We start from the raw sequence: 69,307 nt of genomic DNA, 5'->3' as shown, positions 1-69,307 counted from the left end.
ACACACACACACACACACACACACCACAATTATATATATAATATATTATATATATCTACCACAATTATATATACACACACACACACACACACACACATATATATATATACACCACAATTTCTTTATCCACTCATTGATTGATGGGCATTTGGACTGGTTCCATACTTTTGCAATTGCAAATTGTGCAAATTGTGCTGCTATAAACATGGAACTCTTTAGTTTAGTTAAGTCCCACCTATTTATCTTTGCTTATGTTGCATTGGCTTTTGGGTTCTTGGTCATGAAACCCTTGCCTAAGCCAATGTCTAGAAGGGTTTTTCTAAGGTTATCTTCTAGAATTTTTATAGTTTCAGATCTTAGATTTAAGTCGTTGATCTACCTTGAGTTGATTTTTGTATAAGGTGAGAGAGGAGGATTCAGTTTCATTCTCCTACCTGTGGCTAGCCAATTATCCCAGCACCATTTGTTGAGTAAGGTGTCCTTTCTCATTTTATGTTTTTGTTTGCTTTGTCAAAGATCAGTTGGGTGCAAGTATTTGGGTTTATTTCTGGGTTCTCTATTCTGTACCACTGGTCTATGTGCCTATTTTTATACCAGTACCATGCTGTTTCACTGACTATGGTCTTATAGTATAGTTTGAAGTCAGGTAATGTGGTGCCTCCAGATTTGTTCATTTTGCTTAGTCTTGCTTTGGCTATGTGGGCTCTTTTTTGTTTCCATATGAATTTTTAAAATGTTTTTTCTAGTTCTGTGAAGAATGATAGTGGTATTTTGATGGGGATTGCATTGAATTTGTAGATTGCTTTTGGCAGTATGGTCATTTTCACAATACTGATTCTATCCATCCATGAGCATGGGATGTGTTTCCTTTTGTTTGTGTCATCTGTGATTTCTTTCAGCAGTGTTTTGTAGTTTTCCTTGTGGAGTTCTTTCACCTCCTTGGTTAGGTATATTCCTAAGTATTTTATTTAATTTTTTGCAGGTATTGTAAAAGGGTTTGAGTTCTTGATTTGATCCTCAGTTTGGTCACTGCTGGTGTATAGCAGAGCTACTGATTTGTTTACATTAATTTTGTATCCTGAAACCTTGCTGAATCTTAGGAGCTTTTTGGAGGAGTGTTTCAGGTTTTCTAGCTATACAATCATATAATCAGCAAACAGTGACAGTTTGACTTCCTCTTTACTGATTTGGATGCCCTTCATTTCTTTCCTTTCTCTGATTGCTCTGGCTAGGACTTCTAGTACCACGTTGAATAGAAGTGGTGAGAGTGGGCATCCTTGTCTTATTCCAGTTCTCAGGCGGAATGCTTTCAACTTTTACCCATTCAGTATTATGTTGGCTATGGGTTTGTCATAGATGGCTTTTATTACATTGAGGTATGCCACTTGTATGCCAGTTTTGCTAAGGGTTTTAATTATAAGGAGATGCTAGATTTTGTCAAATGCTTTTTCTGCATCTATTGAGAAGATAACATGATTTTTTGTTTTTTAATTCTGTTTATGTGGTGTATCATATTTATTGACTTGCATATGTTAAACCTTCCTTGCATTCCTGGTATAAAACCCACCTGATCATGGTGAATTATCTTTTATTTTTTTTTTTTTTTTGAGACGGAGTCTCGCTCTGTCGCCCAGGCTGGAGTGCAATGGCCGGATCTCAGCTCACTGCAAGCTCCGCCTCCCGGGTTTACACCATTCTCCTGCCTCAGCCTCTGGAGTAGCTGGGACTACAGGCACCCGCCACCTCGCCCGGCTAGTTTTTTGTATTTTATTAGTAGAGACGAGGTTTCACCGTGTTAGCCAGGATGGTCTTGATCTCCTGACCTCGTGATCCGCCCGTCTCGGCCTCCCAAAGTGCTGGGATTACAGGCTTGAGCCACTGCGCCTGGCCGGATTATCTTTTTGATATGCTGTTGGATTCATTAGCTAGTATTTTGTTAAGGATTTTAGCATCTATCTTCATCAGGGAAATTGGTCTGTAGTTTTCTTTTTTTGTTATGTCCTTTCCTGATTCTGGTATTAGGATGATACTGGCTTCATCAGATGATTTAGGGGAAATTTCCTCTTTCTCTATCTTGTAGAATAGTGTCAATAGGATTGGTACTAACTCTTCTTTGAATGTGTAATAGAATTCAGCTGTGAATTTGTCTGGTCCTTGACCATTTTTTTTCTGGTAATTTTTTTTTTATAATACCATTTCAATCTCACTGCTTGTTATTGGTCTTTTCAGGGTTTCTAATTCTTCCTGATTCAAGTTAGGAGGGTTGTTATCTTTTCAGGAATTTGTCCATCTCCTCTAGGTTTTCTTGTTTATGCATGTAAATGTGTTCATATTAGCCTTTAATTTTTTTTTGTATTTCTGTGGTGCTGCTTGTAATAGCTCCTGTTTCATGTCTTAATGAGATTATTTGGATTTTCTCTCTTCTTTTTTTGGTTAATCTTGCTAATGATCTATCAATTTTACTTATCTTTCCAAAGAACCAGCTTTTTGTTTCCTTTGTTTTGTTTGTTTCAATTTCATTTCGTTCTGGTCTTATCTTCATTATTTCATTTCATCTGCTAGGTTTGGGTTTGGTTTGTTATTATTGTTTCTCTGGTTCCTTGAGGTGTGACCTTAGATTGTCTATTTGTGCTCCTTCAGAATTTCTGATGAAGGCATTTAAGGCTATGAACTTTCCTCTTAGCACCACTTTTGTTGTATCCCAGAGATTTTGATAGGTTGTGTCACTATTATCATTCAGTTCAAAGAATTTTTAAATTTCCAACTTGATTTGATTATTGATCCAATGGTCATTCAGGAGCAGGTTATTTATTCATTCACTTATTACATATTTATTTGGAGGCTGAGTCTCACTCTGTCACCCAGACTGGAGTGTAGTGGTGTGATCTTGGCTCACTGCAACCTCCATCTCCCAGGTTCAAGCAATTCTCCTGCCTCAGACTCCCAAATAGCTGGGATTACAGGCATGTGCCACCATGCCTAGCTGATTTTTGTATTTTTAGTAGAGATGGGATTTTGGCATGTTGACCAGTCTGGTCTTGAACTCCAGACCTCAGGTGATCCATCCACCTTGGCCTCCCAAAGTGCTGGGATTATTGGCATGAGCCACTGTGGCTAGGCAGGAACAGGTTATTTAATTTCCAGGGATTTGCATGGTTTTGAAGGTTCCTTTTGGAGTTGATTTCCAATTTCTTTCCACTGTAGTCTGAGAAAGTATTTGATATAATTTCAATTTTCTTAAATTTATTGAGACTTGTTTTGTGGCCTATCATGTAGTGTATCTTGGAGAAAGTTCCATGCACTGATGAGTAGAATGTATGTTCTGTGATTTTGGGGTAGAATGTTCTGTAAATATCTGTTAAGTCCATTTGTTCCAGGGTATAGTTTAAATCCACTGTTTTTTTGTTTACTTTCTGTCTTGACTTGTCTAGTGCTGCAAGTGGAGTATTGAAGTTCCTCACTATTACTGTGTTGCTTTCTCTAATTTCTTAGGTCTAGTAGTAATTGTTTTATAAATATGGGAGCTCCAGTGTTAGGTGCATACATATTTAGGATTGTGATATTTTCTGGTTGGACAAGGCCTTGTATAATGTCTTTCTTTATCTTTTTTGACTGCTGTTGCTTTAAAATTTGTTTTGTCTGATATAAGAATAGCTACTGCTCACTTTTGGTGTCTATTTGCATGAAATGTCTTTTTCTATCCTTTTACCTTAAGTATATGTGAGTACTTATGTGTCAGGTGAGTCTCTTGAAGGCAGCAGATAGTTGGTTGTCAAATTCTTATCCATTCTGCAATTCTGCATATTTTAAGTGGAGCATTTAGGCCATTTACATTCAATGTTAGTATTGAGATGTGAGGTACTATTCCATTCATTGTGCTATTTGTTTCCTGAATACATTTTTTTGATTACATATTTTTTATAGCTTCTGTGAGATTCATACTGTAAAGAGGTTCCATTTTGATATGTTTCCAGGAGTTGTTTCAAGATTTAGAGCTCCTTTTAGCAGTTCTTGTGGTGCTGGCATGGTAGTGGCAAATTCTCTCAGCATTTGTTTGTCTCAAAAAGACTGTATCTTTCCTTCATTAATGAAGCTTAGTTTCACTGGATACAAAATTCTTGGCTGCTAATTGTTTTGTTTAAGGATGCTGAAGATAGAGCCCCAATCCATTTTAATTAGTAGGGTTTCTTCTGAGAAATCTGCTGTTAAACTTGATAGGTTTTCCTTTGTAGGTTACTTGGTGCTTTTGCCTTATAGCTCTTAAGATTATTTCCTTTGTCTTGACTTTAGATAAGCCGATGATTATGTGCCTAGGTGGTGATATTTTTGTGATAAATTTTCCAGGTGTTCTTTGAGCTTCTTGTATTTGGATGTCTAGATCTCTAGCAAGGCTGGGGAAGTTTTCCTTTATTATTCCCCCAAATATGTTTCCCAAACTTTTAGATTTCTCTTACTCCTCAGGAAGGCCAATTATTCTTAGGTTTGGTTGTTTGGTCATTTAACATAATCCCAAACTTCTTGGAGGCTTTGTGCATTTTTAAAAACTATTTTTTCATTGTCTTTGTTGGATTGAATTTCAAAAACCTTGTCTTTGAGCTCTGAAGTTCTTTCTTATGCTTGTTTGGTTCTATTGCTGAGACTTTCCAGTACATTTTGCATTTCTCTAAGTAAGTCCTTTATTTCCTGAAGTTGTGATTGTTTTTAATTGATGTAATCTATTTCACTGAAGATTTCTCCCTCATATCTAGTATATATATTTTTTTTATTTCCTTAAGTTGGACTTCACCTTTCTCTGGTGCCTCCTTGATTAACTTAATAATTGACCTTCTAAATTCTTTTACTGGCAGTTCAGGGATTTCTTCTTGGGTTGAATCCATTGCTGGTGAGCTAGGGTGATTTTTTTTGGGCATGTTAAAGAACCTTGTTTTGTCATATTACCAGAATTGTTTTTCCGATTTCTTCTCATTGGAGTAGGCTATGTCAGAGGGGAAGGTCTGGGGCTCAAGGCTGCTATTCAGATTCTTTTGTCCAATGGGGTGATCCCTTGATGTAGTACTCTCTCCCTTTTCCTAGGGATATGGTTTCTGGAGAGCCAAACTGTAGTACATTATTTCTCTTCTGGATCTAGCCACCCAGCAGGGCTGACAGTCTCCAAGTTAATACTGGATGGTGGTGGTGTAGGGAGTATCTGCACAGAATTCTCTGGTGTGAACCATCTTCAGGTCTCTCAGCCATGGATACCAGCACCTGCTCCAGTGGAGGTGGCTGGAGAGTGAAGTGGACAGAATCTGTAAGGATCCTTAGTTGCAGTTATTTAATGCACTAGTTTTGTGCTTGTTGGCCTCCCTCCAGGAGGTGATGCTTTCAAGAGAGCATCAGCTGTGGTAGTATAGAGGAGGATCAGGTGGTGGGCAGGGCCCTCAAACTCCTAAGAGAGTATAAACTTTGTCTTCAGCCAATAGGGTGGGTAGGGAAGGACCATCAAGTGGGAGCAGCATTAGGCGTGTCTGAGCTCAGACTCTCCTTGGGCAGGGCTTGCTGTGGCTGCTGTGGGGGATGGGATGTGGTTCCCAGGTCAATGGAGTTATATTTCCAGGAGGATTATGGCTGCCTCTGCTGTGTCATGCAGGTTGTCAGGAAGTCGGGGAAAGGTGGCAGTTATAGGCCTCACCCAGCTCCCACGTAACCCAAAAGGCCTGTCTCACTCCCACCATGTCCCCTCAACAGTGCCAAATTTGTTTCCAGTCAGTAGGCGAGTAGGGCTGAGAACTTGCCCTAGATTACCAGCCTCCTGGCTGAGAAAGCAAGTAAGGCTTTCATGCCTCCTTGCCTGTTAAGTCTGCACACCAGATTCACACCCTCCCCTGAGGTCTGGCCAGGAAACTTTGCATTCAGTTGGAATTGGTACAAAGTTCAGCTGGAAGTTTCCTTCTCCCTGTAGTCTTTTCCTAGTTCCTCTGGCAGCCCTCCCCAAGGACCACTGTGAAACAAGTCAGAAATGACTTTCCTGGGGACCCAGCAAGCCCACAGGGCTTTTCCCACTGTTTCATCCATCCCTGTATTTCACTCAGCTCTGTAAATTGTCTCAGATCCAGGTAAGGTCTAATCCTTCTCCCATGATCTGGACCTTCAGGTTCCCCAGTGAGGTTATGTGTTTGGGGGTGGACAATCTCCCTTTCCCACTTTCACAGTTTGGGCACTCACAGAATTTGGACTGTCTCCTGGGTCCTGCAGGATCAATTTGTTTCCTTCAAAGGGTATGTGGATTCTCTTGGCCTTCCTGGTATATTCCTGTAGTAGTTCTTGGAGCAAAAGTCCACAATATGAGTCTCCACATTCTGCTTTGTGCATCTAATTGGGAGCTGCAATTTAATCCTCCCTCCTACCCACCATTTTTTACTCCCTTGTCATATAATTTGAGGTCAGGAAATGGCATACCTCCAGCTTTGTTCTTCATGTTTATGATTGCTTTGGTGATTTGGACTCATTTTTTTCCCATGTGAATTTTAGGATTTTTTTTTTTTTCTAATTCTGTGAAAAATGATGTTGGTATTTTGATAAGGATTACACTGGGTCTTTAAATTGTTTTGGACAATATGGTTATTTTAATGATATTAATTATTCCAATTTATGAGCATGGGATGTTTTCTCTCTCCCTCTAGCTGAGACCTCTGGACAAACTACAGGTAACCAATTGTAGAAGACAGAAAATAGGAGACATGGCCTGCCCCAAACTATGCAACTTACCTAGGCTCTGGGGAAAACAGAAGGTTATTTCAAGTTATTTTTCAAGTCCTACAGAACTTCACATTGGAATTAACCTGGACATAGTCCAGCTGTAGCCTCCAGGCATTGGCATGTGACTGATGATACATGGCCTTAGAGAGGGGAGAGAGAACAGAAGAGTGTGCATGTCATCACTGTGGTGACCACCAGTTCTTGGAGGCACAGGCACAGCCTCTGAGATGAGATGACCTCTGGAAAGTAGAGCAATACGAAAGAGAAGGATGAGAAGGAATGGCTAACTATTCTCAGCCCTCCAGGGTAGCTAATGTTTCTATAGTAGCAGGGATGAGAATTTGAGAAAAAGCTTCTTCATTGTCAAAATGTCTGTTCCCTGCTTCCTGCCTTCACTGTGTAGATTCACCTCTGGGCTCTTCTACTTCAGTTGGGGAGCTCCCCCTTCCCACTAGGAAGACAGAAAAGCCACAGGGCCAGCTTATCCTCCAAAAGAAGCACAGTTCCTTCTCTATGGGCAAAGGTGCCTTATCCCTGGTGTGTCATCTCTAGGGTGATGTGTAAGGTAGTGAGAGAAGAGGAGAAGTAGAAAGCTCTAGTTGTTCATCATGAAAGTGAATACAGATTCAGGCAGTGGGAATTTATTTCCACTCTGACACAAATATGTGTCAGTATTGATAATGAGCTATTGGGAAGGGGATGGGGAATGATGTGTGTATACAAGTGTGTGTGAACTCACACGTAAGCTGGGTAATGGTGACCACAGTCTGAAATACATGAGTATATGTCTGTATATTGGTGTTTCTAACATAAGACAGTGATTTTCTGCACATGGATCTGGGAGTTCTGAGATACGGGTACTGAATGTGAGCCTGCTGAGAGCTGCTTATCTGCTGCTTTGTTTTATTCTCATACCTTGTCCTTAGAAGTCCTAGCCCAGGATAAATATCCGGCTGCAGGTCCATGCCAATAAATCTTGGGATAAATAACTGATGACATTGGGCTAGTTTCACAGTGTTGTTTTTGGATGATTCAGGAGACATGGATCTTTGGGACAGAAAATTAACCTTGTGATTGCTAGTCCTGGAATAGCCTGGGCAGGACTGGGCCACCCTCACTCTTGAAGGGGGCACCCTATGAAACACAACACCCCATTCCTAGTAATTTTCCAGCCAGGCAGATGATCCAGATGAAGAGGTGACTACCTGCCCCTCCAGTCTTCTGACCACATTAGGAACTAAAACAGGATGAGATGAAAAGATGCCCCTCACTGAGCATTGAATGAACTGGCTCTGAACCGAAGAGATAGAAATCCCAATAGAGATCACTGGGGAGGAGAATACTGTCTGTCAAGGTCAGCTGCACCAGAATCACTCCATAAGCCATGTAGCTACTGTCACCACCAGTTAATAGAATTCAGAGATTCCAGTGAGAATTTAGCCCATCATTCACCATCCTACCTTCTCCATTTGTTCATCCCCTATTCTATAATCTGGAATACCTACATTTCTGAAGGGAGGGAATACACTTTTTCCCTTAAAAAACTCCCATTTATTTTCGGCAACATATACCTAAGGTATAGGGGGATCAGCTGAGTGTGATGTCAGAGACTCTCTGGCTATTATGGTGAATGCCGTTGACCAAAGCTGGAAGGACTTCATTAGTCACTGGTGTCAGGGAAGCTCATCATCGCTTCTTAGGTAACACACTAAGAGATAATTTTCATGGTTCTTGATGTGTCTGCACATTACAGTCACCTGGAAAGCCTCACCCCAGACCAATTAATTATATCAGAATTTCTGGGCATGTTGTCTGGGTGTTCAAAAACTCCCGGAAGTGGTTGTAATGTGCATCCAGGGTTGCAAAACACTGAAATTGTGGAGCATCTCATTCTGAAAACACAAATCTAGAATACTCAACCAGACACCTAGATAAGAAAAGTGAAATAGTGACTTTTTCAATGGTCATTATGTCTCCTTTGTTCATATGATACGTTAGGGTTAATTGTTTACCATGTGAAACTTTATGATATTCCATGGACATGTCTGAAAACTATAAGGTGGACCAATTAGAGTTCTCCCTCAGGAATTTGAAGGGAAACTCAAAGGCATTGGTGGATATTTGACCTGAAAGTTTAGAATGAGTTGGGGCAAGGTAGTCGTGATGAATCTATGGCTATGCAGATGTATCATGTAATAGGGACTCAGAGGAGATTGGTCAAGAGAGGGAAGAAGACAAAAGAGTAGCTGGAGAAACAAGAGTGATGGGGTGGGAGTAGGGAGCACAGAGACTGAGATGGCCAGTCCTGAGATACCTTGATTCCTGACCTTTCTAAAGTCTTTCCCCAGATTACATTTCAGTCAGAACTCTAATGGAAACTGTGATTTAGAACCATAAGTGAGGAAGTTAAAGCTCCTTGAATATGCTGTTTTCTCTCATATCATTAGACCTGTCTGAAATGCACTTTATTCTCCTCTCTGTCACTCAAACACCTACTCCTTTTAAAAGAACAGTATGTATGTCACTCCCACTTGGCTTCCCCAGAACAAAGGACAACCCACTCTTTGCACACTCTTTGCTTCCACAGGATTTTGCTCCATATCTTTCTTTATTTCTTTACACATTCAATGTAATTTTCTGTTTACTTGTCTTCTTTACTAGATTTTGAGCTCCTTGAGGACAGAGGTTATATGTCATTTGTATTTTTTCACCAGCATCTAGTATAGTTACCAGTCCATAGCAATTGCTGAGTAGATATTTCTTAATTGAATACATTCTTAAAGATCAAATGGACCTGAGTTTTTGAACTTTCTGTTTTCTCATACGCCCACAAAAAGGTTAATGAACATAATACAACCTTTCCAGAAGTGGATCTGAAAGTTGCAAGTAATTTTCCCCAGTAATTTCTTATCTAATGTATCTACTAAAAACCCTTAGCACAAAATTCTCCTCTTCTGTTTTAAGATATAATGCTTTCATAGAAAATTTAGCAAGAGAATGAAAAGATGTAAAATAGTAAGATAATTAGTTCAACAAACTGAACTGGTATTGTTATTTAATGGCAATGTGCCTTTACAAGTCAATTATCCAGACAATTAAAACGAGTACCTAGCATAACTGCCCAAAACATGGGATTTTGAAAGGTAAACTTAACTGTTACTATGGTGACACAGTTATTTTTTTCATGAGTGATTACTCAGATTGCATCAGTGGATGTGTAAATACATGATACCTGGAATTGAAATGGACTATATTTTGCATAACTGAATCAATAATGTGATACCTATGACTATATCTGGAGCTCCATGGGCTCATCTTATAAACTTTATATTATACGGGGAATTTTTTTTTTTAAACTACAGCTTCTGATTTATGACCTCGGATGCATACACCCCTACCTCCAGCCTCCCAAGTAGCTAGGATTACAGACATGAGGCACGCACCCACCTTTTGAATGCGTTTAGTAGAGAATATTATTCCATAGTAATGGATTCTGTTCTACAATCAATTACTGGCTAATTAGGTAGCCAGTAATGAGCCAAGAGTGAATTCACTGAATTGAGATAATTTTTTTTATAATTTAAAACTTATTTTATTAATAACATATATCTTTTATCCTCATTCCTCACTCCTGTTCCCCTCTCCTTTTCTACTAGTATGAAGTCACTCTAATCTGTTTAGTGTCTATTTTCTTAATTTTTAAATTAAAAACATGTAGTGATGTTTTGAATCTTATTTATAGAAATGTTTATATTGTGATAATAGCAAATTCACTTGAAATTATAAGAAATAATACATAAAGATCCTATGTACTCTTAACCCAGTTTCTGTCAGTGGTACCATCTTGATAAAATACAGTGCAACAGCACAACCAGGATTTATTTATTTATTTATTTTTTGAGATGGAGTCTTGCTCTGTCACCCAGGCTGGAGTGCAGTGGCACAATCTTGGCTCACTGCAAGTTCTGCCTCCCGGGTTCACGCCATTCTCCTGCCTCAGCCTCCTGAGTAGCTAGGACTACAGGCACCCGTCACCATGCCTGGCTAATTTTTGTATTTTTAGTGGAGACAAAGTTTCACCATACTGGCCAGGCTGGTCTCGAACTCCTGACCTCAGGTGGTCCACCCACCTCAGCCTCTCAAAGTGCTGGGATTGCATGCATGAGTCACTGCCCCTGACCTTTTTCCTTATTAGAAAGGAAAAGGTGGTACTATCACCACCCTTTTATGTCTTGGTCTTGGCTTGTAACATTTTAGACTAACAGACAGAATGTAGAGAGAAGGAGTGCTATCAGAGCTCAGAAGTTTGTGGTAAAAGAAGAACCAGATGTGAGCATAAGAAAGAACGGCTAACGGCCGTAAGAGGTGAAAGGAAACGCAGGGATGAGAACAATATTTTATGTGTAGCTCCTCTGCAGAGCGAGAAGGTAGGTGGCTGGACAGAGTCTAGTTGGATAACTCCTGACTCTAGCTCCTACATGAAGAGAGGCGAATGTGTTAAGGAGGGTTAGAGATCAACAGGCTCTTTATGTTCATAAGACATTTGTAAATTTGAGTCACAGTCTCAGTTTTCTTATCCTATAACTTGTACTTTTAGTGTCTGAACCTAAATTTTCTGAACCAGTGCTGCTATTGCCTTCAAGTCTTAAATTTTCTATTTATTTCTAAGTATATTTCATAAGTATTGCTCAATTATTTGCTAGGAGGCTATCATCAGAGACACATAATCTTGCTGTAATAAGTGTTTGGCATCCTTTTGGGAAAGCATAGCTCCTCCACTGCAATTTCACTGTCAGAATGCATGATACATGACAATAATGATGCTTCACTCCTTTATAAACAGTACCTTGGGTAGATAGCTGAGAGCTGAGTAGGGACCTGCAAAGACCTGCCTCTTCAAGAGATGCTGTAAATTGTTTGGGATGAGGAAAATCCTTAATGAGCAGTTTGTTCTCATTATACGTAATTTAATTTTCTGGATACCTAAGAAAAACAGTATGCTAGCTCCTTTATTAATTCTCATGAATTCTCATTAATTTATAATTCCCTGCTAATTGCACTTCTTTTCTCTCACCCTCTACAAGATGTCAACATGGGTTTAGCTCTTGTGTAATCTAAGTCCCTAAGTGCTAAATAGAAGATCAAAATAAAATGACATTAGCAGTTAGGGTTTTTATGGTAGTGGAAAGGACTGGCACACTTTTGTTTATGTGTGGTAGAATGTGGGGTGGGGGAGGATGTTGTGATACATGTTCCTAGAAGAGTAAGTGGCCATTCCAAGCAGAAAGAACTGGTCATGATGAAGAGAGTAAGCTCATTTACTTGATAGGAACAGATATTTTGTTGGTAATACAGAATGGGATTGTGCATGAAGCATGTTATTCGGTCAGCATGGGCTAAAGAGGCAGTTATAAGAGAGCTTCTGCCATAGTGAAGTTTAAATTTGATTTCAGGGTTAATAGGGAACACAAATCAGTTTTGAGCTATTGAAGATGTAATATTCTTGAGGTTACCTAGAGGACTATGGAGTGACAGCACCTGATGTCTCAGCCTTGGGGCCAAACCAGCCATTGTGGGGAAAAGATCCAGGTCTCTAGGGAGAAGACGGAATCGTGTGTGTGTGTGTGTGTCCATGCACATGTACAGATGAAGGGATTGTCATTGAGAGAGAATTATTATTTCAGTAGGAGGGAATATGCAAAAATATACTGCATCTCAGAGGAGATCATTGCCTTCCACTTATTTGTTTAGGCTCCAGATCCATAAGGAGGGAGAATAATTAGCTTTATGAAGGCCAGAGCAGAGAAACTGTACCTATCTATGGGCCCATCACCACAGTTCCCCAACTGTCCAAAATCCCTGAAATAACCCTTAATGATGACATTCATCTACCTGCCAAGTTTTCTCCTCCAAGCAAGTCAGTGATTGACAAAACCATTCTCAAGCAGACCCCAATCCGAGATCTTCTTCCAGTCGAATTTTCACCCTATTGACTTTGGGATACCTTTTATTGCATATACATTAGAAAGGGGGAAGATGCGAGCAAAGGGGATTTTCTGTGAGCAAAGGGGATTTTTCTTTTCTTATAACAATGTCTTGCAATACTCACCTTCCTGTACTTCTCTACTAACCTCCAGGACATGGAACAAGCTCAGAATCAGCCCACAGGTAGAATGGCATAAGGAAATGTGGGCAGATTCTCTATATAGTTGAAATAAATTCCAGGAGCCTCACTTCTGCTAGTATGTGCTTGAAGAGGTAGGCAGTCATTGTCAGACCCCTTAATTTCATCTACCGTTTAACATGGTGTGAGGCCATTGCTTTCTCCAGTTAGGACATCTCTCACCGTCACACCCAGGAAGAGCTCATTTACTTGCTTGAGTTATTCTCTCTCTATTGCCATCACTCTCTTTTCCTAGCCTTTTTGTCCTCTGGATCTACAGTAAAAATACGTTTTCCCTGCCAGAGCCACAGATCCATTCAGGAGCTCTGCCCGCTTCTGAGCAGCCTCTCTTCAGATTCTGGGCACTCGAAACAGTTACTTAGGTTATTTTTGCCAAGTGCGCTGCCTTAGGTGGCACACACCAGAATCTCTCTTGTGGTTTTTCTCCATTTCTTCTTCTCTTCTGTCTTTGGTGTCTTTCTTTCAGATTGATTATCACAGAACTTTTATTCCATTCAGCTCATGTAGTGTTCTTTTTGATTGCTTTCTAAACCTACTTTTTTTTCTTTTCTTTTTTTTTTTTTTTGAGACGGAGTCTCGCTCTGTCGCCCAGGCTGGAGTGCAGTGGCCGGATCTCAGCTCACTGCACGCTCCTCCTCCCGGGTTTACGCCATTCTCCTGCCTCAGCCTCCCGAGTAGCTGGGACTACAGGCGCCCGCCACCTCGCCCGGCTAGTTTTTTTGTGGTTTTTAGTAGAGACGGGGTTTCACTGTGTTAGCCAGGATGGTCTCGATCTCCTGACCTCGTGATCCGCCCGTCTCGGCCTCCCAAAGTGCTGGGATTACAGGCTTGAGCCACCGCGCCCGGCCTTCTTTTCCTTTTTAAGACGGAGTCTCACTCTGTCGCCCAGGCTGGAGTGCAGTGGTGCCATCTTGGTTCACTGCAACTTCCGCCCCCCGCGTTCAAACAATTCTCTTGCCTCAGTCTCCTGAGTAGCTGGAACTACAGGTTCCTGCCACCACGCTGGCCCAATTTTTATTTTTTATTTTTTTGCTATTTTTAGTAGGGACAGAGTTTCACCATATTTGCCAGGCTGGTCTTGAACTCCTGACCTTGTGCTCCACCCACCTCGGCCTCCCAAAGTGTTGAGATTACACACGTGAGCCACTGTGCCCTGCCTAAATCCACTTTCTTTAAACAATCCCCACGACCCCGATTTCTTCCTCTCACCTCAGTCTCTACCTCCAGTTTTTTTTTTTTTTTTTTTTTTTGGTCTCGGGTCACTCACAGCTTCTAGATACATATAAAATATACTACAAAACTACTTAAAATGATTTGGGAGTTCAAAGCCCCTCTCCGTTTTGGCTATATTTGGCCATTTAAACATTAAGGTGATGATGGTTGTACCCACCACCAAATTTAATGTGGACCCGGGCAGAGATTTGAAGCTCCAGCGGGGCAAACATATTTCCCATATATTTATGGAAAGGATGAGAAGTCTAGAAAAAAGACATATCTCACAGAAGCATGACTGTTGTATTTCCTTTCAATTCTACCTCAGACCCCTTCTTCTGAAGCTTAGATGCACGACCATGAAACTCCAGCCTGGGATCCATCTTTGAGAGAGAGGTACTGTGTTTGTTTGCTTGTTTGTTTGTTATTGTTTTGACAACAGCCTCATGAAAATGCATCATGCAAATAGAAGTTCATCCAGACAAGTTTCCATTTTCACTTGCTAGTGTTTTCAGTTAAAATTGTTGATAATTGTACAGACAAACTTGAACCATTAGGGCAGGAGATGCTACATGTGATACTTGAAATGCTCCTTGATCAGCAAATATATGAAAATGTGAAAGCGAATGAGAAAATGTCAGTGTATAGGGTATGCAAGGTCATGTGTAAAAGTCTAAAGTACCCAAGCTGAAGATCACCTGTACTCTGCTCCTTGGAGTTCAAACCCAGACACCACTCACTAAGTGCATGCCCTGGAGCAAGGCTTCCTCTGTACCGTCAGTGGTGGAATGAAGACACCCATAGCGGCTGCTTCACAGGGTTGATGAGAGGATCAAATGAGACAATGTCAGCTGTTTTTGCCATGAAGTACAGCAAGGGACAAAGGAAAAGGACTATGTCATTTCTTGAGTCGTTGGCACTGGACATGATGCACATCCTTGGGTGGGTGGAGAAGTCAGGGAAGCTGGTCTTGCTGATAAAGAGATACAAAATTCTGGGCTGGGTGCGATGGCTCATGCCTTTAATCCTAGTACTTTGGGAAGCCGAGGCAGGCAGATCACAAGTTCAGGAGATGGAGACCATCCTGGCTAACATGGTGAGACCCTGTCTCTACTAAAAAATACAAAAAATTAGCCAGGCGTGGTGGCAGGTGCCTGTAGTCCCAGCTACTCAGGAGGCTGAGGCAGGAGAATGGCATGAACCGGGGAGGCAGAGCTTGCAGTGAGCCGAGATCACGCCATTGCACTCCAGCCTGGGTGACAGAGCAAGACTCCATCTCAAAAAAAAAAAAAAAAAAAAAAGAGGAGAGATACAAAATTCCTTTGGTTTTGGAAGTCACAATAAAATTCTGTGTTTACTGAAGTGTCTCAGTGTCATATTTAAAATTTTTCATAGCTGATATAATATACAAAATTACAAATTGACAACAATATATTTGTCATTCATACACACACATATTCCCTTTATGTATGTGCATATATATGTGTGTGTGTGTGTGTATATATGTATATTTTCCATTTTATAGTTGTAAACAGATCCCTGATTTCTCATTTTGGTTCACCCAGTATCTTAATGCTCAGGCCCTGGCCATTTCATTTTCCTAAAAATAGATGTGTTTTTCTACTTTGGCATTCCTCTTATTTTTCGTTTATGAGAAAACAACAAGACAGTGGACCTATTTTTTTCCCTCCTGGATGGCCAGAGGTAACGATTCTTTACTCATTTTCTTTGTTCCTAAATTGCCTGTGTCTAAAACAATTGGCACCCAACTTCCTGCTCCTTCTCCCTCTTCTCCTCACTCCACTTGCAGATCCCAGGGCTGCCAGGGCTACACTGAGCTCCGTGCCCACAGGAGACAGGAGAGTGTGAGAGAGAGCAGTCACAGTTCCTAGGAGGCCCCTGTGGACTCCCAGTTGCTGCCTGCTCGCAGGAGCTCACATTCCCCAAACTGAGGATGGTCCTGGGATGTGGCCAAGTCCCTAGTAGAGGCAACTGCTCCCTGGGAACCACCATCATGCTCCTATTCCAGACCCTGCTGGGGCACACTGTCAGCACTGAAGAGGGTGGGAAACTTCCATCTTTCTGAATCCCTTTCAGTTCCAGGTCTCCCACTGGGAGTGCCTGAATAGCAGGAGGAAGGAGATATAGAGAGTGCACCGGGCAGAGTGGAGCATCTCCATCCTGGGGTTGCATTGTTGCTCTTTCCTGTGGGCTGCCCCAGAGGACCCAGATTGGAACGGTGCTTGCAGGGAGTTTGAGAGGAACCTCTTTGCCCCATTCATCCCATTACACTGACCCTGTTATCCACAGGGTCTGAGCTCCAGGTCCTGCATTTGGACCTGGGTGGTAGGGTGTGACTTGACACGGTTGAGTCCCCCTCCCCTTCCCTGCCTTTCTGTCATGCCCCTTTCATTGCACCTATCACAGTTTGTTGTTTTAAACTTACTTACTGTCTGTTTTTGCAATTGAGTGGTAAAACCCAGGACTGTTTTTAGCACTGCATTCCTAGAGCACCAGTAGTATTTGGTATTGTCCATGACTTTCTGAATGAATGAGTGAGTGAGTGAATGAATAATTGAGTTGCTTATTTCCTCCTGCTCACTGTGCTACTGCTGACATTAGGTGCAGCATTGCATTTCATCATGACAGGACTCCCTGCATTGGTTTGCCCTCCCCCTGGGGAAGAAGCTAAGGAGCTCTGTCCCACCCTCTTCTTTTGTCCCTTCCTGAGGCTGGGGCTGGGAAAGCTCAGCCTAGGTCTACTCCTGCAGTGTCTCTTTTCTATTTGAGCCTCCCTAGATCTTTGTCTGCTTAGTGCATGGTGCTCTTGCATCATTCATTGCTTTTAATTATTGCTGCTAGCTGGCTTGCTAGCCTCAGGGAGCTGTTTACCTCTATGTCCTCCCCTGGCCACCTGCCCCTTGCAAAGACCTGCCAACAGTGAGGGTTGTTCAGGTACTTTCCTTGCTCTCCTCTTTCTCATTCCTCACCCTGCTCTTTCCGTCACTGAGGAGCTTGGCATGCCCCCAGGACACTGACGATGGACATCACTGCCACAAAGAACCAGGGTGACAGTACTGCTACCCCCTCTGCATTCCCAGTGGGTCAAAAACGGTCATTTTCTGGAGCAGAAACATTGTTTCAGGAGTCAAAAGGCACAAGGATAGTTCAGCTAGGAGGACTGAGAGAGTTAATGTGGAGAGGGAGAAAGATACACCATCAGGAGAGAACATTCAAATCCTCCAAGTCTCTGGAGGATTATTATATCATATGGGGATGTGGAAGCTCTCTGCTAGTTGGCATTTTAACAGAGCTGTGAACTGCAAAACCTGCATGAAGGACTTAGAAAGATAAACAGGATCTCTTATCAGCAAGGATCCTTAACAGGAATGAATGAGGGGAGCTGAGCGCACTCTGGGGAGTCCAGGCTGCAAGTACAGTTAATGTGGAATGCTGTCCAAAGCACATGCTAAAGAACTAAACACAGCCTTGACTAGGCTACTCTGTAACAGCCAAGGCTGTGCTTGGCCTGTTTTGATTGAGCACTGTATGGTTGACTGGTTGGACAAGTTGAGTTTGCCTGAATCTTGGGAATGCAGGACTCCTGGGCCTGAGGGAGGGGAGGATCTGTTCTGTAGCAAGGAGAGCCTGCACTGAGGGAAACCTATTCTGTCAAAGACTCTGATGCAGAAAAAAGTCAATTTGACATTCAAGTTACACTTTACCTATGTTAACTTCACTTGTAACTAGCAATGAGTTTTCTAAAATAAAAACTTGGAATGTAAAACTTTTGAACAAGCACAAAAGGTCCTAAGACATACTCCAGGGACTTGTCCTGAGGCTTGCTGAATTGGAAGGGGTTGGGGGGCGTGTTGTGACTCAGAGTCTTGAAGCCTCATGAGGAAGTGACTGGCATGAATTTTGTATGAAGAGAGGAGCATCAGTCATCAAACCTGAGAGGAGAGGTGAGATCTTGAACAGGGAAAAAACAAACTAAGGGTTAAAAGTTTAAGTGGCTGGACAGAGGTTGGGAAGAGCAATGCAAGAGGGTTTGGGATGAGGGGTGAAGGGCAAGGACACAAAAATGGGGGCTATGGTGGAGGCCAGTTTGAAAAGGAGGCCAGCTGGCGTGGTACGAAGCTAAGCCTGCCGCATGAACTGGGGTACTCCTGACTCAAAGGTTATCTTAGAATCCCCCTTTGACCTCTGATTCCAAGACTTGAGATGTTTTAGATTGGAGAGCCTCAAGACGTGATGTCTCTGAAACCTGGTAGAAAGATGTTGCTTTCTGAGTGGCAGGTGGCAAATAAAACACAAAATAGGCCCATGAGTTGAATTTCTCATTCTGGTTTAGGAATTTATAACACCTGAAGAATATGAAGCACATCAATATGGGAGCTGAAAAGGGTGAGGTCACAGTCTGGGAAGTGGTAATTGGAGGAACAGCAGCTTCCTGGATTTCTGGATTGTCATGGATTCCCAATAAGAGATGGAGGGCTGAGGGCTGACCCTGTTTGGAGCACCTTTAACCAGTCTTACAATAGCATTTGAGACTCAAGTTAGATCTTTCTGCTGGGAAAGGGACACCTCCCCATCTCCTACCTATCACTGATAGTCCACAGCTGATTGTGAGACTTTAATACATTCATTCATTTGCCATATATTAAACAGTTTTTTTTTGTAGCTACAAGCATTTTTATTCATGTATATAAGCAATAAGCTTTGAGTCCTGTGTTCAGAGATTGCTACGGCACTGTGTTTGATTCAACACTTTGCAGATTCCACATACTTGAAGTTGTGATTACTACAAACAAATTGATATTGGAGTTAGGAAACTCTAGATTCAAATCACAACTCAACATTTATTGACCATATGACTTGGGATTAAGATCCTTAAACATTCCAAGCCTCAGTTTTTATCATCTATGATATGAAGTTGGTAACGATTTCACAGCATCGTTGTGGCGTGGGAGCCAGTGCATGGTGGGCCCTAAGTGGATGGGGTCTACCCATTCCCAACCCTTTATCCACAATTCTGTAATCAAATGCTTTGAATGCTGAAAGTTCTTTCTTAAATATTGAGTCAAAGCACTTAGATGGCTTAACTTGTTCTGTACTAAACATGAGGCCATTTCTGCCTTTATGTCATTGAGTGTGAATATGTGTGTACTTTGCTGCAGAAATAATAGCGTGCTTGATTCCAGGATGCTGCCTTGCTGGTACTGGTCTCATTTTAGCTTTCTGATAAGTAACTGTGGGGTCGTGATTGCCTCATTACATTTTGTTAAAGTCCACATTACACATACACATCATCATTAAAGAAAATATGAGTTTCCATTTGGCAAAACTTTCCTTCTCAGGACTAGAAATGAAAACCCAACATATGTGCTCATTCATTTGTTTAACCAAAATTACTATTATTTTGAGAGAGCGTCTTCGTCTGTGGCCCAGGCTGTAGTGCAGTGTTGTAATCACAGTTTACTGCAGCCTCCACCTCCTGGACCCAAGTGGTGCTCCCACTTCAGCCTCCCAAGTAGCTCAGACTACAGGCATTCAGCACCACACCAGGCTAACTTTTTTATTTTTGTAGAGATAGGGTCTCTCTATGTTGCCCAGGCTGGGTCTTGAACTCCTGGCCTCAGGCAATCCTCCCACATCTGCCTCCCAAAGTGCTGGGATTACAGGTGTGAGCCATTGCACTTGGCCTGTTTAACCAAAATATAATGAGTAGTTACACTGTATAAGAAATGTTGCTTGGCATTCTGAGGGTTATAAAGATGAAAAAAGAGCCCTGACACTGAGAAGCTAGGAATCCAGGATTTGGAATCTGACTGGTACACAATTATAATGCAAGGCAGATCATGTTAACTTTCCTGATTGGGAACTCCAGGCAGGATGACTTCACATCTGGATAGGTGATGAAGCTTCATAAACGAGGGGACATTTCAGATAGTCCCTGGTGGGTGATTAAGAATTTTCCAGGCGAAGATGGCAGAACGAAGTATTCTAAGCACAGGAATAAAAAGGGAAGTGTGTGAAGGCAAAGTGGAATTAACTTACGGAGAATAGCAGGGGTTCAGTTTGGTGGTAGCAAAAAGTGTGTAACAAGGAGATGGGGGTGAAGCTATGAGGGGTGGTGAATGGGCAGAGTCATGTAGGGCAGGAGATGCCAGGGAGAATCTGTGCTTGATTTGACTGAAAAAGGAAGAGATTGTTGTTGTTAATTTTTTTGATCACTAAAATAATATATGAAGAGAATTCAAATTTAAATGAAGAGAATTTGGAAATGAATGTGTACATATAGAAAAACAGAGGGTACAAGGTTTCAGTTGGGTAGGAAGAGTAAGTTCTAGCAATCTAATGTTCAGCATGGGGATTACAGGTAATGATACTGTATTGTATACTTGACATTTGCTAAGAGGGTAGCTCTTAAGTCATCTCACTACACATGAAAAATGGTAACTATATGAAGAGATGGATAGATTAATTAGCTTGACTGTAGTAATAAGTTTACTATGTATATTTATATCCAAACCTCATGATATACATTTTATATGGTTTGGCTGTGTCCCCACGCAAATCTCATCTTGAATTATAGTTCCCATAATCCCCACGTGTTATGGGAGGGACCCAATGGGAGGTAATTTAATCATGGAGGCGGTTACCTCCATGCTGTTCTCATGATAGAGAGTGAGTTCTCATGAGATCTGATCGTTTTATAGGGGGCTTTTTCACTCCTGTGCTCTGCACTTCTCCTTGCTGCTGCCATGTGAAGAAGGACGTGTTTGCTCCCCCTTCCCCCTTCTGCCATGATCATAGATTTCCTGAAGCCTCCCCAGCCATGCCAAACTGTGAGTCAATTAAACCTGTTTTCTTTATAAATTACCCAGTCTTGGGTGTGTCCTTATAGCAGCATGAGAACAGACTAATACAACAGTTTAAATACATATAATTTCAATACAAGATTTTTAAAAAGTAAATTCCTATAACGCATACCCAGATATAGCCATTGTTAATATTTTAAAATGCATCTTTTTACTCTTTTTCTGGATGAAGATAGATGGCTAGCTAGTTTGATTGATTTTGAAAGTAATTATAAATGAAATCTCATTGTTAAGGATTATTTTTATTTATTTATTTTTGAGATAGAGTGTCACTCTTGTTGCCCAGGCTGGAGTGCAATGGCATGATCTCAGCTCACTGCAACCTCCACCTCCTAGATTCAAGCGATTCTCCTACCTCAGCCTCCTGGGTAGCTGGGATTACAGGTGCGTGCCACCACACTCGGCTGATTTTGTATTTTTAGTAGAGATGGAGTTTCTTCAAGTTGGCCACAATGGTCTCAAAGTCCCGACCTCATATGATCTCTCCGCTGCAGCCTCCCGATATGCTGGGATTACAGGTGTGAGCCAGCACGCCCAGCCTTGTTACGGATTATTAAAAACAGTTGATTGACACAATAACTTAAGAAAATAAAATATAATAGGAGTACGGTGCATGGATAGGTTGGTGATTGAGCAATCTACCAATAAAAAAAAAATTAAGAATGTTACTGCAATGGTTAAGAGGAAACAGATCCTTGAACTAGGGTGGTGGCTATGGATAAACAAAGGAAGGCTAGATTCTTCCAGTTTCCAGTCTAGATGACTGGGGGATTGGGAGCCATAAACATGGCCTTTGTGGGAGGGGAGGACTATGTGTGTATCTTTAGATGTGTTGAATGTGTGGTGGTGGTCAATCTAGTGGTTAGAGATGTGGGCCAGGACTCAGAGGAGGACAAAATCCAGATTTGAAATTCATTTACATTTTAAAGATTGCTTTGGTTAAAGTAGGTGAGATTTCTGAAGGAGAAAATAGAGATTTTTTAAAAACAAAGATAAGAAAAGAAATATGGGGACATCCATGTTTAGAAAATGGCAGAAAGGGAGCTAGAGAAGGAGGCAGAGGAGGGAACCCAGGATGGTAGGAGAAATTCAAGAGTGCAGGGTCCTTGCAGTCAAGGGTGGAAGTGACTTCAGAAATGGGTTATTTGTAGCCAATGAAAAACAGGCGATAGTGATTTCTAACATATATATATATATATATATTTTTTTTTTTTTTTCAACCACCACAGTACATTTTTGCATTTGTGGGCCTTGCCAAAGTGGACAGATACTTCTGATTCTGCTGTAAAGACCAGTAGGGAGAAGTTTTTCATCCTGAGAACTTAACTCTTTCACCTCTCAAGAGACTAATTACTTGCCCTCCTTGCAAACTTCCTGAAAAACTGAAGAGCTAAGTGGAAAGTAATTACCTCCTTCTGAGATGCAGATACTTTTCCTCAGCTTCTCCTCCTAAAATAATCAGCACAGGAGTCGCTCAGTGTCCTCCCCAGGGACTCCTTCCTGCTACTCTCTTTTCTCTGCACATTCCCCTCTTAAAAAACTAAAAATAATCAATAGCCTGTAGCAGGCTATCACCTGTTTTTCATAGGATTTCCTTGGAAGTGGTGTCTCTGGTCACTTTTGGGGAAGGTATGACTAGCCTTGGGACTTCACAGCAATCACCCCAAGGAATCTAGCATCACGCAACCTGACTTGCCCCACAGCCTTGCCTGTGGTTCTTTGCTCTTCAAAGTGTGATGCTTGAAACAGCACTGGCATCTCCTGGGAGCTTATTGGAGATGCAGAATCTCAGGTCTCACCTGATATCTCCTAAATCAGAATCTGCATTTTTGCAGGATCCCCAGGTGATTCCTATGCACATTAATGTCTGAGTAACGCTGTGATCTAAACAATTTGCTGGTAGAATTTTCAAACAGAAAATGGTATAAGAAAGCCCTTGTTCCAATCTCAACAATGTGAACGGCATTGGAAGAGGGAATTTGGGGACACATTTGCTATTATTGGAGCCATCTTTCCTTGGTGACCTTTATTCCAGGTCCCATTTCCAGAGACAGTAGTAACCAGGATAAAGACCCTGAAGACTCTCATCCTAGTCTGACTTTAAACTTCTTGAGTGACTTCAGTCAATGGCCCAACCTCTGACTCACTGTTAGAATTCTATGTGGACATGACCTAGAGATGTCTAGATATATTGGTTCCAGACATTTGTCTTAATGTGGCAGGGTTGTCAATGTGCATAATGTCAAATGAGACTCCTGGATAGATAGAAACGAAAAAATAATTTAAAAAAAATCTTGCAACTTGCTGGGAGAAATCTTGGGATTCCGGTTCCAAATCAAAGTAGCTGTTATAAAAGGCTCCCCAGGTTTAAGACATGATGTAAATAAAACACAGCCTCATGGAATTGCAAGGGAGTAGGTCATATAGGCCTACCTCCCTCTGTCTTGGTGCAGGCATCCCCACTGCAACACACTGAACAGACTGGCTTAGGGACTCTGCTTGAACCAAGTCCAGGGATGGAGCATGCCCAGCTATGGGAGGCAGCCCCTTTCTTCACTGCATGGTTCTAGATTTTAAGAAGAAATCCTTATGTCAAACCTCAATATGACTTCCTCTAACCTTCACCCATTGTCCCAGTTCTGCCTTTTTCAGTTATGCAGGCAGACTAGCAGGTAAGCAAAGATATCTATGCATTCCCGTCCAAAATATTCAGGTTTACAAATAGGAGGTTGCATCAAACTGTTTCTAGAACTCTTGCCTTCCATATTGCTTTGTTTGGTTCCTGTTAGGCACATCTTGGAAGTGATTGTGGTACTAGTTGAGACAACTAACTGAGATGTAGAGCAGTGGGAAACCTATTCTCTTGCTCTGTTGACTATATTTCTTACCATCAACTAAGATGGCATTCCATGTTTAGGTTATCGTGCTAACTCATGTTCCAAATTCATATAAACCTCATGATTAATGACAGCTAGCATTTATTGAACACCTACTATATTCTAGGTACAGGAAAAACAAAGATTTGTAAGGCACGACACCTAACATAAGGAGCTCAGAACCCACATATAGACAAAACTACATTGAACCAAGTCCAGAGATGGACCATTCCAAGCTGTGGGAGGAAGCCCCTTTCTTCACTGCATGGTTCTAAATCTTAAGAAGAAATGCTTATGTCAAACCTCAGTGTTTGAAACCTCAGGAAATTTGACATAAGGATGAGTCCTGAGTTCCTGAAGGCAAAGCTCTCAGGGAATGCCCCATTTCTTTTGATTAAGTTAAAAGTTAAGTTGAAATGACTTTTTGAGGTCCAAAGAACAATTTTATAGGCTGAGAAGAGGAAAAGTGAATTCCTGAGAGAGGCAACTGAGTGTGTAAAATAACATAGACATAAAATGGTATATTGTGTAGACAACCAAAGCCTAAAAAGATGGGATTAATGAGTGGGTTTCTGGAGACTGGCCATGGGTATCATCAGTAATCAGACCCAAGTCCCCCAGTGGACCTGTAAGTGTCCTCTGCAAGATGCTCCACTCACTGAAATAACAGGGCATATTTGATTACAACAAACTTCAGTGTGTACATCAGTGTAGAAATCTCTGCTTGCCTAGGGCAATCATATTGTAGTCACCAAAGGTGCTATTCACCTTCAGTGCTGAAACTGTATTGCCTTTAATTTTGCAAATAACCTAAGTAAGTTCAGAGAGCTCAGCTTTTCTGAAATACTTGATTTCCCTCTCTGCCAGCAGCTGAATTAGTCACGTGTTATACCCCTTTAAGGCTGATTTGCTCAGGTCCTTCAACAAAAGGGACTCATGGGGATGAGACTGAGAATGGGGAGATCTGCCCTCTGTGTCTGTGAAGGAGAGGGAAGGAAATCTGTGGTGTCTCCTCTCCTTAGATCACAGCCAACTTCCTCCATGACAAGGACAAGGGCCTCATATGCAGTCCCTTGGACTCACCCCCAGGGCTGGGTAACCCAAGAACTTCTGGGTGAATTGTCCACTGAGTGAGAGAAGTGGAAGAAACACAAATGTGAGTGATGAGCTGCCCAGCTGCTAGTGAAGAAGCCAGGTCCCCTCATATATGGAGGATCCTGTGTCTATCAGATAAAATAATTCATGAGTTCCCTTATAAGGGCAATGCCATGAGCTTTACCTCCATAGGACTTGGCAGGTGTCTAACTCAAGTGAAGGAGAATGACAGCAATGCAGCGCTGACTGGGGAGCAGGATCTAAGGGAAACCCAGAGGTAGGATGCTAGTGATGTTCTGGAGCCCCCTGGAGAACCCATAGTGGGGCATTGCTACAAGGTTCCTGAGACTGTGGAAAGGACTTTAGAATTGGCTAACTGGCAGAGGCTGGAACAGTTTGGAGGACTCAGAAGAAGACAGGAAGGCATGGGAAAGTTTGGAACTTCCTAGAGACTTGTTGAATGGTTTTGACTAAAATACTGATAGTGATATGGACAATGAAATCCAGGCTGAGATGGTCTCAGCTGGAGATGAGGACCCGAATGCTGGTAGCCAAGGCAATGGGGAAAACGTTTCCAGGGCATGTCAGAGACCTTCACAGCAGCCCCTCTCATCACAGGCCCAGAGGCCTAGGAGGGAAAAATAGTTTGTGGGCCAGGCCCAGGGCCCCACTGCTCTGTGCAGCCTCAGGACTTGGTGCCCTGTGTCCTAGCCACTCCAGCTCCAGCCGTGGCTAAAAGGAAAGAAGGTACAGCTCAGGTCTTTGCTTCAGAGGGTGCAAGCCCCAAGCATTGGCAGCTTCCACGTGGTGTGCAGAAGACAAGAGTTAAGCTTTGGGAACCTCTGCCTAGATTTCAGAGGATGTATGGAAATGCCTGGAAATCGACCATTAAATTGGCAGGAATTGAACACAGCCATGATAAAAAAAAAAAAGTAGACAACAGAAACTCATAATCAAATAAGTTATGCTAAAACAAAGGTGATTCATATTAAAAACTCCTCGTTGCTTTGCTACATTGTACTTTTGTCCATGAGACTGAGGTTATTTACGCCACCTGTCTCGGTGTGTTAGAAATACTATATGGGGCGATGCAGCAGGGCATCTTTCCCTAACTCCAACTTCAGATGTCATCTTGGTAGCTTAAAATTGGACACGGTGAAAATATTGACAGCAGGAAGCTGGCAAATGCTAGAAGTCAGCAAATGGAGAGCTGGGGCTAAACATTTACCAGCAGACCACTGAGCCACGACCACCATTCCTCAGTACCTGTCAGGCATTGTTGAGGAAACATATGTACATCAGAAAACCTAGTGCTGAAAGAATTAGTGAATCAGACCGATAGGAATCTAGTCCACTATAGGCAATACTGACCTTTTCTTAGTTTGACCCAGAGGGTTTTTCACCTCACCAAACTCCTAAAATCCCACCCGTGCAGGGTCTTGATGTTACTACCAACCACCACAAGATCCAGGCCTGACTTTCCTTTGGAAAGTGATTATATACCTTTGTCTTCCTTCCTCGAAAACTTTCATACCCTTGGTTTCTTGCTCTCTAATCCTCCCAACTAGAAGAAATAAATCCACTTTTTGGCTTTGCACTGGGATTTACATGTGTGAGGATGGATTCTTGGGTTAGCCATTTAGAGCTAGGATGCCAGACAAATGAAGGGTGGGTGGGAAGATATTTGGGGCCAAGGAAAACATTTTAGTTTCATGAAATCCTGCCATGATTTTGCCTACACTTAAATTAGTTCTGGGTGTTGAAAGCAACCTTGCCCTCCTACCACCCGGAAATTAGGTTACAGTGTAAGCCACTTCTATGAAGTGAAAAGGCTGTTGCCATCAGTGCATCTACATCCAATGACCTTACATAGACAAAAAACCACATCAACTGTTCTCACCTCCCAGGGAAAATGGTATCATAGCAAAGGGACTGTGAATCCATTGTATAATTAACGTTGTATATGAACAGAATCAAAATATTTATTCAAAATAAAAATATCTTACCCGTATAGGTATTATGTGCTATACTTCAAATGCTCATAGAACCAATTGTGATCAATAAAATAGTAATCTTTTTTCCTTCTTTCCAATGTTTATTTTGGGTTCAAGGGGTACATGTGCAAGTTTATCACCTGGATAAATTGCACATTGCTGGGGTTTGGTGTACAGATAACTTTGTCACCAAAGCGATTAGCATAATACCTGATAGTTTTTCAGTCCTCACCCTCCTCCCTCCCTCCACCCTCAAGTAGGTCCCAGTGTCTACTATACCCTCATTTGTGTCCATGTATACTCAGTGTTTAGCTCCCACTTATAAGAGAAGATGTGGTATTTGGTTTTCTGTTTCTGTCTTAATTTGCTTAGGATAATGACTTCCAGCTCCATCTGAGTTGCTGCAAAGGACATGACCTCACTGTTTTTTATGGCTGCGTAGTCTTCCATGGTGTATATGTACCACATTTTCTTTATCCAGTCCACCATTGATGGGCATCTGGGTTGCTTCTATGCCTTTGATATTGAAACACAAATCTTTAAAAGTAACATTGAATCTATACTTGCTTTCTGCCAATATGTGTTTCTTTCAAGTGATGGATACTAAACGTGCAATTACTGTGAGGAAGGGGTTATTAGAATTGCTGCCATTACAAGTCTACAAACTTGTAGAAACTTGATAGATATGTGCTCAGTAAGAGTCTAGAGGAGGCAAAACAGCAGCTTCAGATCCTGGAGGTTCCAACTTTGAATTAACCCAACTTTTAATTCAGATAGAAGAAGAAAATTCCAAAGATGGGGAGATGGAAAAAAAGGTCTGAAGAACCAGATCCTGCTGTCAGTTCTGCCATTTCTTTGACCAACTCATTCTTCCTCTCAACCATGTTTCCCTTTCCCACTAAAGCAGGCCAGGAACACTGCTTGCTGCAGTTTCAGAATCAGAAATTTTCTTTCTGAGCTCTCATACACTCCATAGGACAACACCTTACTGAAATTAACCACATTTTAAAATTTCTCTCAGTACAGGGGACCCCTTGAGGTCAGACTCCACATTTCTTTCATCTTTAACAGCCACTGCTGAGTGGAGTGTTTTGTTCATGATGGGTGATCAGTGAATCTTTATTTAATTGAATTACTATAAGGGTAAAAACCAAATGGAAAATATATGTAAAAGTGGTTCATAAAGTATGAAAAGTATACAAAAGATATTGTTAGTAGAATTATTCTTAATTTACTCATCCTTCTTTCATTTACTTTACAAATACATACTTTTCTAGGTAGTAAGCAGAGAATAAACAGAGGAAAACAACATCAATTCATTCAACAGCAATTGCAAACACCAGAGTCATTGCTCTGTTATGTAATTAAAGAACTAGCAAAGTTTTGGTCCGGAAACTGAAACTAGGAACGTAAAACTTGGCTGAGGGGTATCTCAGCAAGAAAGAAAGACACTTTCAGAAAGCCAGAGAAAGGGGTGCCTCGTTTAGGAAGGAGTTAGCTTGGGGTAAGAGGAGGTCACAAGGAGACCCAACGGGCTGGCAAGCAAGCCGCATCTCCCAAGCTCCAAATGAGCCTACCTCATTCATTTCCACATAGTGGATTTTTTAAATGCTCAACATTTGTGATAAATTAGTAGTTTTATTGTTTTCAAGTAAGTGTAGCTATGAATAAACTCCTGATTGTAGTTTATATATCACAAATTGGGAAATAGAGTTTGGTAAATTAAAGTGTATTTACAGAAACAATGTGTCAGAACAATTTAAACTGGGGATACTTTAGAAAATTCTGCATAGGAGAAAGCTAAGGGAACACCATGATCCTGAGGTCAAAGTAACTGGAAGATTTTTTAAATTTCTGGCTATAGTTGGAGGAGGGAGGACAGTGGAGCTGATGTTTGACTCCAAAGGCTGCATGGGACATAATAGACTTTCAAGAATTTTATACCCACACGTATGTGAATGTAATATAATGTTCATATTTTATGTAATGTACAATATAATATGTATGTGTGTAAAATAGGATATATAATGACTGAATAAATGAATTGACTAAGTTTATTACAATCCCTTGCCTTTAGGCAAATGAATGTTTCTAATCATATAGGAGCAAAGTTTATTTTATCTTTCTAAAACTCTGAATATTTCCTCTCTGGAAACCACATAATTCCTCACTAGTGGAGATATATCTTGTTTTAATTTCCCTCTGTTTCATCTTTCTCTGATGCAAAGGTACCTGATGAATTGCACTCTCACAGTGTCCACCTTATAGTCAATGTGCTACTCAGGTGTCATCTCATCAGGAAGCCATCATTCAGCCCCTGCCTGGTCTCAGTGTTGCTCTCCTGTATGCTCATAAAACCTTCTGTGAATCTACTGTTGCACTTTCCCCACTGTGCTGGAAACAGCTATTTATCACTCTTTCCTTCCTTAGGCCAAGAGCTTTGTCAGGCAAAGAACCATTTATGCCTTTTTTACCTTCTTAGCCTCTGCCTGTTACAGTGCCTGACATACACAGCCTACTCAATATTGATGAAATGAATGAATGGGTGAATAATCATACAAGGACCCAGCCCTCCCCGCAACACTCACACACACATTGAAAAACAATCAGTTTGTTTTTGGTAAGTTTTGCTTCTTCCCTTGATCCCATGTAGCCCAAGCACTTATGGTGCATACACTCAGTAATGGTGCATACTGTGATAGAGAAGCACGCCCCGAACATGCACACACATGCACACATATGTACACACATACACATCCATGCACACGTACTGGGACTGGATACTACCTCTTGATCAGAGAGCACTTCTTGGCTACTCTTCCTCAAATGCAAAGCACATGCACTTCCCTTTATTGAAAGCTCTGGGCTACTCTCAGGGTTCTTACGGCTGCCAGGGGATGTAGGGAACACTTCCATGGTGGCCCATAAGAGCTTTGGGCCAGACAGTGCAGCACTGAGGGCTCACTGTAGTTATTGCTCAGAGGAAAAAAACTAAAGAAACTCAACAGTGGTCTTCCCACTCACTGGAGGTCTCCCTCCCCACAGAACTGCTCAATGGAGGCAGGTCAGGTCCCCCGGGGCGCCAGGCTCATCATTGTGCCTTGCAAAGGCCTTTCAGCCTCTGCATCTGCCCCTGTAGCACTATTTTAACTGTCTCATTGCAGAAGGTAAGGATAAAGGGATTGAGGAAGGGGGTGAGAACTGAAGTCACCAAGGCCACGACCTTCCTGACTTGCACAGAGTGAGCTTTGCCAGGCCTGACATACAGAAAGATAGTACTACTGTAGCCAATGAAGACCAGTGTGAGGTGAGACCCGCAGGTGGAGAAAGTCTTCCGGCGACTGCTGGCAGACGGGATCTGCAGCACGGTGGTGACTATGTAGCCATAGGAGATGAGGGTCACCAGGAAGGAGCTGAGGACAAAGGCCAAGGCCATCAGAAAGTCCCACAATTCCAATAGGCGAGTGTCAGAGCAGGACAACTGCAGGAGAGGTGCGCTGTCACAGAAGAAGTGGTTAATGACGTTGCCATGGCAGTAATCAAGATGAACGCGGGAGAGGACAGTAGGTACCATGGCTAGGAAAGGAGCTGAACAGGCAGCCCCAGCAGGCTGGACACACACAGCCCGGCTCATCAGAGTGCCATAGCGCAGTGGGTGGCAGATGGCCACAAAGCGGTCAAGGGCCATGCCTGTCAGGATGAGGAAGGAGGTAGAACCCAGGGAAAAGTAGAGGTAGAAATGGACCATGCAGCCAGTGAAGGTAATGACTTTGTGGGGCACCAGCAGGTCTGAGAGCATCCTGGGCACTGCAGTCATGGTTACCAAGATCTCCAGCAGGGAAAAATTGCCCAGGAAGAAGTATATGGGTGTATGTAGGTGGGTGTCAGCTATGACCATAACTATAATGATGGTGTTTCCCATGAAGGCGAGAAGATAAAGCATGAGGAAGGGGCCATACAGAAGAGCCTGCAGCTCACCGAAGGAGGAGAAGCCTGAGAGGACAAATTCAGAGGGCTGGCTCAAATTTGCCCTGATCCACAGGCTAGGGCCCTGCATGCAAGGGAAACAAAAGACAGATGGAGAGGCAGAAACAGAGAGATAGAGACAGAGAACCACTGACCTTGAAACAGAAGAAATAGGGATAGAGACAGAGAACAGAGAGAGAAAGGCAAGTAGCCAGCGGGTGATAAACAGAAGAGCAGAAAGAAAAAGCAATAAAGATAACAAAATGGAATAGGAGAGTCATAGAGAAACAGAGTGAGGGTATCAACGAAGTGAAAGACATAGAAAGCCATTATTAAGAAGAGAGAAGGCTGAGGATGGTGGCTCATGCCTGTAATCTCAGCACTTTGGGAGGCTGAGGTGGGAGGCTCACCTGAGGTCAGGAGTTCAAGACCAGCCTGGCCAACATGGTGAAACCCTGTCTCTACTAAAAATACAAAAATAAGCCAGGTGCAGGCACCTGTAATCTCAGCTACCTGCAAAGCTGAGGCACGAGAATTGCTTGAACCTGGGAGGTGGAAGTTGCAGTGAGCCGAAATCGTGCCACTGCACTCCACCCTGCGTGACAGAGCAAGACTCCATCTCAAAAAAGAAAAAAAAAAAAAGAAGAAGAAGAAGAAAGAAAAACAGAGGAGTGGATTAAGGAAGACCACATGGCAACAGACATTGACATTTAGGAAGAAAACAACAGAGGAACAGAGAAAGAACAGAAAAAAATTCAAATATGAGAGAGGGAGAAATAGAGAAATACAGAAAGGGGAGGAACACAGAAAAAAAGAGAGGAGGGAGAGAAAGCATTAGTGCACGTGACCCAGAAGCCCCTGAACGTAGGCTGATCCGTCTGTGTCACACCCAGAGGTTATGCTCCAAGACCCCATTTAAAGGCTCCCTGCGATCCTTTCTGAGCTGCCTCTCTGAGGATCCTCACTTGTGCATATTTCTCCGGCTGTGATCATGAAATTAGTGAAAGTCAGAGTTTTGAGTCCAGAAATTAGTGTCTTTTAGAGTGGGCCTCTGCTTCGTGTTTGCAAAGATGGAGAGCAGAAAATGTGCAGGAGGTCAGGGAGCGAGGCCCGGAAATCCAAGTGACTGCTCTCCCGGGACACACACAGTCATCAGGTTTCCCAAGGGTATCAGCGGTCTACCCAAGGGCGCTGCTTTGCTGTCTCCACTGCACTTCCCCTCCCCTCGTGGTGCAAAGCGTAAGCTATGGAGCCTCCTGTGTTTGAATTCTGGCTCTAGACTTGCTTGTCATGGGCCATAAATCTGCTCTTCTTTGTTACTTACTCTCTCTGAGCCCGTTTTCTCAGCTATAAAATAAAGGTATTACTGGTACTTAGCCTCTATGGTGATTATAAAATTAAATAAGTAAACTACTTAGTGCAGTGACTGGCACATACTGGCCAACAAATCGTTGCTGTTATTGTTATCACTGTTCTTACTGTTATGACCGTCAATAGAACTCACATTTTTTTGGCCCATCGTCTCTCTACACTTCTTCTCATTGTCAACATGTGCGTGTGTGTGAAGATCTTTACAGCTTTACACTGTTTCTTGGAATTTCAATTCACCAAAAGGGTACTTTAAAACATTTCAAACACAAACAAACATAAGTATTTGTAACACAAACTGTCAGGAGTGGAAGGAGTGAAGCTGTGTATAGATATACTCTGGTCCTTTCTACAGCCCCATAAAAGCTTCATCTGGGGCTGTGTCCTGGCCACCCAGCAATGACATTCTAATTTTAAAAAGCCTTGCACCTGGCCGAGCGTGGTAGCTTGCACTTGTAATCCCAGCACTTTGGGAGGCTGAGGCGAGTGGATCATGAGGTCAGGAGTTCGAGACCACCCTGGCCAACACAGTGAAACCCCATCGCTACTAAAAATACAAAAATTAACTGGGCATGGTGTTGGGCACCTGTAGCTACTTGGGAGGCTGAGGTAGGAGAAGCACTTGAACCTGGGATGTGGGGTTGCAGTGAGCTGAGATCGTGCCAATGCACTCCAGCCTGGATGACAAAGCTAGACTCCATCTCAAAAACAATCAATCAATCAATCAATAAATAAATAAATATAAATAAATAAATAAAAAGCCTTGCACTCATGCCACTAACAAACCTTAACGGTAGGTCTAAAATCTATCCCAGCACTGACCAAATTCAAACCCAGTCCTTATGTCTGTATTTCATGAGATCCTGACTGACATACAGACTTCCCCCACTCACCTTAGCCTCCAAGCCTGGTGTCTTCTTTGTAAACTGCTCTCATTTAGGCATTCATAGCTGTTGACATCTGCCTAGTGGCTTCGCTCTGTAATGTGCGTGACATCAGAGATGTGGTCTCTTTCCCTCGGGTTGTGTCTTGCGGCTGGGAAGGGTGGACAGGGGCGTTGTGCACAGCTGGGAAGAGGTGGCACTGCTGGGTGAGCTAAAACACTGCCAGTCCTTATGCTGATTTTCTAATTCAGCACCTACCCTGTATCACTACAAAGCCAGGGGCAGCAGCATTGATGTGGGGCTGGGAGATGGGAAAGAAGACCCTCAGGAGTCCAGAGGGGAAAGGTGCTGATTCTGTCCCTTCTCTCTCAAGGATGAGTGTTTTCAGCTCTTTCTCTCGTTCACATCTCCAAGTCCTTCGTGTCTTGATGATGTTTACAGCTGAGCTTACGCTGGATGGAAAACTTAGACTCCAGCAGAGTGTTTTCTGTGGGAATGACAGGAAGCCAAGGAGCCCTCTGGGGACTTCTGAGGCACTGACGTTGCTCCTTAGAATAATGAGATGCCTCTGTTTTGAGGAAAAAGATCTGAATAAAGAAATGGATAAAGACCTAGATACACCCAAGCAGCTGATGGCTTAGGATCAGCACCTCGGCAGTGCCTGTCTCCTGGCCCTTCCCCTCCTCCTAGGACTGTGGAAAAAAGATGAGATCATGGAACAAACACAAAGGAATTTTCCCAGCTGGACTAAAATTATGACAGCCTGGGCACCTAGCCAGGGCTGGATCCAGAGTTTCCATTTGCAGACAAAATCTCCAAGTGGATCCAGGATTCAGGGATCTAGGGAGGCAGGGAATGGAGGGCCTGGACCATAGCAGCCTCTTGTTAAAATTCTCCAAAGAAAGTATCATCTGGAGAAGTCTGGGAATCAAACAGTGAGATTAAGAGGCAGATCTCTGCCTCCAGAGGCAGGGCCCTTGGTGGACACATCTTGGGATCTGGCTCCTGTGAGAAGATACACACCGTGGGGACAAAGGTAAAGGGAATATGGTGAGGCCACTCCGAGCTTCCGGCTCCCTAGTAAACTCCGAGTCACAGTCTTTCATCTCAGAGACATTTAAACCTTACGCATGATACCCAGTGCAACCCCACCCACACTGAGACAGAAATAATGACTCAAAGATTTCAAGGAAAAGCTGTACAATGAAGATAGTGCAGTGGGGCCCTGAGTTTAAGAATAACTAGGGCTGGAGGGGTTGGCCAGGCAATCTTTCTGTAGGACTTGAGCCTGGAACTGAGATTTGGACCTGACCCATTGAAAGCAAAGAAGAGGCTGGGCACGGTGGCTCATGCCTATAATCCTAGCACTTTGAAAGGCCAAGGTGGGTGGATCACTCGAGGTCAGGAGTTCGAGACCAGCCTGGTCAACATGGTGAAACCCCATCTCTACTAAAAATACAAAAAATTAGCCGGGCGTGGTGGTGGACACTGTAATCACAGCTACCCAGGAGGCTGAGGCAGGAGAATTGCTTGAGTCCAGGAGACGGAGGTTGCAGTGAGTTGATATTGTGCCACTGTGCTCCGGCCTGGGTGGCAAAACAAGACTTGGTCTCAAAACAAAAACAGAAAGAAAGTAAAGAAGAATGCAGTTCAAAAGGCTAGAAATGGAGGAGGAAGAAGAAAGGAGCCAGTTGCTAGCAGGGAGCTCAGGTAGGCAGACAGGGGCTGGCCAGAGCAGGGCTGGAGGCAGGGGCTCGGGAATTGAAAGGCAGGAGGATAGGTCGGGGCTACATGAGCCTTCATGGCTATTCATTTTCTATTGCTTCTGTAGCCAATTACTACAAATTTTGTAGCTTAAACAACACAAATGTATTACCTGACAAATTCTACAGGTGAGTAACTTGACACAGGCCTCAATGAGCTAAAATCAAGGCGTCATCAGGGCTGCCTTCCTTTCTGGAGTCTTCTTGCTTTTCCAGCTCCTAGAAGCTGCCCACATTCTTTGGCTAATGGTTCCCTCATCCATCTTCAAAGCCAGCCACATGTGTCTCTCAGAACCGTCTTCTGTCATCACTTAGCCCTCTGACTGAACTCAGAGGAAGAGTTTCTCCACTTTTACAAATCCCTAAGATTAGATTCAGCCCACCTGGATCACCACTAAGATTAGATTCAGCCCACCTGGATCACCACTAAGATTAGATTCAGCCCACCTGGATTGCCCAGGCTAATCCCATCCCAAGGTCTTCAACCCAATCACACCTGCAAAGTCCCTTTTCCTATGTAAAGCAATATTATCACAAATTCCAAGGATTAGGGCTTGGACATCTTTGAGGGGACATTCCTCTGCCTATTGCAATGACTACGTGCAGCTTTGGTGCCTGGTGAACCACTTATCTGACTAGATCCATTCATCTTTACACAATTGTATTCATTCCTTAATAAATACGTAGCATCAACTCTGTTAAATGATCATAACATAGAGCAGCCTCCATAATCTAGGAGCATAACCCTAAATCCGGCCTTATTTCCTTTGGGATTAAAGGCACATGGAGCAATGTTAATTCTTGTTTCCTTTCTAGCCTTCCCAAAGAGAAAGAGCTAGGATTGAAACAGTGAGGGGAACTACTCTAGTGCCACTAAATTCTGTCCCCTGGGCTTCCCAGGCTTTGAAGAACCGCCCCATTTCCTTTTGGTTAACTTCTTCTTTCACTTGATGAGATTTATGGGAAATGCAGTCATTTACATGGTTGAGTTGATGAAGTTTTCAGTCTCCCAGGGGTTTCTTCCTTAGTCAATTCTTCATCTTTTCACAGTCTGTTAATGGGCATTTTCATTGTTATTGCTTCTTTGATCCAGATTGATTCCTACTCCAGTATCCCCTCAGCCTCTGGCCGAAAAATAATCCTTCTCCACTCGTGCCTCCCGTTTCACCCGTGTGGTGATTGACTATGACAGCTGCTTGTTTCTCTATGTGAAACCCAAGCAAATGCGGGCAGCAGAATAAAACAAGATAGTTTTCCTGTTTATTTTCATGTTGACCCCCTTTCTGAACCTTCTTACAGGTCAGATTTACTGACCTTAATCAGTTTTAGGTGGGCCACTCCTTGTGGATTCTAAGGTAATCTGGAAAACACTAACAAATATCTAAGCTAAAGCATCTTTATTTTCATCATCAAACCATATGTAATTATCACACTCAGGCCCTTGGAAGTGGGCAAAACACACAAACATAAAAACCAACCTGCTTATCAGTTACTGATGATCTGAGCTATTCTTGTTTCAGTTGTTTCATAATAAAATTATTGTTTTGTTTTTGAAAATCTAAAGAAGAAAATGCCTAAAGTCAGGGAAGAGCTTGAGAAAGGAGCTGTATATGTTCCTGGGGGAGTTAGACTGCACCATAATCATCTCTGAATGTGCATTTCCAGAAGAGGAAGAGAGTCCAGGGACTACAATAAAAATGCCAACACCTCTACTCAGATCTGCCCTATTACTTCCTGGGATATGTTGACATTTTGACTTGCATTATTAGACTCAATCTCATAAGGCTGTGCCTGGCCATTAGGTGAAACACAGATTACTCCTTGGTGTACTCTTTTTCTTGGATGTGCCATATCTAATCTTGGTCCATTGCTACTACAAAGTGTCTCTCTTTTTCTCTACATTTTGGCATAAAGCCAACTTGGAGTGGCACAAGGACAATATGTTTAGAAAGGGGTGGATGGAAAGCTTAAACATGTTTGGTGGTAAGGACAGAAGAAAATTTGTGATCAAATTTTTGGCAACTATTTAACTCATCTCGTTTTGTTCGTGGTAAAGGAAGGAGGTAAGGAAGGATTGAATGGCTCACTCTAGGTGCCTGAGGTTTTTTTTTTTTTTTTTTTTTTTTAGAAAATAAGGCTATGAGACCAGATTCCTTTAAAATCTGTTCCTTGATCATTTTTTTTTTTTTTTTTTAATATGCTACAGGAATCCTTTGTTTTCATGATGTGGTCTGCCTCCCAAAGCCAGATCTCCTCTGACTGGTGGCTTTTCTGCCCCAATCTCCAGCTGTCTTCTATGACATCTCTGCAGATTTTCATTGCTGGCAGAGTTGAGAGTGGGAGTTTCTTCCCCCAATTCTGACTCACTAACAAATCAGGGGATGGGGTAGCTCTCTATTAATGCACAGGAATATGTAACTGCTAGATTTTCAGACAGATTGGAGGAAGAAATTATCTCACATGATAATACCTGTAGGCTGGAATCAGGCAGAAAATAGTTTTCTTGAGAATTGATGTGGGTCACCTGGAGAACTGAAGAGTCCAGCAAGGGGGTGCTTGCCTGGTGGTGGTCGGAGATGGGGGCTGAATTAGGACCACTAAGGACAGTTGTGTGGCTTGTAGACTGCACAAAGATGCTGATGGAGAGACTGAAGGGGCACATGGGGGCTGAAGGAGCTGCATCTACTTGATGGAAAGGGGCACCTATTTTATGCACAAAGGTACACTGTAGTTGTCAAGCCTTGTTCTTCCCAACTACATCTCAGTGGAGAAACATTCTTCTAATTTACTCAATGCTCTGGTGTAGAAGGCACTGCCCTGGGCTAGTGAAGAAGAGCTGAGTGTTCACAGAAAGATGCAGGGAAAAACCTTAGCCCTGGGCCCCTCCTGCATAATTTCTTTAGGTTCCTCCAGCCTTTCCTTTGTGTCGCCTGCCATCTTCTCTCTCCCATGTTGACTCTTTATCTTATCATCTTGCTGCCCAGTTTTCTTCTACTTAAACTTTACATTTAAGGCCAGGCGCGGTGGCTCAAGCCTGTAATCCCAGCACTTTGGGAGGCTGAGGTGGGCGGATGACTTGAGGTCAGGAGTTTGTGACCAGCCTGGCCAACACGGTGAAATGCTGTCTCTACTAAAAATGCAAAAATTATCCAGGCGTGGTGGTGTACTCCTGTACTTGCAGCTACTTGGGAGGTTGAGACAGGAGAATCGGTGAACCTGGGAGGCAGAGGCTGCAGTGAACTGAGATCACGCCACTGCACTCCAGGCTGGGCGACAGAGTGGGACGCTGTCACATACAAAATAAATAAATAAATAAAAATAAACAAAAAAAACTTCATAACTCCCTTCCTACCCCACACCGAGCCCTGATTCCCACCATTTTTTTTTTTTCTCATGGCTTCCGTGTCCTGACCTCTCACACCCTTGGCTGCCACTCAGCCTCTGGTACCTGTCCTCTCCCACAGGCCCTCAGCCCCACTGTCCCTCTGCCCACCCCACTCCTCCGCTATCCACAAACAAGCCTAAATTTCCTTTCTGTATCTCAAGGGACATAATATTTTAAAATTTCCCTTTAAATGCTGCAGGAATCTTATTTTAAATGTAAATAAGATTGTCAAATATGAGGGTTCAGTCATCCCTGTAAGTCCGAGCCTTGAAAAAGGGAGGTAAACAGTTCTAGGTCAAAGGAGTAGAGATGGTTTTCTAGTTATCTATTGCTTGTCTATTGCTACACCCAAAACTTAGTGACTTAAAACAATGGTGATTTTATGATGTCTCAAAATTGTGTGGGTGTGGAATTTGGTCAGGGCTCATCTAGGTGACTCTTTGGTTCCACGTGGCATCATTGGAGGTTTTCAGAGATTTCAGATGTTCAGTGGGCTGGTCTAGAGGACCCAGCATGGCTTCACTCATGTGTGTGATGCCTCAGAGGAGGTGAGCAGGCACTGGGATGAGCTGGGACTGTTGACTTCATGACCTCACCAGCCTGGGGATCTCATGGAAGTTGGATTCATTACATGGTGGCTCAGGACTTCTAGACCGAGCATTCTAGCAGAAGAGGTTGACACTGCATGGTCTTTTATGCCCTAGCCTCAGATGGGACAGAGGTGAGGAAGAAATTCTCTCGCATGGTAATACCTGTAGGCTGGAATCAGGCAAAAAATAGAGTTTTCTTGATAATTGATGTGGGTCACCTGGAGAATTGAAGCATCTAGTAAGAGGGTATTTGCCTGGTGGTGGATGGAGGTAGGGACTGAATTGGGGCCCCTGAGTACAGTTGTGTGGCTTGTACGTGGTGGTGGTGGTGATGGAGAGACTGAAGGGGCACATGGAGACTGAAGGAGCTGCATCTACCTGATGGAAAAGGGCGCCCATTTTATGCACAAAGATGATACACTGTACTTGTGCCAAAATGTCTTGCTTTATCCCCCCAACTGATCCCAGACAGTTTGCTTAGATGTCTAAAACAAATACAAATCATAGGCTTCATGTGATCTACTTGTCACATGATTGTCACAGATGTCACATATGGTCACTTTTGCCATACTTTTATGAGTCCAAGCAATACAAGATTCAAGAGGCAGGGGCATAGAGCCATATTGTTTTTTTTTTTGAGACAGAGTCTCACTCTGTCACCAGGTTGGAGTGCAGTGGCGCGATCTCAGCTCACTGCAACCTCCGCCTGCCTGGTTCAAGCGATTCTCCTGCCTCAGTCTCCTGAGTAGCTGGGATTACAGGCATGCGCCACCATACCCAGCTAATTTTTGTATTTTTAGTAGAGATGGAGTTTCACCATGTTGGCCAGGATGGTCTCGATCTCCTGACCTCGTGATCCGCCTGCCTCAGCCTTCCAAAGTGCTGGGATTACAGGTGTGAGCCATAGCACCCAGCCAGAGCCATATCTTAATGGGAGGAGTGCAAAAAAATTTGTGACCCTTTAAAAAACCTGTCATGGATAAGTCAACAAAATTTTCTTTTTCTAAGGCTTAGACTACTCTGTCTGATATCTGATCCTGAATGGAAAGTAAGCCACTAACCCACCTGACTCTCTTTCCACTCCTCTTCTCAGAGAACAGGAGGCTGCAGTATCTGAAGTCAAGCTTGTTCTGATATTACACTGTATGTCTTCCTTTTTGTCCATTTATGAGGAAGGCAGACACATTGCCCCACCAGGAGTTTTATATCACCCAAGCTGCAAGCATCTCTGAAACATAAAAACAACAAAATATTACTCTGTCTATCACACATGCACATCGCGAGGCCTCAAAAACATCTTGCTTTACTCCCACAACTGATCCCAGACAGTTTGCTTAGATATCAAAAACAAATACAAATCATAGACCTTATTTGATCTACTTGTCACTATGCTTAAAAACCACACAGCACAGTCTTGATTTTTGCATATATTGTAATGCATCTCTTAAAATGTGTGATAAATTTCTGTGTAACACATTCTGTTAGTGAATGCTTACTTTTCAATAACCTATTTATCTCTTAAAAATTAGAGAAAGAACTTTATTTCAACAAAAAAAACCACAAGACTTTTAAAAAAGTTTCTTTATCTGTGAGGTTTTTCTTGGTAAAAGAATCCAAGACTCTTGGAAAACTTGGTAAGAGTTATTCAACTTATGTTTTTCTTTACATAAATATTCCTACATATCTGAGCTGAAAGCATTAGTAAATGTTTGTGTGACATAAAAACTGATTTTAAAATCTGCTTTCTATTAATATTCTAATTTTTCAGAGTAAGGAAGGGGTGGAGCAAGGCAAACAAATCATGAATGATATGGGCTCCAATGGTAGACAAATGACAAATAGAGATGTCTCCTGCACCTGGCTGGAATGGCTTTCAATTCTTAATCATATTGACAATAGTGGCTGCATGGTAGCTCATGACTGTAATCCTGGCACTTTGGGAGGCTGAAGCTGGAGGATTACTTGAGCCCAGGAGTTCGAGACCAGCCTGGGCAACATAGTGAGACTCCATTTCTACAAAAAAATACAAAAATTAGCTGGGTGTGATGGTGCATGCCTGTAGCCCCAGCTATTCAGGAGGCTAAAGTGGGAGGATCACTTGGGCCTGGGAGTTCTGCAGTGAGCTATGATTGCACCACTGCACTCCAGCCTGGGTGACAGAGCCAGATTCTGTCTCAAAAGAAAAGAAACAAAAACAAACAAAAACATTGATAGTAGCTACTAATACCAGCTACTGCATGGTAGAGTTTGAATTTGAATCAGGTCTGATCCCAAAGACTCTGCTCTTAATTTTTATGTCATTTCATCTCACCAACCTAAACGTAATCTAAACTTGTATATTATTACATTGCTTGAAGATTTATAATGATTATATAAAAGATATATCTGATTGAATGAGAAGAATATGAGAGACATAGGAGAAAAAAATCACATGTAATGACTACGGATTTATTCTGGAGTTAACCTGTGAGGGAGAATTATTATATTCGGTTTTTAGATAAGAATGTAGAATCTCACAGGGCTTAAGTAAATCTCAGTGTTTCTGGGTCATTCCATGTTGGGGCCTGAGACTGAAGCTCTGATTTCACCTGCTTCACACACTGTGCTTTTCCTCTACTTCATGCCAAGAATACTAATGCTATGACTGTTTCAAATATTTTGTAGCTCAGCAATGACAGAAACTGTGAAACTGAGATTACTTACATTATTTGATAAGCTAAAGACAAAATTCATGAGGAAGAGAATAAGTAAAACAAACAAACAGAAACCCAAACATTTATAATGGACAAATTATTGTTCACTCATATTTGTTGTCCTTCCTGGAGGTGACTCCCCTGGCGGGAATATCACATACTTTTGCTCCATTAATTCAGGAGTGGTCAAGTGATTTGCTTCAGCCAGTGAGATGTGGGTAGAAGTAATGAGAGTCACTTCGTAGCAGGAGCTTGAAGAGTTGGCATTTGAGTCACATTCTCTCTTTCCCCACATCTGAGATCATGGAAGAATGTGTTTAAAGGGAGCTTTCTACTGCTCTAGGTTCCTGCAGTATAATGATGAGCAGTCTACTTCCTGGCTAGTGATGGGCGCGTGGCATGAGTGAGAAACAAACCTCGTTGTTAAAAGCCATTGAAAGATTTGAGTTATTGGTGACTTCAGCGTGACCTTGCTGTAGCAGATGCTGTTAGTGTTACATTCTGATCCCTTAAGTTTCTTTTTATCGTTTCTGTGTTAACCCCTATGTACCTTTGTGGTCAGAGATAAAGAAAGGCCACAGTTCACAGGAGAGAGCCAGTGTGGATGCAAGAAACACAAAACCAGAGAGGCGAGGTGTTAGAAAAGCAGTAATGGAGAAAAAATGAGAGACAGAGAGACACAGGAGGCCCAGGAATGCAGACAGAAAGCTAGAAGGAATAAAAGGCAACCCAAGAGAGGCAGCAGAGTGACAAAGAAAAGCAGAAATTATGAGCAGAAGGAGGGAGGAAATGCAGGCAGGACATGGGACTGGGCATGGCCAGAGGCTGAGCACAGAAGCCAGTCTAAAGCACCCCTGTGAGGCTTTCTGGATGCCCTTCTGCTGAGAACTCTCACTCAGCCACGTATTTCCAGCTTTCAGCAGCCGCAGCAAAGCCATTCAATTCAGGAAGCAAGGGGAGCCAGAACAGAGAGGCAATAAGATCCCTTCGGGTTGACCATCTGCTACATGTTTACAGTGGCTGAAGGCTGAAAGGGAATCAAGGTATTTAGATTCAAGCTCTGGAATCCAGGCAAGACCCATTGGATGCTGCTGCTCTGACAATCCCTGAAAGATGTGTAGTATGTGTATTGCACTGGACTTCTAGCTCTGATTCTTAAAGTGCTGTGACTATCCTAGTGGACCACCCTTCCCTGACACAACTCACTCTTGTATGGGGGCTGACAGCACGGACCTTGGACTGTCTAGGTTTATATCCTTACCCTGCGAATTGCCAGTTATATGACCTTGGGCTGATACTAATCCTCTTGGAGTGGAATTTTCCCCAGCTGTAAGGTGAAAAATAGTAGAGCTAGCGTGAGCACCAGATTGGATTATGGCTGCCATATAGGAAGAAGAGTTCAATAACAGCAGTTTCTGCTGTGGTTATTGGCATAGAAACTTCATTCTCATCATCCCTCCTTCTAACCCAACCACCCAACCGCACTTCTTTAACGTGAAGGTGATGGGTATGTTTGTGTGTGTGTGTGTGTGTGCATGTGTGTGTGTTGATGCATCTATGTATGGATGCTGGCTGCACACTTTAATTATAGTTAACTGAATGAATACCTTTTGAGATCCATAAGTAATAAATAAAATCAGAAATGAGAGCACACAAATGAAGCCCTAAGGAGACACACTTCAGCTGTCTCTCTGGAACCACAGACATTTCCTAAAACTGTATCCTGGCCACCAGCAATGACATCTAATTGCAGAAGTGGATCTATCTCCCTAAGCAGTGAGCATGCAACCCTCTCACAAATCTTAATGCCAAGTCTAAACTCATCTTGACTAATTGAAACCCAATCCTTATAACTCATTCATTCTCCAGACCCAGCCAATGCATCGTAATTCATAAGTCCAGCATGGCAAGCTTTTCTTATTAGGTCATTCACTTCAGCAGCCTCCTGACTGTGGTACTCAGATTTTGACACAGAGACATAAGCCCCTTGGGAATAGGGCAAGCAACCCTGGCCCCGCTTTGCAAGTGACACCACAAGTTAGAATCTGTTGGCACCTTTCATTGAGTCTGTGATGAAGAGACTTACTGTTTTTCCCTATACAGCCCAGGGCAGCAGTATCCATGACTGATGTCAGGTGGAAGATAGCATGGAGATGGCAGGGAAAGCCAATGAGAATGATTCTCTTGCTGTTCTTTGCTCCCAAGGATGATGGTGCTGTTCACCCACTCTGTTTTGAAACCTTTGGGGTCTTGCTGATTTTTAGAAATGAGCTGGGCCGAATGGGAAACTTTAGACTCCAGCAGGGTGCTCCTTGTGGGAACAAGGGAAAGCCAGAAGTCCTTTGGGTTGTACAACGCTGATGCTTAAACTAACAATGGATACACTCAGACGGCAACAAGAGGCAGATGAGAACTGGGTCCAGCACCACAATTGTGTGTGTGTGGTGGGGACTTCGGAGTTCGACCTGGGTTTGAAATGTAACATTTACATAGTAGTAATTCACTAAGCATTCATTAAGTAAATATAATGCAGATAAAAATCTGGAATTTTATTCAATAAAAATATCCTCAATATTATGGGGGATAATAATGCATCCCTCATAAGGTTATTTTCAGAATTAAATAAAACACTTTATGCAACACACTAGTACAGGTCTTCCTGGGGTATAGAAGAGCATGGTAGATGTTAGTAAGCTGACAAGAGCAAGCTAAGGTTTGTTTAGCAATGCTCATCTCCAGCCCTTTCCTGCTGTCTGGCCTCATTATCACAGTGTTACACGATGGAGGAGAGTCTGGAGCTTCAGGATCCCCAGCTGGGAGGTCCCCTTCCCCCTTTCTCCACTGCTCAGTCCCAAAGGGCTGTGTCTCCCTGGCACTCCAGCAACCATCCCAGACACTGACATTGTCATAAACTGCACACTTATCCTCCTGGATCCTGTTCATCATGTCCAGAGGCCCATTTACTTATAATTATTGATAAGGACATGCCACCCTCATTGCTGAGGTATTTACTGAGCATTTACTGTGTTCCAGTATGTAACTTATTCAACTTAAAGCATCTGTCTTTAATCATAAGACAACTGATCTTCAGAAGTACATTTGTGAGTCTCAGAATCTCAGGGTTGGCAGGATTCTTGAAGGTCACACCAGTCAACCTACCTGGTGCTTCATTCCCTGCTGACAACAGCTGCCTGTCTCCTGTAGAAGGGTGGTCTAGAAGTTCCTGGTCACTCATTTCAACTCAGCTAGTAAACTGCAGCATGACCTTAAAAACTCATTCAATTTCTGAGTTTCAGGCTTACGATATGTAAAACGAAGCGTTGGAAAACATTATCTTTTCATTGCTGATATTCTTTGGCCCTTATTAATATCATAGTCATTCTAATGTCTTGCTTCTCCACATCCAAATATGGACACACTCTGTGCCCCAATCCAGATACTGGAGGAGATTTTTTTTTTTTTTAGCATGGCAGGCCTCTAAGTTTGTTTTTTGGAGGCGCGCTCTCTCTCTCCTCCCTTCCTAGTCCCCACCTTCCCTTTGTCCTAGAAATATGTATTATATTCACAGAATATCTGGAAAAACCAACACCCTGGATCTATACCTTATGCTTCCAAAAAATAATAAATTCCAGATGGCTCAAACAGACTTAAATGTAAAAAGTAAAAAATGGGAATTTTTTTTCATTTTTAATTTCCTTGGAGTATGAACATAGGCTTTTCTAAGGAAAACACAGATCCCAAGAGTCTAAAAGACTGTTGAGTGTAACTGCCTAAGGATGAAATATTTATGCAAGATAGAAACAAAACGTCAAAACAAAAACGTGAAATAAAGATTTGTTTGATTTATGCAAAATGTTCTCCTACAAACCTATACATTCGTTAAAGAAAACTACAAATGATTTTTTAAACATGAAAAGAGCTCAACCTCACTCTAACGTAAAAAGAAATTAATAAGAATTGTTTTTGAATAACGGTTATTTTTTAGACAATGTACTGAAGATACAGCAGTTAACAGAGTGGACATGGTCTCCCCCTATGGAGCATATTTGATGAAGACTGATGTTACCAAATGCTATAAAACCAGGTAAACACACACACACACATACACACACACATAATTACAAAATAGCGAATTGTTTTGAGCAAGAAACTACATGGTTGTCTTAGATCTGGGAGTGATCTCTGGAACAATCCTTGTAAAGGTGTGAGGCAGATGTTTGGACAGACCTGTGATGAGGTCACAACAGAGGCTTAAATCCCACGGGGAGCTCTGAGCTAGGATGGTTTTCCAGAGTTGTCCTGAATTGTGCCCAGAGTTGTCCTGAATAGAAACTTGGGGCCTGGGCAGTTATACTTCTGCATCCATAGGCCGTTGGATGCAGGCTACCTTAGAGGAAGGGCTATAACCTTGGGGAAGGTGTTTCTCTTTGATTGGGGGCAATTTCGGGGTAATTAGCGTCTTGGTTCTGAATGGGAGTCCGGGCAATGCACTGCAACATTTACTGTAATATCTGGAAAGCCCCTGGCAGCGGACCTGAACGTGGATACGTCTGTGAGGTTAGGGGAGGCATCCATAAGAGTAACCATTAACTGGTATCTGGTGATAACTAGGTGGGAATTACAATGAGTTCTCTGAGAGATGGAGCAGCTGCCTTTACAGGAGCACAAAGGGATGTCAGCGTCTCTGAGCAGAGGAGTGACACAAGATGACATCAGAGACAGGTATTTCTAGAAATCATGCAGAGCCTCACAGGTCTCAGGACTTTAACCAAATGGCAGAGGGAGGTTTTAATCAGGAGAGAGACCTGATCTGGTATGTGTTTTAAAGGATCACGCAGGCTGCTGTGAGGAGAACCGGGTAGACAGAGGGAAGCGAGGGTAGATGTGAAGGTCAGTTAGGAAGCTTTGTGGCAAGTAAGTAAGGTTTGTTCCTTCTCATTTCCTCTTTTGTGGGTAAGTTCTCTGCCACTGGGGTCATAATTCTATCTGTAATAACATACATTATTAATGCAATCATACATAGTGGATGGGAATTAACCCTATCTGTTCTACTAGTTTGCCAAAATACCCTTTTCTTTCTCTGGGCCGTGATGACTTCTCATACCTGTGTCCAAGTATGCTTATGTGGGAAAGTCAAACGTAGACATGGAATGGCCTTGAGCTTAAAGGATATTCAGCAAACACTTCTACTCACTTGTAAAATCATTAATCTAGGATAAGTTTGTGTACTGGATCTGATGTGAACTATAATGGCCCATGATGTTATCTAGAGAGAGCTGATTCAGACAAAATTGTTGGCTTTGTGGAGGGGTTCCATCCGAAGAGTCACGAGTCGAGAGTCCTTACGGTAGCCTGAGAGGCTCAGGTCACCATTAAGAAGAAGGCTTGAAAACTAGTTCCATTTCTGCCCCTTGACTTTTGCAGGGTAAAAGAGGAAGAAAAATTATATATCATGCACATCAATGCCGTGATATTTCAGATGAGGGGGTCTGATATTTCAAAACCCGAGAGGGCTGAAAATTCACACCAAGTATCACACAGCTACTAAGTATGAGAAAGAATTAGCACTCAGGTTTCCTGATTCCAATTTCAATGTTTTATTCATGATCTTACGTTATTTTGAAATTTTTCCACTTTCACCAAGGATGTACACTTTTACATTGTGCTCTCAATGTTATGGGCTCTACTGACAGAAAATATCTGTCTTCGTTTTTACGAAGAAAATGTTCTATTCCCCTAAGAGGTGTTTGCAGAAAGTTGCTCAGAAATGTTTTGATAGAACTTAGCCAAAGAGACATCTGTTTGGGGAAAGGTCTGAAAGCTCCTTGCCACACTCAGACATCCATCAGAGCTAGATAAGCCATTTTCTCTACCTGGTTCCTCATCTGCTCTCCCATCCTCATCTCTACCCCCACCCAAAAACCAGAATCTATTTAACTCACTTTGCCTACTTATTCTAATTGCTTTCTGACTCACTCCAATGCTATCTTTATCCTTCACCTGCCTTTACCTCATTTGTGTCCTCATCAGGCCCCCAATAACAAGCCCCATCCTCTGTCATCTATTTTGGTTTTATTTTTATTTTATTTTATTTTTAAATTTTACTTTAAGTTCTAGGATACATATGCAGAATGTGCAGGTTTGTTACATGGGTATACATGTGCTACAGTGGTTTGCTGCACCTATCAATCTATCATCTAGGTTTTAGGCCCCACATGCATTAGGTATTTGTCCTAATGCTCTCCCTCCCCTTGTACCCCAACCCCCGACAGGCCCTGGTGTGTGATGTTCCCCTCCCTGTGTCCATGTGTTCTCATTGTTCAACTCCCACTTATGAGTGAGAACAGGCAGTGTTTGGTTTTCCGTTCCTCTGTTAGTTTGCTGAGAATGAGAGTTTGCAGCTTCATCCATGTCCCTGCAAAGGATATGAACTCATTCTTTTTTATGGCTGCATAGTATTCCATGGTGTGTATGTGCCACATTTTCTTTATCCAGTCTATCATTGTTGGGCATTTGGGCTGGTTCCAAGTCTTTGCTATTGTAAATAGTGCTGCAATAAACATACATGTGCATGTGTCTTTATAGTAGAATGATTTATAATCCTTTGGGTATATACCCAGTAATGAAATTGCTGGGTCAAATCATAATTCTGGTTCTAGATCCTTGAGGAATCACCACACTGTCTTCCACAATAGTTGAACTAATTTACATTCCCACCAACAGTGTAAAGTGTTCCTATTTCTCCACATCCTCTCCAGCATCTGTTGTTTCCTGACTTTTTAATAATTGCCATCCTAACTGGTGTGAGATGGTATTTCATTGTGGTTTTGATTTGCGTTTCTCAAATGACCAATGATGATGAGCTTTTTTTCCACATGTTTGTTGGCCACACAAATGTCTTCTTTTGAGAAGTGTCTGTTCATATCCTTTGCCCACTTTTTGATGTGGTTGTTTTTTTCTTGCAAATTTGTTTAAGTTCCTAGTAGATTCTGAATATTAGACCTTTGTCAGATGGATAGATTGTAAAAATTTTCTCCCATTCTGTAGGTTGTCTGTTCACTCTGTTGATAGCTTCTTTTGCTGTGCATAAGCTCTTTAGTTTGATTAGATCCCATTCATCAATTTTGGCTTTTGTTGCCATTGCTTTTTGTATTTTAGTCATAAAGACTTTGCCCATGCCTATGTCCTAAATGGTATTGCCTTTGTTTTCTTCTAGGGTTTTTATGGCTTGGGGTTTTACATTTAAGTGTTTAATCCATCTTGAGTTAATTTTTGTATAAGGTGTAAGGAGGGTGTCCAGTTTCTGTTTTCTGTATATGGCTAGCCAGTTTTCCCAAAACCATTTATTAAATGGGGAATCCTTTCCCCATTGCTTGTTTTTGTCAGGTTTGTCAAAGATCAGATGGCTGTGGATGTGTGGTGTTATTTCTGAGCTCTCTGTTCTGTTCCACTGGTCTATAAATATGTTTGATATCAGTACCATGTTATCTGGTTACTGTAGACTAAATTATACTGTAGTATAATTTGAAGTCAGGTAGCGTGATGCCTCCAGCTTTATTCTTTTTGCTTGGGATTGTCTTGGCTATATGGGCTCTTTTTTGTTTCCATATGAAATTTAAAGTAGTTTTTTTTCTAATTCTGCAAAAAAAAAAAAAAAAGAGTCAATTGTAGCTTGATGGGAATAGCGTTGAATCTAGAAATTACTTTGGGCAGTATGGCCATTTTCACAATATTGATTCTTCCTGTCCGTGAGCATGGATTTTTTTTCCATTTGTTTGTGTCCTCTCTTACTTCCTTGAGCAGTGGTTTGTAGTTCTACTTGAAGAGGTCCTTCACATTCCTTGTAAGTTGTATTCCTAGGCATTTATTCTCTTTGTAGCAATTGTGAATGGGAGTTCACTCATGATTTGGCTCTCTGCTTGACTATTGTTGGTGTATAGGAATGTTTGTGATTTTTGCACATTGATTTTGTATCCTGAGACTTTGCCGAAGTTGCTTATCAGCTTAAGGAGTTTTTGGGTTGAGACGATGGGGTTTTCCAAATATACAATCATGTCATCTGCAAACAGAGACAATTTGACTTCCTCTCTTCCTATTTGAACGCCCTCTATTTCTTTCTCTTGCCTGATTGCCCTGACCAGAACATCCAATAGGAGTGGTGAGAGAGGGCATACTTGTCTTGTGCTAGTTTTCAAAGGGAATGCTTCTAGCTTTTGCCCATTCAGTATGATATTGGCTATGGTTTTGTCGTAAATAGCTCTTGTTATTTTGAGATATGTTGCATGAATACCTAGTTCACTGAGAGTTTTTAGCATGAAGGGGTGTTTAATTTTATTGAAGGGCTTTTCTGCATCTATTGAGATAATCATGTGGTTTTTGTCATTGGTTCTGTTTATGTGATGGATTATGTTTATTGATTTGCATATGTTGAACCAGCCTTGCATCCCAGGGATGAAGCCATCTTGATCGTGTTGAATAAGCTTTTTCATGTGTTGCTGGATTCAGTTTGCCAGTGTTTTATTGAGGATTTTCACATAGATGTTCATCAGGGATATTGGCCTGACATTTTCTTTTTTTGTTGTGTCTCTGCCAGGTTTGGGTATCAGGATGATGCTGGCCTCATAAACTGAGTTAGGGAGGAGTCCGTCTTTTTCTGTTGTTTGGAATAGTTTTGGAAGTAATGGTACCAGCTCCTCTTTGTACCTCTGGTAGAATTCAGCTGTGAATCCATCTGGTCCTGAGCATTTTTTGGTTGGTAGGCTATTAATTAGTGCCTCAATTTCAGAGCTTTTTATTGATCTATTCAAGGATTCAACTTCTTCCTGATTTAGGGAGGGTGCATGTGTCCAGGAACTTATCCATTTCTTCTATATTTTCTAGTTTATTTGTGTAGAGGTGTTTATAATATTCTCTGGTGATAGTTTGTATTTCTGTGGGATCAGTGGTGATACCTCCCTTACCATATTTTTACTGTGTCTATTTGATTCTTCTCTCTTTTCTTTTTTATTAGACTAGCTAGCAATGTATCTATTTTGTTAATCTTTACAGAAAACCAGCTCCTGGATTCACTGATTTTTGAAGGGTTTTTCGTGTCTCTATCTCCTTCAGTTCTGCTCTGATCTTAGTTATTTTAGATCATTCCAGCTTTCTGATGTGGGCACTTAGTGCTATAAATTTCCCTCTTAACACTGCTTTGGCTATGTCCCAGAGATTCTAGTATGTTGTATCTTCGCTCTCATTGGTTTCAAATAACTTCTTTATTTCTGCCTTAATTTCATTATTCATGCTCCAGTTCAGGAGCATGTTGTTTAGTTTCCATGTAGTTGTGCGGTTTTGAATGAGATTCTTAATCCTGACTTATAATTTGATTGCACTGTGGTTTGAGAGACAATTTGTGATGATTTCCATTCTTTTGCATTTGCTGAAGAGTGTTTTACTTCCAATTACGTGGTCAATTTTATAATAAGTGCTATGTGGTGCTGAGAAGAATGTATATTCTGTTGATTTGGGGTGGAGAGCTCCATAGATGTCTATTAAGTCCAGTTAGTCCGGAGCTGAGTTCAATTCTTGAATATCCTTGTTAATTTTCTGTCTCATTGATCTGTCTAATATTGACAGTGGGGTGTTAAGGTCTCCCACTATCGTTTTGTGGGAGTCTAAGTCTCTTTGTAGGTCTCTTAAGAACTTGTTTTATGAATCTGGGTGCTCCTGTAGTGGGTGCATATGTATTTAGGATAGTTAGCTCTTCTTTTTGCATTGATCCCTTTACCATTATGTAATGCCCTTGTCTTTCTTGATCTTTGTTGGTTTAAAGTCTGTTTTATCAGAGACTAAGATTGCAACCCCTGCTTTTTTGGCTTTCCATTTGTTTGGTAAATATTCCTCCATCCCTTTATTTTGAGCCTATGTGTGTCTTTGCACATGAGATGGATCCCCTGAATACAGCACACCAATGGGCCTTGACTCTTTATCCAGTTTGCCGTCAGTGTCTTTTAATTGGGGCATTTAGCCAGTTTACATTTAAGGTTAATATCGTTATGTGTGAATTTGATCCTGTTATCATGATGCTAGCTGGTTATTTTACAGATTAGTTGATGCAGTTTCTTCATAGTGTCATTGGTCTTTATATTTTGGTGTGTTTTTGCAGTGGCTGTTACTGATTTTGCCTTTCCATATTTAGTGCTTCCTTCAGGGACTCTTGTGAGGCAGGCCTAATAGTGACAAAATCCCTGAGAATCTGCTTGTCTGTAAAGGATTTTATTTCTCTGTCACTTACTTTGGCTGGATATAAAATTCTGGGTTGGGATTTCATTTCTTTAAGGATGTTGAATATTGATTGGCCCCCAACTCTCTTCCAGCTTGTAGGGTTTCTACAGAGAGATCTGCTGTTAGTCTGATGGGCTTTCCTTTGTAGGTAACCTGACCTTTCTCTCTGACTGCCCTTATTTTTTCCTACATTTCAACCTTGGAGAATCTGACAATTATGTGTCTTGGGGTTGCTCTTCTTGGGGAGTATCTTAGTGGTGTTCTCTGTATTTCCTGAATGTGAATGTTGGCGTTTCTTGCTAGGTTGGGGAAGTTCTCCTCAATAATTTCCGGAAGTGTTTTCTAACTTGGTTCCATTGTCCCCATCACTTTCAGGTACACCAATCAATTATAGGTTTGGTCTTTTCATATAGTACCATATTTCTTGGAGGCTTTGCTCATTCATTTTCATTTTTTTTCTCTAATCTTGTCTTCACACCTTATTTCAGTAAGTTGATCTTCAGTCTCTGATATACTTTCTTCTGCTTGACCGATTTGGCTATTGATACTTGTGTATGCTTCAGGAAGTTCTTGTGCTTTGTTTTTCAGCTCCATCAGGTTATCTATGTTCCTCTCTAAACTGGTTATTCTAGTTAGCAGTTCCTGTAACCTTTTATCCAGATTCTTAGCTTCCTTGCATTGGGTTAGGACATGCCGCTTTAGCTCACAAGAGTTTGTTATTGCCCAACTTCTGAAGCCTATTTCTGTCAATTCATGCATCTCATTCTCTGTCCAGTTTTGTGCCCTTGCTGGAGAGGAGCTGCAATCATTTGGAAGAGAAGAGGCATTCTGTGTTTTAGAATTTTCAGCATTTTTGCGCTGGTTTTTCCTCATCTTTGTGGATTTATCTGCTTTTGATCTTTGAGGCTGATGACCTTTGGATGGGGTTTCTGCATGGGGGTCCTTTATGTTGATGTTGATGTTGTTGCTGTTTGTTAGTTTTTCTTCTAATAGTCAGGCCTCTCTTCTGCAGGTCTGCTGCAGTTTGCTGGAGGTCCACTCCAGACCCTGTTCACCTGGGTATCACCAGTGGAGGCTGCAGAACAGCAAATATTGCTACCTGCTCCTTCCTCTAGAAGCTTCATCCCAGAGGGGCACTGGCCTGATGCCAGCCAGAGCTCTCCTGTATGAGGTGTCTGTCAACCCCTGTTGGGAGGTCTCTCCCAGTCAGGAGGCATGGGGTCAGGAACTCACTCGAGGAGGCAGTCTGTCCCTTAGCAGAACAGGTGTGCTGTGCTGGGAGAATTCCTCTTGTTAGGATCAGCTGTTGTCTTCAGAGCCAGCAGGCAGGAAAGATTAAATCCTCTGAAGCTGCGCCCACAGCTGCCCCTTCCCCCAGGTGCTCTGTCCCAGGGAGATGGGAGTTTTGTCTGCAAGCCCCTGACTGGGGCTGTTACCTTTCTTTCAAAGATGCGCTTCCAGTGAGGAGGAATCTAGAGAAGCAGTCTGGCCACAGCTGCTTTGCCACACTGTGGTGAGTTGTATCCAGTCCAGACCTCCCTGCCACCTTAGCACTATCAGGGGAAAACTGCCTAGTAAAGCCTCAGTAATGGTGGACGCCCCTACCCCAACCAAGCTGGATCATCCCAGGTCAACTTCAGGCTGCTGTGCTGGCAGCGAGAATTTCAAGCCAGTGGTTCTTAGCTTGCTGTGCTCTGTGAGAGTGGGACACACTGAGTGAGACCACTTGGCTCCCTGGCCTCAGCCCCCTTTCCAGGGCAGTGAATGGTTCTGTCTTGCTGGGGTTCCAGGCACCACTGGGATACGAAATAGACTCCTACAGCTAGCTAGGTGTCTGCCCAAACAGCCGCCCAGTTTTGTGCTTGAAACCCAGGGCCCTGCTGGTGTAGCCCCCTTATCTGCAGATTGTAAAAACTGTGGGGAAAGTGTAGTAATCCAGCTGGGTAGCACAGTCCCACATGGCTTCCCTTGGCTATGGAGAGGGAGGTCCCCTAGCACCTTGCACTTCCCAGGTGAGGCAAAAGCCCCACCCTGCTTCGGTTCACCTTCCATGGGCTGCACCCACTGCCTAACCAGTCCCAATGAGATGAACTGGGTTCCTCAGTTGGAAATGCAGAAATCACCTGCCTTCTGTGTTGGTCTCACTGGGAGCTGCAGATGGGAGCTTTTCTTATTCAACCATCTTGGCCCCTTCTTTGGATTTATTTTTTACAAAATATTTTCAACTGTATTAAGATTACATTTTGTACAACATCTGTGGCCATTTATTTTATTTTTAAAGTTTTAATGGTACATAATAATTGTACACATATCGGGGATACCTGTGATATTTTGATATGTGTATACAATGTGTAGTGACCAAATCAGGGTAAGTGGGATATCTACCACCTCATACATTCATCATTTCTTTGTGTTGGGGACATTCAAATTCCTCTCTTCTAGCTATTTTGAAATACACAATAGATAGTCATTAAACTTGTCACCCTACTATGCCATAGAACATTGGAACTTATTTCTCCTATTTAACTGAAATTTTGTAACCACTAACCAAACTCTGCCTGTCTTCCCCTATACCCTTTCTAGTTTCTGTTAAGCATTATTCTATTCTGTGCTTCTATGAGCTCAACTGTTTTAGTTTCCACATATGAGTGAGAACATGTCGTATTTGTCTTTATGTGCCTGGCTTATTTTACTTAATGTAATGTCCTCCAGTTTTATCCATTTTGCCACAAATGACAAGATTTCATTCCTTTTAATTGATGAATTCGATTCCATTGTATATTTAGACCACATTTTCTGTGTTCATTCATCCATTGATGGATACTCAAGTTGATTCTATATCCATATTTGTTTTTGAGTCGGTTTTGGTCATTTTTATCTTTCAAAAATTTTCCATTGCATCAGGCTTGTTAGTTGATTTCCCTTTTAAGTTGTCTTGTTTTTATTCTCTTCAACTTAAAATTAAAATTTTATTTATGCCTTGGCTTATATCAGGTCAGGAAAACAAGACCCCTTCTATTATACAGTCTTAGTAATCGTGTGAATCAATACAAAATGTTTGGAGTGTAATTTGGTGCCAAGTAATAACTGGTATAAAAAAGAAAAAAGTAATAACTTCAATACATCTGCATTTGACCCAGACATTCCAACTCTAGGGATCTTTTTTTTTTTTTCCAGAAATATAATTGTTTGTATACTTACAAATATCCAAGAATATTTATAGCATCATTTTTTCATAATTAAAAATTGAAACAACAATGAAAATTAATTAATAAAGAGCTATCTAATAAAGAATAGGACATCCACATAATGGAATCCTATGTAAAAAAAAAAAGAGGTAGAGTAATATGTGCTGATATGGAAAGATATATTTTATATGTTGTTAAATGAGAAATAAAAGGTTGCAAACAGATTTTCACCGCCTCTACAAAAAAGAATATGGAGATACACGTTTGGAAACTTTCTCTAAAATTATATGGCAAGTAGTTGGGCTTGGGCAATTTAAGGAATTGGAAGAAAGATTAATCCCAATTTATACACTTAGGCACCAGTTGAAATTCTCATTTAACAGGTGTACTTTAAATACTTAAAATGAGAACCAAAATGCAGACAAATGTTTTATAATTCCTACTTTTTCTGTCTTACTCCAGCATTAGACAGATTTCCAATTTACATTTTGTCAGTTCCTCCAGGTTGCAAACATAACTGTGTACATACACTATCCTTATGCTCTCTCTACTTTACAGTGGTCCAACTGGTAATCAGTGACATGCCATGGGAAAGAAAAGTCTGGAAGAATCTTGCTGGAATGCATACAGATGCACATATATTCAGAGGAGTGAAAGCCTGAGACAATAGAACAGAATAGAATTCGATTTAAGGGTAGGACCTCTTACAGTATTCTGTAGGATCCACAGGACTAAATGCAGGAGCCTTTTTAAAATGAATGAAGGAGTCATCAGGCTTTTTAGAAGATTTTTGGTGAAGTTAAGGCTTTGACCAAGACCAATAAGCAGACTTTTTGAGGATATTGGTGCATGTTTTAGAGGCCAATTGTGGTGTCTCCTATTGGGGGAAGAGGGTTGATTTAGGCTCCAAATAACTAGAAAAACTTGAGAAAAGTCTAAGATAAAGGGCAGAGGGAGTTGACTGTTTAGAATCTGAGACATCTGGAAACCTAGACCTGAGGCTTTGCAGGAAGGCAGCCCCAGTATTAAGAAGTCCCTGATTGGTAAGATTTCAGGTTTTGCAGCCAAACAAAAACTATCAAATGTTCTAAAACTTACTTGGTCAAAAATAGGAATGACTTAAGGTTTGTTCTGCTCCCACTAGACTCATTTCCTGGGGACTCCCTGAACATGGGCTAATTAAGAAGTGATAACTCGGTGACTAAGTACCCTTGGGAAGAAAGGAAGTGGAAGGGAGGGCAGAGAGAGAGGACCCTCAACTTTGCACAGCACTTATTTCTGGGCTTTTTTCTAAGCTCCCCTGCGAGGACAGTTTCCTTCTTCACCATGAGTGGGGATGGCAGCAACTTGCTCTGGCCCCTGTGCATGGCCTAGCACTAGCGGGACAGGAGGGAGCCTCAGCGGAGCCCTAGAGAACACCAGAAGGGGTGGCCAAGCCCCTCCATAGAGGTGAGTGTCTTTCCAAGGGGTCTCCTCTATGAAGGAGAGGGTAAGAGCAGTTTAGGGTGGGACGTTCTGGGCCTACCAACCTTCTAGAACAAAGTCACCCAGATCTTGAAGTGTGGGCAGTACAGTGTACAGGCTCATCTCCAGATCTTTCCTGCATAGCAGAGAGCACTTCCGGCCCCTCTCGGACCCAATGCTAGACACAGTCACAGCTCCCTGACAGTCGGTGTCCTTCTCACTCATGTTTCTTTATCTCGTGCAGGTTATGCAGAGGTTGTGGAAAAGCAGAACACTGAGCTTTCCCATCAGTTCTGTCCCTGAAGCTTTTTTAACCATTAGTAAAACAGTGACATAGACAGGGAGGGGGTTACCTAAGCAAAGGAGGGGCAGGAGGGAAAATGGTAATGTGAAGCAAGAAGGAAAACCAACCAGAGTAGGATTGAAGGGATGTGGCCCAACCTGCCCTGGCCAGAACAAGTATTATTTAATCATATATTATCCATCCATCCATCCATACTTCATCTAGCGAAATTTGTCAGCACTACTTATTTTACATATATGATATATATATCTTATGTATTTAAATATCTTATAAATAAAATATATATGTTATGTATATTTATATAAGATATATTTCATATATCTTATTTCATATATCTTATATAAATAACATAAAATAAAAAATATAAGGTGTGGTAGTTAGCTGTGTGAGTGATGAAATCTGACAGACCTAGGTTCAAATCTTGACTCACATAGCTATTAGTTGGGTTACCTTGTGATAAATTAATACATAATTTAATATATAAGATATATCTGTGATATATTTATTTCAGATAATATATATCTCTATATCTATATAAATTTATATCTATATATTATCTATATAAATTATATCTATAGCTATATCTGTTATATAATCTATATATCTATAAATAATATAATATACGTACCTATATCTGTGTATCTCTAATATATATCTCTCTATACATATCTCTATATCTATATAAAAGATATAGAGATCTTTATATATAAAAGATACAGAGATGCATATAAAAGATATAGAGAGATATATATGTATCTCTCTATATCTATATAAAAGATATAGAGAGATACATATAATATATAACTATTTAATTTATGTATGTAAATTTTATGTGCCAGCTTCAGAATACAACAGTGAAGATATGTCCTAGCCCTCATAGAGTTTTTATTTTAGTGTCGTAGATAAATAATAAATAAACTTAAATTTCCTCTCCCTCTTTCTTGCTTAATTTTTTTCCCTGTGGCATGATAAATAAACTAAACTATTACATATTTTACTTATGTGTCTTGTGTGGGGTCTAGCCCCCACCTCTTCCTTTAATATAAGCTCCATGAGGCATGGAATTTTCTTTGTCCTGTTCATGACTACATTTGTTTATTGTTAAATGAAGGAGTGAATAATTAGACATAATACAAGGTAATAACAACCGTTATGAAAAAGACAGAAGTCCAAAAATGAGTGTGTCTTTTCTGTTTTTGGCAGAGTGATTGGAAAAAGTCTTTGGAAGGGGTGACATTTGAATAATGGGATGAAGCAATAGGCAGAGAGCCAGGCATCCTTAACAGCTGGCGGTCCCAGATCTATTCCTTATCTGTGCCAGGTGCCATCTTTCCTTCCTCCCACAACTTTGGAAGGAAAATGGAATTAGAGAAGAATGGATCTGTTCTGGGAAATTATCCCAAGCTCCAGAGTTCTCATTTAGAGATCTTGCTGCTCTGTAAAATGGAGATTTTAAAATCTGGAACAGCAGAGATGTTGGTCTTACAACCTCTGCCTCCTTTCTCCTGGCCCCAAAAGTGGGTCTATGCATTACCATTACAGATGAGAGCTGGGGTTTAAAGCTTTCATCCTTTGAACATCATATAAAATGCCTTTATGTCGTCTGGCACAGTTAACCTAAGAGAAAGTAGGACAACTCTAGGACTGGAGGGACCTGATTGACTTACCTTCAAAACGGGCCTATTTAAAAGGTTTTAGCCTCTGCCCTTTGAGAGAAGGTACATCTTTCCATGGGGAAAAAGGCAAGGAAGGTATTTCACCACCAGTAGAAAAAGATGTCTTCCCCCATTCCAGGGGGCTGCTTATACAGGGAAATGAGAGCCTCACTTGTAGACTTGGGTGACAACATGTACCTCAAGCTATGTATGTGCCGAACACAGTAGCAGGGACATGTCACCTGATTCTCAGGTTGGAAGTAGTTTCTTATCCTAATCTGTCTTCTTTCTCTCTTGAGAGCAGGACCATGTGGAGCAATGCCACCTCTCTTAATCTCTGTGCTTCAAAAGAAGCAGAATGAAGGACTAAATGATGGACAGCCACTCTAGTGCCAGGAATTCCACCTTTTAGGCTTCCCTGGGTCCCAAGGACTACACCACATTCTTTTTGCTATGTTCTTTTTCCTCTGTTTAGTGACATTAATGGGAAATGTGGTCATCATCGTGATTATCTGTGTGGAGAAACGTCTGCAGTCCCCCATATATTTCTTCCTCGGCCACCTCTCTGCCCTGGAGATCCTGGTCACAACCATAATCATCCCCATGATGCTTTGGGGATTGCTGCTCCCTGAGATGCAGACAGTATCTTTGTCTACATGTATTGCTCAACTTTTCCTCTACCTTGCTGTAGGGACCACAGAATTTGCGTTACTTGGAGTGATGGCTGTGGACCATTATGTGGCTGTGTGTAATCCTTTAAGATACAAAATCATTATGAACAGCAGTACCTGTATTTGGGTGGTAATCGTGTCATGGGTATTTGGATTTCTTTCTGAAATCTGGCTGGTCTATGCCACATTTCAGTTTACCTTCTGCAAATCAAATTCGTTAGACCATTTTTACTGTGACCGAGGGCAATTGCTCAAACTGTCCTGTGACAACACTCTTTTCACAGAGTTTATCCTTTTCTTAATGGCTATTTTTAATCTCATTGGTTCTTCAATCCCTACAATTGTCTCCTATACCTACATCATCTCCACCATCCTCGAGATCCCGTCAGCCTCTGGCTGGAGGAAAGCCTTCTCCACTTGTGCCTCCCTCTTCACCTGTGTTATAATCGGCTACAGCAGCTGCTTGTTTCTCTACGTGAAACCCAAGCAAACACAGGGAGTCGAGTACAATAAGGTATTTCCCCTGTTGGTTTCTGTGTTAACCCCCTTCCTGAACCCTTTCCTCTTTACTCTTTGGAATGACAAAGTCAAAGAGGCCCTCCGAGATGGAGTGAAATGCTGCTGTTAACTCCTCAAAGATTAGCTGTTCTCTAAGTCAGTTTTAGGTGGTACAAGCCTCATGGTTAATTATTAAGTCACCTAGAAAATTCTAACTCCTCTCTTCTCTTATCATCATTACAAAAGTCAGAGAGTGTGTACAATTTGCCATCACACCATGGAAGTAGATTAGGCTGGTAATAATGAAATCCATTGTCTGCCCGGGAGAATCTCATAGCCTTAGTTCCTGCCTGTTTCCACTGTTGAACATATTCTTGTGATTTGGGAGGGACTAGAGAAAGGAAATGCAGACATTTTTGTAAGAGTTCTATTAGCCCAATTCATTTCCTTATAGTCCATCTCTGAAAATGTATTTTCTGGGGAAGGGAGGAAGTGTGGAGGGAGGTGGACTGAGAGAGGTGTCCTAATCAGAGCACAAAGGTATAGATGCTCACTTTGGTCCTTCATCAACTGTTGCTGAGTCCTTCCCTATATTTTTGTGCAATTTTTTGACAAAATGGCTACATGCATTTTAGGTATCCTAAGGCTCTTTCTCTCTGCCCCATTGATACTGGAAAGGAAGTGTAATGCTGTTTACGTTTTGTCACAGAACCAGTCTAGAGTGGTGATATGAGGATTGGAATGCTCCTCATTCAGCAGATATTTGTGGTGTAAAGAAGATAAAAATATTTGAGGATAAAAATGGGGGAAAAGTTATTTTTGCTAAGCTTCAGCATATTCCTTTCACTGCCCTTCTTTGTGGTGAGTATAGGGACAGGGGCAAATAAGAACTAAATGACTAATTCTAGAGAGCATCCTGTATCTTATGGCTGTTTAAAACAACGATGTCTGTTCAGACTGTATCCAGATCTAGTCTTCAAACTTTATAATGTCTTTTGATTCTCCATCTCTCAAATCCAACCGTCTCAGCACCATCATGTATATCTTCTCTGTGGGCAGAATTTTTTAAAAATAAGAGACTACTCTTTTGACTCCCAGCTAGCTTTCTAGCAATTCCAGGGATTGGCTGTTTGGTAATATAACTGTTGGAATTTCACATAATATTGGAAGAAGTCCTTAAAAGGAAGAAGTTCACCTAAACAACAACAATCAGCAGATTCTAACAGCCCTAAAGTAAGTGAGAAAATTGAGCTGTTCGGCAGTGGGATGATGAGGCTACTGAGAATTTTAAAGAGAAATGTGTGAAGATGCCATGTTGTCTTGTCCTGTGAGGAGTGAAAACCATCATGTATGTTTGGGTAGTTTGCACTGCATTCAAGTACCAGACAAGGTGGGGAATGAGCTTTAAATTCAGCCAACCCATGCTCTGCAAGCCAACCAATGGGCTCTGGTGGGACGGCATTGGCTGGAGAAAGGGGAGACTTTTGCTTAAACAAAGGTGCCCATGGTTTCCAAGCCCAGTAAATGAAGATCTGTTCTGGACCAGAAAGAATACCTTTTTTCTAATGCATTAATCCAGAGAAGTATCCTTTAAGGGATGAGACAATAGAAGCTCAGAGAATTTAAATAACTTGCCAAAGTTTACTTAGCCATACATCAGACTGGAAAAACATAAAACTCTGAGAATACTAAGTGTTGATCTGAATGCTGGCAAATAGGGTTTTTTAAAAATCAACTTCTGGTAGAAATATAAGATATAAGATCCAAATAATTAGATAGTAGATGTCTATAATTAAGTTATAATACAGTCATAATTAGATAGTGGTAGTCCATTTTGCATTGCTATAACAGAATATAAATGATACCAGCCTGGATTACTTACAAAGAAAATAAACGTATTTGGCTTATGATTCTGGACACTGAGAATTTATTTGGCTTATGATTCAAGAGCATAACACTGGCATCTGGCAAGGGCCTTTGTGCTGTGTCATCCTATGCCAGAGGTGGAAGGGCAAGAGAGGGCCAGAGTGAGAGAGCAAGAGAGAGCCAAACCCACTTTCATAACAAATCCACTCTCAGAATAACAAACTCACTCCTGTGAAAACAGCACTAATTCATTCATGAGGGGATATCCCTCATGACTTAATCACCTCTTAAAGGTCTTACCTCTCAACAATGTCACAATGGTAATTAAATATCAACATGAGTTTTGGAGGGGACATTCATATCATAGCACTTCACCCCTCGTTCCCCAAAAGTAGCATCCTTCTCACATACAAAATACATTTGTCCCTTCCCCATAGCTGCTAAATGTCTTAACTGATTCCAGCATCAACTCAAAAGTCCAAAGTCAAGTGTCTCATCTAAGTCAGATACAGGCGAGACTCAAGGCATGATTTATCCCAAGGAAAATTTCTCTTCATCCGTGAGCTTGTGAATTAATGTTACGTCTTTCCAAAATATGATGTTAGACAGGCATAGAATAGACATTTCCATTCCAAAAGAAAGAAATAGGCAAGAAAAAAGAGATGACTGGTCCCAAGTAAGTCTAAAACCCAATAGGAAAAACAACATTAAGTCTTTAAGCTGGAAAATAATCTCCTTTGACTCCATGTCCCACATCCTGGGCATGCTGGGGTTGGGGTTGAGCCCTCAAGCCTTTGCTGTGGTCAGTCTTCTCAGCAGCTCTCACAGGTTACAGTCTAGGGCCTGCAGTTCTCCCAAGCTGGCACTGCACACTAGTAGCTCTGCAGTTCTTGAGTGTCAGGCAGTTCTGCTCCCACGGCTTCACTAGGCATCCCCTGGTGAAGACTTTCTGTGGTGACTTTGCTCCTGCAGCAGGTTTCTGCCTGAGCCCACAGACTTCACATGGCATCCTTTGAAATCTAGGCGGAGGAAGTCATGCCTCCATAGCTCTTGCATTGTGCATGCCTGTAGAAATAACACCAAATGGATGCCACCGAAGTCTACCATTTGTACCAGCCTTCCAGAGTGGTAGGTCAAGCCACACCTGGCGTTACTTCAACCACACCAGGAGCAGCCAAAGAACACTGTCCTGGAATGCAGGGAGCAGCAACTCCAGGTGGCCTGTGAAGCGTACCCTGTGCCCATTCCCCAAAGCCATTCTGCCCTTCTAGATCTCTAGGCCTGTAATGGGATGAGCAGCCTCAAAGATCTCTGAAATGCCCATTGTCTTGGTGAGCCCTTTTATTTATACTAATCTCATTAGCAAATGGTCACTTGATCACACCCTTGGTCTGTTCTCTTAAACACATTTTTTCGTTCTTTATGTGGGCAGGCTGAAAATTTTCAGAATCTTTTCATTCTGCTTTTTTTTTTTTTTAAGTTATAGATTTCATCTTTAAGTTATTTCTTTTCTCTTACATTTTACTATATATGGTTAAAAGTAGCCATGCAGATCCTTCAATGTTTTGCTTAGAAATTTCTTCCACCAGATAGTCTCATTAATCACTGTTAAATTCTGCCTTCCATAAAACCCTTGGGCATGGACACCGATACAATTTTAATCTGTGTCCCTGCCCAAACCTTGTGTCGAATTGTAATCCCCAATGTTGGAGGTGGGACCTGGTGGGAAGTGATTGAATCATGAGGACAAATTTCTCATGAATGGTTTAGCACCATTCCCCTTGGCACTGTCCTTGTGATAGATCGTGAGTGAGTTCTCATGACACCTGGCCATTTAAAAGTGTGTAGCACCTCCCTTCTCTCGCTTGCTCTTGCCCCTGCCATGTAAGATGCCTGCTTCTCCTTTGCCTTCAGCCATGATTAGAAGCTTCTAGAGATCTTCTGAAAAGCAGATGCCACCGTGCTTCTTGTACAGCCTATAGAATCATGAGCCAATTAAAACTCTTTTTTTTTTTGATACATGTCTCAGGTATTTCTTTATAGCAATGTGAGAACAGACTAACACAGGCACAATTCAGTTAAGTTCCCTGCCACCTCATAAAAAGAATGGCCTTTACTTAAAAAAAAAAAAAAAAGATGGACATTCCTCTTTTCTGACTCAGCTTTCATCAAAATGGCCATTACTTTTCATATTTCTACCAATATTCTGATCATGACCACGTAAATAATCTTGTAAAAGTTTCAGATTTTTCTACATTTCTTCTTTTCTTCTGAGTTCTTACCAGAATTTCCCTTAATGTTCAATTTACGGTAGTCTAGGATTTTTCTAGCCTACCCTTCCAAATTCTTCCAACTTCTGCTCATTGCCCAGCTAAAAGCCACTTCCACATTTTCAAGTATTTGTTATAGCAAAAGCCCCACTCTTGGTGCACATTTTCTACCTTGATCTATTTTTTGTTGTTAGAATAGCACAGGCTAAGTAATTTATAAAGAAAAGAAGTTTATTTGGCTCATGATTTTGGAGGCTGAGAAGTTCAAAGGCATGGTGCTGGCATTGCCAAGGGCCTTCATGCTGTGTCATTCCATGGTAGAAGGCAGAAATGCAAGAGGGAGAGAGCAAGAGAGGCTGAACTCTCTTGCCCTCTTATGAATTTATTCATGCTCATGAAAATGAATCCACTCCCCCAATAATGACATTAATTTATCCCTGAGAGCATAACCCTCATAACCTAATCACCTCTTAAAAGTTCCACCTCTCAACACTATTACAATGGCAATCAAAGTTCAACATGAGTTTTGAAAGGGACATTCAAACCACAGCAGTAGGAAACCTAGGAAACATGTACTATGCATATGCTATGGCCTGTTTTTAAGTTTGTTAATTCTTTCTTCAGCTATGTTGAGTCTACCATTGAACCTATGAAAATAATTCCTCATCTCCCATATAGTGGTTTTATTTATAACATTTCCATTCTATTCTTTCTTATAGTTTTAAATCGTCTATCAGAAACCCTTTCTTGTCTATGCATGTTGTCCACCTTTTCAACATCATTTAACATTTTCATTACACATATTATGTTTGCATTGTGAATATTTTCTGTAACAGTCAACCCTTCATATCCGTGGATTCTTCATCTTGGATTCCACCAACTGCAGATAAAAAATATTTGGGAAAAAAAGATTGGTTGTCTATGTACTAAATATGTACATGCTTTTTAAAAATCATGATTTCCTAAACAATATAGAATAACAACTATTTACCTTGTATTAGGTATTATAAGTAATTTAAAATGATTTAATGTATACAGGATGATGTATGTAGGTTATATGCAAATAGTATACAATTTTATATAAAGAACTTGAGCATCTGTGAATTTTTGTATCTGTGGGGTTCCTCTTTTGGAACCTTGGCTTGAAACCAAGCCCCTACAGATACTGAGGGATCACTGCATGACATTTTAAATCCTTTGTTGATTTTTAAATTATATTGTAAATGAATGCTCTAGAGCTTAACATATATATCTTATCAGATTGACTTCAGATTTATACTAACAATGCCAGTGAGATATAGGAGCATTACTCCTATATAGCTCTATTCTCTTTTTCCTCCTTTTGTTCTATTACTATTGTAATACATAGTTCACCTATTTAGTTACAAACTTAACAATATATTGTTATAATTATTACCTATAATTTTAAAGGAGATGGGAGAAGAAAGGAGAACATTTGTGTATTTCTAGCATTTGTAATGTTAACTTTATTTTTTCTGGTTATCTTCATTTGCTTCTCAGATTCGAATTTACATCTGATATCATTTCATTACTCCAAAACCGTTCTGCTCCTGGCTAACTCTTTTGTGCTATTTTTGGTAAATATATTACATTTCTTTATGTTTTCCATTCACAAATACAGTATATACTTATTGTTTTATATAACTTTTTTAAAACAGTTAAAAAAAGAGAGAATAAACATGCATTTAGACTTTCTTTTATAATTACTTACTATATATTCTTTATAATTATTTACCATAGAAAACTTACTTTTATCAATGCTTTTCATTTTATGTGGATTATAAACACTGTCTGGTGTCACTTGCTTTCAGTCTGCAGAACTTCCTTTAGTATTTCTTGTGAGTTTGGTTTGCTAGCAACAAATTCTCTCATTTAGTTTATCTCAGAATTTCTTTCTTCTGCCTTAATTTTTGAAAGATAATTTTGCCAGCTATAGGATTTGTGGTTGACTTTGTTTTTTCCTTTCACCACTTGGAATATGTCATCCTGTTCCCTTCTGGTCTCAACTGTTTCTGATGAGAAGTCAGCTGTTAATCTTATTGATTCCATTAGATGTGAGATGTTCCATTAGATGTGAGAAGTCACTTTTCTATTGTTGCTTTGAAGATTTTTTTCCTTGTTTCTCAGTGATTTTACTGTTATGTGTCTATTGTAGATCTCTTTGTGTTTATTCTACTAGAAGTTTGTTGACCTTTGTGGGTGAGTAGATTAATATTTTTCATCAAATTTGAGAAGTTTTTAACCAAGATTTCTTCAAATATCTTTTATGTTCTTCTGTATCTCTCCTATTCTTCTGGTACTTCCATTACATGTATATTGGAAGTATACTTAGTGGTATCCCATATTTCTCTGACACTTTTTCATTTTTCTTATTTCTTTTTTGTCTGTGACCTTTGGATTGCATAATTTTTATTGACCTATCTTGAAGTTTACTAATTATTTCTTCCATCAGTTACAAAATACAGTTGTGCTCCTCTGGTAAATTTTTCACTTTACTTATTGTACTTTTAGACTCTAGAATTTCCATTTGGCCATTTTTATAATTTTGATACTTTTGTTGATATTCTCTACTCAGAGAAACATTGTCATCATACTTTTCTTTACTTTTTAAATACAATCATTTCCTTTAATTCTCTGAACATATTTATAATGTCTACTTTGAATTTAAATGTTAAATATGCCATCTGGTCCCTCTCACATACAGTTTCTATTGTTGGCTTTTCCTCCTGTGTATGAGTCACACTTTCCTGTTTCTTTGCATATCTTGTAATTTTTTGTTGAAAACTACACATTTTAGATATTATATTATATCACTATGGATACTGTTATCTCACTTCCAGGGGATTATTATTGTAATTTGATTGTCAATTTGTTTATAGTCACGCACCACATAACAATACATCAGTCAATCATGCACCACATAACAATACATCAGTCAATCACGGACTGAATATAAGATGGTGGTTCTATAAGATTATAATGGAGCTGAACAACTCCTATCACCTAATGACATTGTAGCTGTTGTAACATCATAGCACATCACATTTCTCATGTGTTTGTGGTGATGCTGGTATAAACAAACAAACATACCATGCTGTGGTTGCATAAAAGTATAGTACATAGAATTAGAAGTATAGCACAGTACATAATACTTGGCAATAATAATAATTTTACTAATTTATGTATTTACTATATTATGCTTTTTATCATTATTTTAGAGTGTACTCATTCTACTTACAAAAAAGGTGTTAACTGTAAAACAGACCCAGACAGATCCTTCAAAAGGTTATGCCAGAAGAAGGCATTGTTATCATAGGAAATGACAGCTCTATGCTTTTTATTGCCATTGAATACTTTCCACTGGGACAAAATGTGGAGGTAGAAGACAGTGACACTGATGATCTTGACCATTTGTAGGCCTAGGCTAATGTGTGTGTTTGTGTCTTAGTTTTCTTTTTTAAGTTTAAAAAGTAAACTAAGAATAGGAAACAGCTTATAAAATAAGGATCTAAAGAAAGAAAATATTTTTGTACAACTGTAAAATATGCTTGTGTTTTAAGCTAAGTGTTATTATAAAAGAGTCCAAGGGTTAAAAAAAAAGAGTTTATAGAGTAAAAAAGTTATAATATGCTAAGGTTTATTTATCATTTCAGAAAGAAAATGTAGTGTTGTTTAAGTGTACAGTGTTTATGAAGTCTACAGTAGGCAGTGTACAGCAATGCCCTAGGTCAACACATTTACCTGTCATTTCCCACTGACTCACCCAGAACAACTTCTAGTCCTGCATGCTCTGTTTATGGTAAGTGTACTTTTTTTTATCTTTTATACTGTATTTTCACCATACGTGTTCCATGTTGAGATACAGAAATGCTTGCCACTGTCACAATTGACTATTCAGTATAGTAATATGCTGTACAGGTTTGTAGCCTAAGAGTACTAGGCTATACCATCTAGCCTATACCATCTAAGTTTGTTGAAGTATACCTTATGATTTTCATACAATCACAAAATCACTAAACAATGCATTTCTCAAAATGTATTCCCACCATTAAGTGATGCATTACTATTTCCCTGGCTGTGTGTACTCTCTAGTGTTGCTCTCAGAAGGTGCAGTCTTAGGCATGTATGCAGACCCTGAAGTAATAGTGATTTTAACAGGGGTTCTTTTGACTGTCAAACTGATCACACACAACTGTTAGGCTCCACTAATTGCCAGCCGATGGTCCTATTATTTTTGATAATGCCCTGGGTTGTAAATTGTTCCATAGTCTGATACAATTAAGTTTGGATTCCTTTATAGCAGTTGCTTTGCGGTCAGATTTCTTAGCTCTCTCTTTCTCAGGCTCTCCCAGTTAATCTATCTGGTCTATAATTTATTTCTTACCTCTCATGAATGTGTCAGCCTTCTTCTTTGCCTTCCACTAAAACCTCCATTGTTTTTTGGGAGTTTCGTTGGACTTGAACTTTCCTACCCTCTGTTTCAAACAAAGTAAGTTCTTTCAGAGCTTTCTGTTTTATGGCCTGGTCTTCCCCTGAGCAAAATATCTGAGCCATAGCTCTGGAGTTGGGGGTGAGGACAGTGGTGCAGTTCTCACCAAGTGACAACTCTGCTTTAGTTTCAGGGTAGTAGACAGGGGTAGCAGCTTTGCACTACCTGACTTGCCTTTCCTGGTGTAGAGCTTCTACCCTGTGAGGATGAGTGGGATTCCAGCATCCTCAATGTGCTGCTCTCAAGCCAGATCCCCTGCTCTGTGAGTGAGGACTGGGTACAAGCAGGAAGTCTCTGACCTCTTGCCTTTCCTCTCCTGGAAATTAGCTTCTGCAATGTGTAGATGGAAAAGAGAGGGATGAGCAATGCTTGGCTACCTACCCCTTCTGGGAAGATACCAGAGCCCTTGGCTGGGAGCTGGTAGTAAAGAAGCCCAGTGCTCTTGGCTGCACATACCTGGAGTGGATATTCTATCATAATGAGCTGGGAGGTGGGAGGAAGGTAGTGGGTTGTGGTTCAAATATCATAGACTCTCACTCTTCTGACCAAGCTTTGATAGATTTTCTTAAGTACATGTTTTCTTTGCTGTATGATCTTAGTACAATTTCCGGAGACTTGAAGTGCTTTTCTTAAATGCTTTTCACCAAATATCCTTGTTTAACTGGCCTAGCAGTCTGCAGAGCTTCCTTGTCAATCATAGTTTTGTTAAAGCTACTCACCCATCGTTCCAATGTCTGGATCAGCTTTACATTGAGTTCCGCTGTTTTTTTCTCTTGAAAATGGATTGTTTTTCAGCTGTTCTACATACAATGTACAGCCTTTTAAAAAAAATTTTGAGACAAGGAAACAATTCATTCTCAAGAGAAAAAAACAACAGAGCTCAATGCAGAGCTGATCCAGACATTGTGACTATTGGTGAGCAGCTTTAAAGCAACTATGATTGACGGGGAACCTCTGCAGACTGTCTGGCCACATAAACAAGG

At 41.3% G+C, this 69,307-nt stretch overlaps 2 protein-coding genes across 2 annotated transcripts; one reads left to right on the top strand and one right to left on the bottom strand.

The window, feature by feature from the left end:
- Window positions 1–30,015: 30,015 nt before the first annotated feature.
- LOC105511439 (olfactory receptor 6V1) lies at window positions 30,016–31,040 on the bottom strand. Its single transcript, XM_011941575.1, has one exon. It carries the CDS (start codon window positions 31,038–31,040, stop codon window positions 30,075–30,077), a length of 966 nt encoding a protein of 321 aa, XP_011796965.1. The 3' UTR covers window positions 30,016–30,074.
- A 27,776-nt stretch (window positions 31,041–58,816) lies between these two features.
- On the top strand, window positions 58,817–59,823 carry LOC105511242 (olfactory receptor 9A2). Its single transcript, XM_011941352.1, is given in 4 exon segments — window positions 58,817–58,901; window positions 58,904–59,136; window positions 59,138–59,194; window positions 59,197–59,823. Coding segments are annotated over 4 exon segments (939 nt in total). The 5' UTR covers window positions 58,817–58,879.
- Window positions 59,824–69,307: the final 9,484 nt, after the last annotated feature.

This window comes from Colobus angolensis, unplaced genomic scaffold (assembly GCF_000951035.1).
Source record: "Colobus angolensis palliatus isolate OR3802 unplaced genomic scaffold, Cang.pa_1.0 Scaffold2, whole genome shotgun sequence".
Taxonomy (NCBI): domain Eukaryota; kingdom Metazoa; phylum Chordata; class Mammalia; order Primates; family Cercopithecidae; genus Colobus; species Colobus angolensis.
The sequence above is the reverse complement of the archived record's forward strand: the minus strand, read 5'-3'. Positions and strand labels throughout refer to the sequence as shown.

Excerpts from the sequence above, each read along its gene's own strand:
- LOC105511439 (XM_011941575.1), bottom strand. The coding sequence starts at position 31,040 with ATGCAGGGCCCTAGCCTGTGGATCAGGGCAAATTTGAGCCAGCCCTCT.